This window comes from Helicoverpa zea, chromosome 30 (genome assembly GCF_022581195.2).
Source record: "Helicoverpa zea isolate HzStark_Cry1AcR chromosome 30, ilHelZeax1.1, whole genome shotgun sequence".
Classification (NCBI taxonomy): domain Eukaryota; kingdom Metazoa; phylum Arthropoda; class Insecta; order Lepidoptera; family Noctuidae; genus Helicoverpa; species Helicoverpa zea.
Window position 1 is genome coordinate 4,846,338 of NC_061481.1, and position 72,089 is coordinate 4,918,426.

At 37.1% G+C, this 72,089-nt stretch overlaps 1 protein-coding gene across 1 annotated transcript; it reads right to left on the reverse strand.

The window, feature by feature from the left end:
- Positions 1–3,728: 3,728 nt before the first annotated feature.
- On the reverse strand, positions 3,729–59,714 carry LOC124644673 (cytotoxic granule associated RNA binding protein TIA1). Its single transcript, XM_047184176.1, has 10 exons — positions 59,223–59,714; positions 37,407–37,466; positions 20,439–20,526; positions 18,387–18,462; positions 15,614–15,716; positions 13,021–13,201; positions 12,382–12,511; positions 9,791–9,966; positions 8,873–9,044; positions 3,729–8,372 (listed from the first exon to the last, which is right to left on the reverse strand). Exons 1-10 carry the CDS (start codon positions 59,422–59,424, stop codon positions 8,331–8,333), a joined length of 1,230 nt encoding a protein of 409 aa, XP_047040132.1. The 5' UTR covers positions 59,425–59,714; the 3' UTR covers positions 3,729–8,330.
- Between the last annotated feature and the right edge of the window lie 12,375 nt (positions 59,715–72,089).

A 72,089-nucleotide genomic window follows, 5' to 3' on the forward strand; every position in this document is an offset into this window, starting at 1 on the left:
AGTTAGAGTTTACCGAGTCACATAGCCAATAGCGTTCTTAAGGGTTGGTTCATATCTGACAGGAAAATCGTCGAGCGTACATAAATGTATGATCGACGCACTAACGCATCATCGGTTGGCTGTGAATGATTGAATGTTTTATCGTCTGTTTGCCTGTTTTGGCGTTACGAGATCGGTAATACGCGACGCATGTTTCGTCAGATATGGATCTTCCCTAAATGTACCTACTGTCGAGACCGTATTGCGCGATTGGCGCTTAGCTAGTTGCTTAGAGTGTTAGGTTTAATTAAACAAACTTGCTCGTTTTTAACACGATTTTTTTTGTAGAGGTAAATCACTTGCGACTCTAAGTAGTAAGTAAGCCGCGTCTTCAAACGTTGGTTGATGGTTTTTCGATCAAAAATTACATGTTTTCTGTGTCATTACAGTATGATTATATATAGTAAGATCTTAACATCACATTAATGATTATAAATATTAGATAAAAGATGAAAGATGTAGGGAAGATTAAAATCACTAACTTGTTCTGGTCGTTTTTAAGTTCGAAACATCACAATTTTTTTTAGAAAAAATTCGAAAAAAATCCGAAAAAAAAGCTCAATCTCATGTCACTACCAAAAATTTCAAAAGTGTGCGTTTTGAAAACATTTTTTTTTCTTTTGCAAAAAGAATCTTTTTTTGAGCTCTGAAAATAATATCTATTTCTACTACAACACCCATGGACGGTAGAAATAAGGGGGTAAACAAAAAAAGAGTGCTATATAACCTTTTTTTAAAGATTTTTTAAAATAGTTATTTTTTTAATTACCCATAACTGAATTTTGAAGAGACTGAAATCATAGTATTAAGAAGTTGTAACTAGCGGTACGAAAAATAAAAAATCTACTTTAAACACCTATTGCGTCATTATTGCTGTGTTTTTTAATTATTTTTAATATTTTGTTGGCAAAAATCGAAGAGTTTTCATTGCTTATAAGTACGTAACAAACGTCTAAAATTACTGTCACTAACAAAAAAATACATTAAAAAAGGATATTAGCAAAACCTACCGTACATTTATAAAATATACGTTTTAACCAATAACAAAAAAATAATAAAAAAAAAAATACAGAAAAATATTTTTTTACAAAAAAATTGAAAAAAAAAATCAACTTTTTTATCGACTTACAACTTCGATTTTTGCCACAAAAACTATTATTATAACATATATTGCTAATCAGGATTTTTAAAAATAAATCGCTACGACACCGATCACGAGTACGGACACAAATCTACACAAAATGGCTCGAGCCAGCAAAAAGTTCGCTCCCAGCCGATCGTCGGTCACGGCGGCTGTTCTCATATATCAGTCAGCTGCGCAGGACATATTATAGTGCACGAGCATTTGCTTGGACACAGGTGCGCTCACTATTCCTTCACTCTCATAGCGCGATGGGACGACAATCGGACACCACCGGAGAGAGATCATAAGCAGGACCGACTTCTACCATCTTACCTATTTTCGGCCACAGCGGCTGTTATAAGGTTAGGTTCGGTCAATGATAAAAACACTTTCCCTAATGTAATTTTTTTAGTAGATTAGATATTTTTTATCCAAGGTCATTTTTTGTGAAAATTGGTTGCAAAATTTTATTGGTATTAAAAATTTATTACTTATTCCACGGTAGGTATTGTAATTCTGTGTATGCTGTTATTTAGTTTAGAGACATACTCGGTAGCCAAAACGATCCAAGTCAGGATTAGTTACATTGCTTGAACAAAAAATATTAAAATCCACAAGATACCAACTTTTCAATCGCTTGATGGCCATAACCTTTGTGCTTTTAAAGACCTATGCCCATTTTCACCAACAAATACCTAAATTAAGGGATCCCCTAAGAGCATTTACGGAACACTTAATAAGAATTTCGTTTTCACCAAAGTTTAGGTATCCCTTATCCATAGTTATTTATGTCAAAATTGGGAGAGCCCTTATTCTAAGTGGCACTTAGATTAAGAGATTGTTGGTGAAAATGGGCACTAGAGTCTTTCCGTCTTACCACAAAAACTTTTAAACGTCAGTTTATGCCTTGTCTAAAAAAATGTCAAATTATGACGTTGACATACGGTTCATTTTGCAGCCAAAATTTTATTAGACAAGTGTAAAACAGGGGTTAAAGTTTTTGTAGTAAGGCCATTTAAGTCTTACTTTTCTCCTAATAAAAATACGACTAGCGATTTTACCATATTTAAAATCACAACTGACTGAATCCGGTTTGACAGCTGTCATATTAGAACTTTTGTACCCGGTTAGCTGTTAAAATTTTCATGTTTTTTTTGCTGGCTCAATCCGAAAGACAAATAAAGGGACAGATCATAGATTTTTATTTATTTATACATTTCAAAAAATATGTATATCATTATATTTTCATGTCATCAGCCGATTTGTGTGTTGAACACAAATTCTAGCCTTTTCTGGGACATTTACTATAAAACATCAAAATTCTAGCTCATTCTATGAAATTAAAATAAAAACCACTACGTGTGTGCATGTAGAAATTGCAAAAACTATTTAAAATTACGTTTTCAACGTACACTGCAGACTAAAGACTAAAGTCGGTCGACAGTTGACCCGACGTTTGGCATTTTTTTTTGAGATTCTCTTGATTCCAATCAAAGTTTTCAATCGGTCTGATGCCGGCTAAATACCTGGTCTTTGTAATGTGCGTGCTACCATTCATCTTCATACTGATTTACGAGCCCAATTAAACTATCGGCCGACTAAAAGTTTGCAGTGTGTCAAAGTTAGTCGCTCCTTATAAACACGTTGAAACGAATGGTACGATAGTAGGATTTCGAAAGCGTTCCTAAATAATGTCTTAATTCTAATACAACGTGTTTCTCACTTCTTTAGTTTTAGCTTTCGAAAAACTACGCATCGCCATTTTTATTTTATACTAACCGTTTTCCCGAGGCTTCACCCGCGTCCCTTGAGAACTACTGCCTGTACTTGGATAAAATATTTTACTCGAGAAGAGTGCAGCTTTCCAACAGTGAAAGAATTTTTGAAATCGGTGCAGTAGTTTCTTAGTTTGTCCATTACAAACATTTTTTTCTCTTAAATATTTTTGCAATGACTTGCACGCACACTAAAGGACGTAAGAACGGAAAAACATTGAGTTACATTAATTCATGTCTATTCTATATTTTTTCTTATAGTTTTACATGTATTTTAATTTTATACACAAATATCGTATTGCGATTCAGATACTTTGTATCTTTATTTAATAAAAAAATAAAAAAACAGAAAAAAATCTACATCATTACAAAAACAATCGAAATAAAATCTAGTTTTATTTATTAGCGTAGCTAAGTTAGTCGTACCAAGATATGTATTTTCGATTATTATTATTTTTAATTGAACCCCGGAGAAAACAATATTTGTCATATAAAATTTTAAATACATTTTAAAATTTTAAGAAAAACGTTTTTAGAAACGCGCTTAGAGGATAACATTTAGTCTGAATTCTTGGTGTTATAATTTATTTGAAATAGACGGATGTTATAATGCGAAAAGAGAAAAACAAAAAAATAAAAAAAGTCTAAATAAATGTGTAAAAAACCTTTTTTTGGCACTCGCCTCGTTTGACGATGATGTGTCTGATTTTTCTTTAAAAATACTAAAAACAGCAAACCATTATATAAATATTTCGTATTATAGTTACATTTTAAAACAAATATATTCAAATTAAAATCAGGTCAATTTAAAATTTGAATAAAAAACAAAAAAATAAAGGTTTAAAGAAAAATAAACACACCATCTTCAATGAATTGTGACTAAAAACGAAAATCAAAGAAAAATAAGGCATCCTAGTCAGTTATCAAAGTCCGAAATACTATACATTATAGTAGACATACATATATATCCAATTCTACTTTATATATAACAAGGATTATATTACTTGGTGTTTTGGGAACTTACCATACTTATTCAAGGTCAAACTCAAAGGTCAAACCGAAAAAAAATACACGAAACCCAAAAATTAATTGCAACATCCTATCTAACTTACATTTTTGTTTTTTTTTTGTTATCAATAGTTATATATTTTGCATTTTTTACCTATCTAAATAACTTATATATAGAGCAAGCCTTAATGTTAATTTTTATAATATGATTATCATATATGAGAAGGAAGTAGTTCAGAAAAGGCAACGACCGGTTCTCGATCGGCAAACTTTAAATGTGGGTTACATAAAACTACAAGCACTTAGGCATATACGATTGTTCTAGCATATTATATGGTATCTATATTCTAAATTTGACTAGCTAACATTATATTTTGTGATATTTAGAGGTTGAACCTCAGGGGGTGTAAATTGGGTATATAAAAAAGGATACAATACTTAAATATGTGCCCAATATTATTGTACACACAATTCTGTTTCAAGAACATCTGAAATAATCAATTATTTATCAAAAAAATAAAATAAAAATAAGAAATAATACATCTTTAAACACATTCAACGAATCTGGATGAAAATATTTTATCGTTTTATATATTTATCCATTTTAATATACCCAAAATACGCCGCTACCTTCCACGATTGACTGAATGCCCAAATTGACGCAACAACATTTTTCTCCTTCCCAAAGATTTTTCACACTTAATCTAAATACATTTTTTGGTGTCCGACTTCTGTCAAAACCACCCTAAGCCTAACTGGGTATATAATATTCAATACGCATGAATACTTCTAAAAACTAATTTACTTCTTATATATTTATTTTTGCATTCTGACAAAACATTCGCCTGCAGTAATATATATTGTAATAATATATACGTCGAATATATATCTTGCGTTCAGTTTTTATTTCAAGATATGTTCAAAACTGTTGATGATTTATTCAGTTGTCTACTTTATTGACATCATTACTTTTTGAAGATGTCCCAAGATAAACAAGCTAAAATCCTACATTACAACCTTTTACCGACTAGACGAAAAATAATTCGCTCTGTCAATGTTGTCTAAACACACACGTTTTTTGATCTCCAAAAACCGATATGGATAATCAAAAAACGTACACATTTTCTTGCCTTTTTTACTGTTTCAGTAAGCTTTAATTACGAGAAATTAATAATCCATTATTAATCACTTAAATATTGATTACAACTACGTTTTTATGCGAATTTACTTACTAACACATTCGGATATATATATCCAGAAAATCAAGTGCGAAGGAGACAGTTTTTTTTCTTTTCTTACATTAAACACACAAGTTCCTAATTTAGGGGACATTTTATATATTGGTGTTGAATTATACATATAGCGTATGTATATCTAAGGACATTTAGCCTGATTGAGGCTAAGGCTAAAATTGTAGAGCAAAGCTCTCATTTTCGTTGGAGAAAAGTTCCTGGCTAACACGAGACAGCACAGATAAATAAATACATATAACAGATTAAATAAACATATAAATAGATATATAAAAAGGCTGACAGTTAGAGAATAAGTGTGAAAACTCTTCAAGTCATGAAATAAACTATATATGTAGAATAGTTTAGTAATATAGTAATATATTATAATATCTTATTTATAAGATTCTAGCGATATGTCTGCCAAATTTTTACTACGCTGAAGATATAAATAAAAAACAGCTAAATTTTCAAAATAAAAAATCTAACAGTCCAACCTAAATGTTTCAATGGATTTCTGTTACTTTCATTTTAGTATATTTATCACTTATTATATATTTTCTCTCCTTTTCACGGTTTAAACACAGATTTATATACAGTTCCGAAGGCATTTAAAGACGTCCCAGTCTCCAGGTCACAAGATATATCATCTTAGATGACCTTGAATTATTCAAGGTCAACTTTTTGTTCTTCAAACCGCGTAACCAGCCTCTCAATACTAACCAACCAGAACAAAAGTAACAGAAAATCATCAAAACAGATATAATATAGTTTTTTTAATTTAATAATTAATGTATAAAATACGATTTTTTACAAAGACGCGTCACACGGCACAAGCGTACCGTTGACTAAAATGCTTCAAAAAAGACGTTCCCTTATCAGCGCTTTGGTATTTTTTTAAAAACACTATCCTCCGTCGAGGGAAACCACAAAGGAAATAGAGAAAAATCTCTCTCAGAAAAAGAAAAACGAGAAAAAAAAAATAGAAGTAGCCGAAATCGCGCGCCACGGCGCCGCCCAAACATTTATTTTTATTTACTCGAGTGAAAAGAACTTTTTTTTCTGTTATAATTTCCTCTAACTACAGTAAACGGGTATTATACTTACGATCTAGGCAATAAATATTTTTTTCTTTTCACTTATAAGTTAATATTAATAAATAAATCTAATTTTTTTTTCTCTACCTTTTTTCTGATCAGTTTTGTATCTTTTAACTAGACACAACCTTTTTTTTATAACAGTATTTTTATTTTACGGATTTCTGAATTTGGCAATGGCTTTCCAGAAAGAAAAAAAACTCATGACTAAGAGATGGGCGACTTTGAAAGTCGACTTCGATTCATGAATAAGTCGCATTTTCCGACTTGTATACTCCCTTCACTAAACTAATTGAAACTCTGAAAGTGTGCGCATAAGAGAAAGAATAGATTTCTCGATGTTTTTAATTATAAGTAAACTGCCGTTTATCCTCGTCTAAAGACGTTTTTGAGTCGAACGACTTCATACTTCGACTTTCACAACAACAAGAGTTTGAGTCGAGAAATCGACATACAACTCGCATCAAGCTCTACTCGTAGACATGAGTCGACAATTTCGACTTCGTAAAACGTCGTTTAAAATGTTTTCCGACTTCGATTCGGAAAAGTCATAAAGCCGACATCTCTTCAAGCCCATCTCAAAAAAGTTTGTTCATTATCTATTCATAATCTATCATTCCTAGCGTCCTCGGCATATTCATATAAAAGTTTTTTTTTATAAAATTTTTCTCACTCCGGTGTTTCAATCTATTTTTACTACTAAACATATCTCCAAAAATCTAATTTTTTTACTCAATATTTTTTTTCTTATTTAAACATGTACTGACAGATGGATCACCGTAAAAAAAAGTTTTTTTTTGATCATTTTTTTCTTAATTTGTCTTCGCAACCCCGATTTGGCCCGCGTGGTGATAATATCTTACTCTAGACTTATACTCGAGACTTATTTTTAATTTCTATATATTTTCTAAAAGTATGTTTTATACGCATTTACCTTGCACTCATAAGAAGCAATAAGTAGATAATCTTTCGATATTTTTGACTCACATTTTTTAACATTTTTTTTTCTTGAGTTTCGTCCCACAATGACTGGTGGTGATCCGTTTTTTTTTTGCGCAAACGCTCTCCTGTTGTATATTTTTTCTTTATTTCCCAAAACAAACAAAAACAATGTAAAAAAATCCGTAATTGACTAGAATTTGAATGTTTTTGTTTGAAACATACAAAAAAAATGTGCTACAGCGCTTTATAAGTCCAAGATTTCTTAAAATATAACTTACAATTATTTAAGACAGCCAAATGTCTTTTCAAGAATATACATGAAAAGATTAACGTAAAAATGATTTTTTTTTTCTATAAAGTACAACAAACAACATTGTTTTTCAAGTTATTTTTTCAACTTCAACTGAAAACAACAAAAAATCTTTGTTTTTTGACTAGATATTTGGTAACAATAATAAATAATACATATTTCTTCAAGAGACTCTAATGGCTCCGAAAACGTGCTTTAAAACTTCAAATTCACAAAAAATCACAACTTTTTTTTTAAAGTTAACTTTAAAAAGTTTTAACAAAAACATTTGTGATTTAACGAATGCAAACTTATAATTTTAAATACTAGCGTACATTTTGTAATTTTACAAAGTAGACTCACGAAAAGAGACTCCAAATAATAGATAGGCACAACACATTTAAAATATTATTTTTAAAATGAAAAATCAACTTAATACATCGTTTCCATAGCATAACACTGTCAATACAATTTAAATTAATGAGGTAACAAAACATTATTAACAAAAATCTTCACTATTATAAGCCTTTTACAAAAAAGAAAAATACACAAAAATACTTTACAATATAAATTATAACACAGAAAAAGCCTTCTAAAAAGTCCTTTCAATAAAACTCTATTTAAAAAAGTCTCACAACGCTTTCAGACAACTGACTTTAATAAAAGAGACTTTTGTAAAGAGACTCGCCTTTAAACAACAGACTTTTACAAAAAAGACTTTTAAAAGTAGACTTTCGACGTAAAAGACTCAACAAAAGAGACTCAAAGTAATGTAAGCCAGTCTTTTTGCACACAACAACAGGAGCCGAGTGGGGGGGCGCGGTTGCCTCACACCAGGAGGCTCGGAGCCAGCCACTCGTCTTCACCAATCTGAAAACATAACAATAAATATTATAAAGAGGTAAACAATCTTTTCAGATAGCTACAATGTACAGTCAACTTCAGGTCAGTGGTAACAGTTTTATAGGTAAATCGTACTTATTACTATTGAGTTAAGGTGCATGACAGTTACCACTGATGTGCAGTCTACTGTACCTGAGTAACATAGGCTATATTTTATCCCGGTACGGGCAGTAGTTACCACGGGACGCGGGTGCAACCGCGGGAAAACGGCTAGCATTACAATATAAATAATAATTATTATATATCCTATCAAAGTAATATAATGAAAGTCAAAGTTTGTTAATGTGTATGTTTGTTACTTTTTCACGCACAAATGGAGAAGTGTTGTTTTTAAAAATAACGGAATTATGCGCGATCATAAATTAAAAGAACACAAACATCCCAATTGGGAACCTCATTTTTAGAAAGTCGGTTAAAAATAAACAAAACTTTCTGAAAAGTCGGTAAAAATACAAGTTATCACTCACAGGCTGCACTTGGAAATGCTGCACCGGATAGTGAAGCACCTGAGGGGGTTGAGACATAGCAGCGACCCCCCCCACAGAACCCACGCCTCCGACCCCCGCGCCTAGAGCCCAGGGTAGCTGGACACCCCCCATACTGGAACATGCAGTTGTGTTAGCCCACTGGAACTCCTTACTGAAATTATATAATGGTAATGGGACTTAGTCCCTCTAGGGGGGTTATTTTTAGTATAGTTTTGGTTACCAAGGGTTTTAGTAACTAATAATAATAATGGCCTCCACGGCCGATTTAGGCCACGGCGGCTGTTCTTAGCGGCGTAGGACATATTATAGTGCACGAGTATTTGCGCAGTCACAAGTGCACTCACTATTCCATCAGTGTCATAGTTGTCAGGGACGGCAATCCGACGCGACCGGAGAGAGATTAGGCGCAGAACCGACATTTACGTGCTCTCCGATGCACGGGTGTATCAAACACCAACTTCCAGACGCCATATCGGCCCGACCTGGGAATCGAACCCAAGACCTCATGCTCAGCAACCGTGCCTACCGTAGCTAGACCAGCGAGGCACACAATACAATAATATGGTTCTGTCGAACTGATCTGATGATGGAGCCGGAAGAAATGAACTGGAACTTCATGATATGACTGGAACATCGTATCATAGCTTTTCTTTTTTATGTAAAATCATCAAATGTGAGCCTCTCCCACTGTGAGCGTGAGGGAGTGTCAGACTCTTACTGACTAAACCCACCATGTTCCTTCTTAAGCCCTTTATGTACCAGGGCCGCGGTAGCTTGAGCGAATAATCCCGCGGCCCCAGATCGTATCATAGCTGTGTTTCGACTTGTTACAAAAGTCTACATTCGTAATATTTGGTTTCTCTAGTATATTAATAAAGTTGTTTGTTATGTACATACCCCATATACTGCTGCTGATAGCCAGCGAAGGCCTGACCGGCGTACGTGTATCCTTGCACCCCCTGGACTCCTTGGAGGAAGCCCCCCAGCTGTTGAGGGTAGGTGTTGTACCAATAGGAGGTTGGGGGAACACCCCCGGTGTAGGTCGCGCCGAAAGGACTGTAGGCTGTTGGGATCTGAGGAGAATGTTATGAAATGTTAGATTTTATTCCTGAGAAAACACTAGAAGCTAATTTCTGACAAGTAAAGCCTTTCGACAATAATGCGCAAAGATTACAATCGCTAATTTCAGGATTGCAAAGTTACATGGAGTGAACTATGCCCTTACTAATATTATAAATGCGAAAATAACTCTGTCTGTTGGGCTTATTTCAACTGTCTAGCCATCATGTTTCGTGATATAAAGACGGACAAATGGACAGACGGACCAGTCATTTGTTAGTAATAACTCTAATAACCCTTACGGTATCTAACTAAACATTGTTTCTGGCAGAAACACGCAATATTCCGTGACGAAAAATTGGCGAAATCTACATAAAGTTTCTTCTAATCTTTATCACAACTACATATGGTTGCCATGACAACCAATCAATAAGAACGTCAGCTATCTTAAAATAATTATAAATGTCGACAAAAGTGTCTAATTGAGTATGTTTTAAATGCTAATTATAAGAAGACGAAAGAGAATAATTAATGAATACTCCATACATATTTGAATTATGTTGTAATCATTTATTTCATGAATTAATTTATGGAAATACTGTTCCGTGAAATTTTCGTCAAATAATATTGCTTATGAAGTTTGCATTTTTAATGCATGCTTCAGAACTTCAGAAGACCGTGAAAACCCAAATAGTAATAAAAGAACCGGCCAGGTATGAGTCCGTTTTAGAGTATCATTTAGGTATTAACACCCTTTGTGTTAAAACGGCGAAATAAATTACGTTTGTCGCATGGGAACGCTCAAAATATATTTTTTTTTTTGTATTTCGTTGTTATCTAACACTAAAACATCCTCTGTCAGATTTTAAATCTATCACGGCTCATGTACAGCCATAGATGTAATATACTAAACAAGATTGCGCACGCTCAAAATATATATTTACGAAAATTAACTCTGTTCTAACGCAATAAGGTACTAAATTGGTTGCATAATAAACAGAGGCAAATCCGAGCCGAGAGGGATAGTTAGAACGGAGGCCGTTTGTCGCTTTCTAACACCTTGCCAGCATAAAAAAATGTTGTGATCAACAGTTTTGTCTTCCCAAAAAAACAATTGAATCACTTATATTTTTATCTTATTTTAACAATTGTAAGTCAACAAATTAATAACAATCGCATTAATTTATTCGTATTTATTCTTAAAACATAAACAACATAAATTTTTATTTTTATTTTTTTTATTTTCTAGCGGTAACCCTGAACATTTTTGGCGCGTAATCAGCATTTAAAATTTTATTTATATTTTTTGTATTAAATCAATTTAAACTATTAAAATGGTGAAAAAGTGTTGCGTTTATACTTGTAAACCTGAATCCTATGGTGGTTGCAATATATCGTTCCACAGGTTAGCTAATAATAACATTTTCGTAAATCAAACAACTAGGGTACCCATGAATTCTTGTAATGAGTCAAAATATGGGTGATGGATATTAAAACTGTTGTACTATTGTTATAGCTTCCCAAAAAATGAAGAAAGGCGACATAAACGGCTCAGCAGTCTATATGTTAAGCAAAAATACAAAAAAAAATAGTCTTCACTTCGAATCTCCCTGCTTTTATACTGCTAATTCCCGCTAATTATTAAAAGCCTATATTAGTATTTTAAGGTCACAAACTGCGTAAGTTAAAATTTCAATACCAATCTGTGTTTAATAATCTTAGCAAATTCGGATTTGTCTCACCTAGCTTAATCTCATAGTCACCCTATTAGAAAGGGACAGACGGCCTCGGTACTAACTGTTTCACTCGGCTCGTTTTTTGGCTAAAGGTGCGCAGTCCTGTTTACTAATATTATGTCTATGTGTACAGCTTACGGCCGTTCTTTCTGTTTCCTAAGTCGATATAGAATTTTGACATTATTCAAATACAAGTAATGTCAGACGTATAATGCAGTCTAAGTAATAGGGTCCCGTTTTGCCATTTGGGCCCAAACCCCTAAAAATTTAGACCCTCATCCTCCGAGCCTTTTTTCCCAATCATGTTGGGGTCGGCTTCTAGTCTAACCGGATTCAGCTGAGTACCAGTGCTTTACAAGAAGCGACTGCCTATCTGACCTCCTCAATCCAGTTACCCGGGCAACCCGATACCCCTGGTTAGACTGGTGTCAGACTTACTGGCTTCTGACTACCCGTAACGACTACCAAGGATGTTCAATGACAGCCGGGACCTACAGCTTAACGTGCCATCCGAAACACAGCCAATGATGTCTAAGATATACTTAGAAAGTACATACAAACTTAGAAAGTTGCATTGCAACTTGCCTGACCTGGGATCGAACCCGCGCCCTCATACTTGTGAGATGGTCCTTTACCCACTAGGCCATCACGACTTAATAAATTTAGACCCTAAAAAAAGTAAATATTACTAACCTGTCCTTGAGCCTGTGCGTTATTGGGATCCCCTGATTCCTTGCCCCAGGAACACTTGACGGGCTGGCCGTTCACGTCCGTATTGTGGACAGCAACGATCGCGTGGGTTGCCGACTCCTTGGTGGAGAATCTGAGGAAGAAGTGGAGAATATTAGTAATAGGAATGGGGAAAGTGAAGTTAGACCTGGCTTTTGGCTGTTTTGTGTGGGATTAGAGTGCAGCATTGAAGAAGAGAGATAAGAAGAGAGTGCATGAACGATAAGTTAGAATAAGTTAAATAGATTTTTTTTATTTGACTGTCAAAAGCGGTAACTCTCTATGCAATTTGTATGATAGTGCGAACTATAACGTCATAGATTTTTCACATCAAGTTGTGCCCATAGTTTGTTTCTACAATGAAAACTGTTATTTTTATAAAAGTGTCCTTATATTAAGTTGCTTTTCAAATGATAGATGCTTAAATAAAACTACTTTTACGGATTTTATCGCGGTTACACTAATATTATTTAAGCCCGACGTTTCGGATCCTTTACAACATCTATCCAATAAAAGCTGTTTTATTCAAGTGTCTAATATTCGCGTAAGTGTCAGAAATCAAAAACTAGAATAAGCTGGTCAACAGTTCAATTGGTGACTAACCTAATAAAAGCATAGCCCTTATCCTTGAACACGCGTATCTCCTGGATAGTCCCGAACGGTTGGAAGGTCTTCTGCATGAGCTCCTCCGTCAGGCCGGTAGTGAGACCGCCGCAGTAGACCGTGCAGTTCGTCGGAGAGCTCTGGTTGTAGACCTCGTCGAAGGTCAGCGGTTTTGAGTTTACTGGAAGAGGATGTAAATGAACATTAGTAAACTACCATCAGCGTTTTTAGGGTTCCGCACCCAAAGGGTAAAACAGGACCCTATTGTTTTCGCGCCTCTGTCACCAGGCTGTATCTCATGAACCGTGATAGTTAGAGAGTTGAAATTTTCACACATGATGTATTTCTGTTGCCGCTATAAGAACAAATACAGAAAATTAGAATACAATAAATATTTTGAGGGGCTCCCGTACAACAAATGTGTTTTTTTTTGCTCATTTTTGCTCTGGTACGGAACCCTTCGTGAGCGAGTCCGACTCGCACTTGGCCGGTTTTTTTTAATAGATATAGTGATTGAAGGGGCAGGTTTATAAGTATAATAACATCCATTAAATAGTGGGGAAATACTGTTATCCCGACCCGTGCGAAGCCGGAGCGGATCGCTAGTATTTAAAAAGCCTAATTTCAATAAATGAATTTGACTTTAGTTACAGAACCCTAAAAACATTAACAAACTCTAGAAACAACCCTCTTTTACGTAAACGGTTAAACCCGTTTTTCCTTCAACCGTTAATTGTGAGTCGGTAAGCTCAAAGGGATTACAGTACAAATGTTTACTTTTAACCGTTTCGGCGTCCTTTGATCTTACAGACGTTAATTATGAACAAAGGATGTTGGAGTGTGACTTAATACCCTTCTAAATGATTTTTGTGTTAATTTAATATTCTGTTTTTAATGTTTTTTTGATTGATTAATGCTTTATAATTGTTTTGTTAAATTAAAAAGTCAAGAGTTACCGCAGCCCTGGTACATAAAAGGCCTACGATGGAACACGACGGTTTTTAGTCAGTAAGAGTCTGACACTCCCTCGCCGCTGCTAACCCACAGCGGGAGGGGTCATTTGATGATTTTTGACGTCGTTAAAAAAAGGTGGTTTTCTAAAAATTCTGACAGGCTTGTTAATTATCTTCGCTTTAAATTATCTTTAGGAACATTTTTCATGTATCTGAATAAGATGTAGCCTGTAACAGTCTTCTTTATTGCTTTACCAAATTTCTTGTAAATCTGTTCAGCCAGGTTTCTTTGATTAATATTTGAAACTAGCTGTCACCACGGCTCCACCTGTGTTCCTGAGGAAACTACTTCCCGTACCAGGACATCAACGGAGACAAGAAAACCGTTGTAGAACACCATCCTCCGAGCCTTTTTCCCAACTATGTTGGGGTCGGCTTCCAGTCTAACCGGATGTAGCTGAGTACCAGTGTGCCACAAGGAGCGACTGCCTATCTGACCTCCTCAACCCAGTTACCCGGGCAACCCAATACCCCTTGGTTAGACTAGTGTCAGACTTACTGGCTTCTGACTACCCGTAACGACTGTCAAGGATGTCATCAAGAAAGGCTATAGGCTACTTTTTATCTCTGAATTCCGAGTGAAGCCGCTTGCAAAAACAAGTGAATTAATATTTCGAAATACTCAGTAGAAAAACAAACGAATTTCGGTTTTAAAATTAATCTGTTTTAAGCTAAACAACTTGAGTACTTATTGTGTAAGTATTTTTTTTAAATAACAATTTTTAATCCCCGTAAGAAGATTAGGTAAAATGGCGGACGGTTTTAGAAAAGAGTAAGAAAAGAGTAAGAAAAATGCTTTGTTTGAATTGCGTATTTCTTTTAATTTTTACGTTTTAAGATGGATGTTACTTTTCATTCTTACCAGTATTGTAAATGCGAAAGTATCTCAGATTTAAATAAAAAATTCAGTACGCAAATAGTCTGACCAAGGACACAGGCTAACTATATCACTGTGCAGGAAAAAGTTAGTTTCCATGTAGAACCATCCATGTTTATTGACATTTATATACTATAATTGTATTTTTTTTTATTATTATTTTATTATTATTGTGAATGTGAGTATCGTGTATGCGAGAAACATTATATATTCTTATAACATAAATACTGTCTGGCGGGTTTGAGTATTTTTGAATGGCCTACGCAAATGTTCTGCAGATCTGGTATCGTCGTGTGACAGGTCGTTGAGCTCCCTAAGATATGGTTTGAGCTACACGACGACTGATGCATGCGTGCCGTCTGTTGGGACTGGTCAGCTCCAGCCTGATGTGGCTCTTTCCTCAAAAGGCCATTCCAGACCGCGTACATGGTGACACTCACACATGATATTACTTGATTTATAACATGTTTGGACTTTAAAAGAGACTATGACCCTTGAGTTTGATTCGGCGTTTCTTCTCAGGGATCAGTCAGTTAGGAAATGCCGACCTCAGCGTTCTTAAAATGACGTGTAAAAGTGATGTAATGTCCAACTTGCAAAATAAACGATTTCATTTCATTTCATTTCATGATGATTACCTTCAAAATAAACTGACAATAAATCTTTATTCTGTGTAGCAAAGTAAATGTACCAATGTACTCACACTCATTCTTGGGCGCTGGTGGTTTCCTAGTCGCCCAGTTGGTGCGGATTGACCGGGAGCCCAGCCACTGTCCATTCATTGAAGTTATAGCCGATTCCGCCTCCTGAAACAATGATAAACAATTGAATTAATCACTACATAGAATAAAACAAAGTCGCTTTTTCTGTCCCTATATCCCTATGTATGCTTAAATCTTTAACGCTGCCTGTCCACCGGAGTGGAGCTAGGCTGCGGAGTGGAGAAACTGAGAAATATTAACCAATAGGATTGGACAAAATCTCCGCTCCTCAATCCTATTGGTTAATATTTCTCAGTTTCTCCACTCCGCAGCCTAGCTCCGCTCCGGTGGACAGGCAGCCTAAAACTACACAACGGATTTTAATGCAGTTTTTTAGGGTTCCGTATCCAAAGGGTAAAACGGGACCCTATTGTTTTCGCTCCTCTGTCCGTCCGTCCGTCCGTCTTGATATCAAAGAAGAACAAGTACTATATATTTGCAACTTGAAAAGCTTGTAAACGTACTCATAAGAAAACAGCTACATTCAACGGTCACCGGTCACCCATCTATTTCCCAACCTCACAATCACAGTTTAACCTTGACCGAGTACCTAAAACATTGGTTACTAACCAACAATATAACTAAACTTTTACAATTCCAAAGAAATCAAAGGTTTTCCATATAAATCGTGTGGAAAGTCCCCAATAGTTAAAAACTTAGAGCTTTCAAACAACTGGAACCGCTACAAGCACATATCTCTATGTGAAAAAGTCTGCCAATTAACACGCGGTAATGCAACGAATAGTGATACATACACGATGTTAAAAAAAAGCATAAATAAATAAATAAAATAAATAATGTCGGGACACCTTTTCACACACGGTCTGTTAGCCCCATGCTAAGTTATTAATTAACTTGTGTTATGGGTGCTAACACAACTGATAAACTACATATAGCTACACATAATATACATATTATAACACCCAGACTACGGCCAACAAGCATGCTCATCACGCAAATGTCGACCGACCCAGGAATCGAACCCGGGACCTCAGGTTGGGCTATCCGGCATGGTGACCATTGCGCCATCGAGGTCGTCATAAACTTGATGCACACATATACAAATCAGTATGAGTGTTGTCTTTGAATTTTCGCTCCATCCCATCGCGCTATGAGAGTGAAGGAATAGTGAGTGCACCTGTGTCTGCGCAAATGCTCGTGCGCTATAATTTGTCCTGCGCAGCTGGCTGATCTCCTTATAAGAGAGCAGCCGCCGTGACTAACAATTCGCCAGGGCTCTTATTATTTTTATTTGGCAGAAGAAATGCTAAGGCAATGCCGTATCCAGTTGTTTGTATAATCTAAGGTTAAAATGCGAATTCCATGAATTTCTAGCTATGACATTTCAATCGATAGAGTTATTAATTATGTATGGAAACTGCAGTTTTTCCCATAGCGGCGCCATAGTTAATGTTACTTAGAATGAATTAATGTTCAGCATTTAAAATTAAATTAATGACTGTGTTTCGGATGGCACGTTAAACTGTAGGTCCCGCCTGTCATTGAACATCCTTGGCAGTCGTTACGGATAGTCAGAAGCCTGACATCAGTCTAACCAAGGGGTATCGGGTTGCCCGGGTAACTGGCTTGAGGAGGTCAGATAGGCAGCCGCTCCTTGTAAAGCGCTGGTACTCAGCTACATCCGGTTAGACTGAAAGCCGACTCCAACATGGTTGGGAAAAAGGTTCGACGGATGATGATGGTATTAAATATGTTAAGACAGAATATAGCGCTTAAAAAGGCCTTTTGATTGCTATGTGGCTCATAACTAGAGGGGGAATATTATTCCTTAACTCAATACAACGTATCGACAATACGCTTTAGTTTCGCTACATCTTCTAAAATACTAACAATTGGTAAATAATATATTTAGTTGGAATATAAGGCACTTAATAAGCCTTTTCCCAACTATATGTTGCTGAGGTCGGCTTCCAGTCTAACAGCATGCAGCTTAGTACCAGTGTGCCGCATGGAGCGACTGCCTATCTGACCTCCTCAACACAGTTAGCCAGGCAACCTGACAACCCTTGACAGACTGGTTGTCAGTCTTTTTGGCTTCTAACTACCCGTAACGACTGCCAATGATGATCAGCTGACAGCTGGGACACGCCTATTTAACGTGCCTTCCGAAACACGGAGGAACTCGTCATGACAAGATGGTGACCGCGCCAAGCGTTGCATTACCTTATGATCGATCGACCCGTGCGGCTGTTACTTAGCCAAGGGCTAATTCTCTGACGGCTTACTTGCGTATTTCTATAATCTATCCGTTGCTTCGCGATCAGAGATAGAAAGACTTAATCTATATGATAATGTAAAAATTTGTAAATCAACATAATAGGTTAAGATAAAATATGGAATAAGGCGTTACTTGGAAATCCATGACATTAATAATACCCGCACACTAAAAACTTTTAGACGGCCGACAGTTTGTTTGGGCTCATAAGTCAGTATGAAGATGAATGGTAGTACGCACATTACAATGATCAGGTATTTCAGTATCAGACCGACTGAAAACTTTGATACGAATCAAGATATTCTTAAAAAAAAATGCCACCCGTCGTGTCAACTGTCGGCTAACTGTTTAGACTGTAGTTTGCGGGTACTGTAATATTGATCCTATATAATAAACTTCTATATATTTTTCCCAACATTTAATAAGTAGGTTATTTAATACCACCATTAGTAGTACCCAAAATAATCAAAAGAACTCACCGATTTTTTCAAAAACGAGACGAATCCATAGCCTTTGGATTTCAGCGTCTGAGGATCGCGAACCACGCGACAGTCACTGTAAAAGAAAATAAACATATTAATAAGTAATAATAATGGCCACAGCGACTGTTCTCATATAAGGAGATCAGCCAGCTGCGCAGGACATATTATAGTGCACGCAGATTTGCTCGGACACAGGTGCACTCACTATTCCTTCACTCTCATAGCGCGATGGGACGACTGTGTTGGGTTCGACTTCCAGTCTTACCGGACGCAGCTGAGTACCAATGTTGTACAAGGAGCGACTGCCTATCTGACCTCCTCAACCCAGTTACCCGGGCAACTTAACACCCCTTGGTTAGACTGGTGTCAGACTTACTGGCTTCTAACTACCCGTAACGACTGCCAAGGATGTTCAGTAACAGCCGGGACCTACAGTTTAAGGTTCCATCCGAATCTTAAACTGTAGGTCTGATGATCTTGGCAATCAATGACTGTGTCATTGGTGTCCAAGATCATCATCATCCTCCGAGCCTTTTCCCAATCATGTTGGGGTCGGCTTCCAGTCTAACCGGATTCAGCTGAGTACCAGTGCTTTACAAGAAGCGACTGCCTATCTGACCTCCTCAACCCAGTTACCCGGGCAACCCGATACCCTTTGGTTAGACTGGTGTCAGACTTACTGGCTTCTGACACTTCTTATTGGTGTCCAAGATATACTTAGTGATTTTTTTGTAAAAACTTTTCTTCTACAGATTTTAGCTAAGATAGAAACTAACATATTGGACCGCTAAGATAAAAGCTAAGTAAAAGATAAACCTTCTGGCAGCTTTGCGAGATGCACATAAACTCTAGTTTTTGGCTTTTTGACAAATATGAAGTATGTCACTGGAGTGGGGGCGAGGTGCTACTGATAGCGGGCTCATGAGCGGAGCGGGTAACTTAGACATAAGAGCGCTTTGATACTAGCAGGTTTCTTGTATAGGGAACCCGCAGATTGCAAATTACGCAGCCCCCATGCACGGCTGGTTGACAATTTATTTGGAAGTTTTTAACTGCCTCGTTGGTCTAACTGTCGCAAGTGCGGCTGCTGAGAACGAGGTCTCTTGTTCGATTCCCGAGTCCAGCCGAAATCGCTTTGTGGGTTTTAGAAGACTTTCACAAAGCAGCCCGGAGCCTGGAGAGCACGTAAATGTCGGTCCTGCGCCTGATCGTGTCGGATTGACGTCCCATCGCGCTATGAGAGTGAAGGAATAGTGAGTGCACCTGTGTATCAGATGACAGTTCAGTTACCTAAGGGTTTAAGTGTTCCTGTATATTACTTTAATTTTAACTATAAACATGTAAAACGCTTAACTACAAGCATAAACGTATTCCCCGCTGTTAGTGCGACTTCGCCTTCTTGGCGTTAATCCAAAAGCTGTTCGATTCTCCATGTCTTGTCATACTCTAGCATTCAAGACGAGACGAACACTTATGTATTTCTTATTTACTAATGTCGGTATTGGACTCTCGAGTGACGCTTGAGGGGTAAGATTAGATGCGGGAGATTTTATATTAGATAGGAATAAATATTATAAAGGCGTCCACGGCCGATTTCGGTCACGGCGGCTATTCTCATTTAAGGAGATCAGCCAGCTGCGCAGGACACATTATAGTGCACGATCATTTGCTTGGACACAGGTGCACTCACTATTCCTTCACTCTCATAACCCGATGAGACGGCAATCTGACGCGACTGGAAAGAGATCAGGCGCAGGACCGACATTTACGTGCTCTCCGATGCACGGGTGAATCAATCACCAGCTCCCAGACTACGGGCTGCTTTGTGAAAGTTTAAGAAAACCCACAAAGCGATTTCGGCCCGACCCGGGAATCGAACCCGAGACCTGGAGCCCAGCAGCCGCGCTTGCGACCACTAGACCAACGAGACAGTCAAATTTAAAGCATTCAAATTAAAGCTTTATTAAATCTATTGCTAACACTTTTTATCTTGTTGACAAAGAAAGAGTCTAGTTTAATGGGTCTTGTAAATGAAGTAGGTATACTTACGATATTTCTCCGAAAGGCGCGAAGGCATCTCGGAGGCTCTGCGTCTCGATCTCGGGACTCAGGTCTCCCACGAAAATGTGATAATGTTCTGTAACAAAAATACATAAGATTTTACCTTCTAGGTCGACCTGTATAACTATGTAACGGAACTTAAGGTAATATACTGCGGGATTGTTTGGAAGAGTTACCGCGGTGCTGGTACATAAAAGGCCTACGAAGGCCTTGGTTACACGGTGGGTTTTGGTCTGTAAGAGTCTAACACTCGCGGAAGGGGTCATTCAATGACTTCCCATCACAAAAGAAAGTTAAGTAATTTAATCATCTTCCGAGGATCGTCATGAACTTTGTCAGCTGTATGTAGTTCTGATGACAATACAATAATATGGTACTGTCGAACTGATCTGATGATGGAGCCGGAAGATGTGAACTGGGTGAAATAAATTATGATAAGTAATTGAATATAATTAAAGTCATTGGCTAAGATTGGTTGTCAGACTTACTGGCTTTTGACTACCTGTAACGACTGCCAAAGATGTTCAAATGACAGCCGAGATATAGGTACCAATTTAGAGTGCCTTCCGAAACACGGACGAACTCGTTACGGGTCACCCATTCACGAACCGACCATAACAATCGGTTAACCAGTGCGACGGTTTCTTAGCCATGAAGCCATCCTTTTATCTTTCAGAAATAATAATAAATAAATTGATTATGATTTACGAAAGTCTGTTTGTCTGCGTCACTTTTACGTCAAAACCGAATAAAATACATATACACATGGTCTAGCTAGAGCAAAAACATAGTCTACTAGCAATCCGGGTACAGTAAATAATTCCCTCGGAACGCGGGTGTTACCGCCGGGCAAAGCTAGTCATTTATTAAATAATCAAAACTTGCTACGCCGTAGCTGCTACGAGCTACGGCTACGGCGTAGCAAACTTTGTTGAGTTGAAATTCTAAATGATTTATTTGCTTTCAACAAGCTTATATAATGGATATTCTTACAAATACTAAGTTAATTAAGTAATTTTATAAATGTGAATGTTTGTTAGTTAATCCTCTATGATAAAATTGCTGAACAGATATGGATGTAATTTTGCTCTGCAGATAGATTGAAACCACCTGTAATTAGTACTAAACATATACTTGCCAAACCCATAATTCAATATGTGTGTGTCTATGGCACTGTAGCTCTAAAACAGATCTACAGACTTAAATGCAGTTGTTTTAGGTAATAGCTGGTTTTCTAGCGGTCGTTTTTTTAATATGTTTCATCAAAATCTGTACAGCCATTTTAAAGTTATCAGCTATTTTGTAAGGCTCTCAGATTCAAACAGGTATTTTATTTTTATTGTAATTTATTATCTAATGTGAGTATTTAAACCAAAATGCAAGCAAAACCGATCGGCAGGCCAAGGTCTGCCGGGGCTGCGGGATTGTTCGCGCAAGTTACCGCGGCGCTGGTACATAAAAGGCCTACGACGGAACACGACGGTTTTTAGTCAGTAAGAGTCTGACACTCCCTCACCGCTGCTAACCCACAGCGGGAGGGGTCATTTGATGATTTTTGACATCTTTAAAAAAAGGCTAGGGAACCGAAGCTAGTAGGTATATGTACATGCATAACTAGTAAGTAAATGTATAACATAGTGTATGTATGAATGTTTCAATCCACGCTATGATAAGGCTATGCTTGTATTATAATTACCTATTGCGATAGGGTTGTCAAATGCCCTTCTAGCCACGGCCACGGCGGCTGTTCTCATATAAGGAGATCAGCCAGCTGCGCAGGACATATTATAGTGCACGCACATTTGCTTGGACACAGGAGTTCCTTCACTCTCATAGCGCGATGGGACGACAGTCCAGAGATTAAGCAGGCAGGAGAGCATAGAGTTTGTATATCTTCTAAAAAGTGATCTAATTTTTATTATTATTTAAATAAGGGTCATTAACACACATTTTCAACGTGTTATAAAAGACAATATATTATAAACTTGTCTAAAACCCAGCGCTGCAGAACCGATTTCTACTAAAAAAAAACGCATTCAAACCGTTTCATCCGTTTAAGAGCTTCGGTGCCACAACAGAGTCAGACTACTCTTTTTCCGTTGACAGTCACAAAGAAATATTTACATACGAAAACCAAAAAGAAACGTCAAAAAATATAAGCCATTTTGAAAAAACTGTAATCACAAAATATATATTAAGTAAAAGGTATCAACCCTACCCCCGGGCTTTCAGTCCCGGAATTAAATTGAATCGCCCCGGGAATCGGGATTGTGTCATAAAATGTTACTTTAGAGAGATAACTGTATTGTTAGTATATGTGTATGTGTGTGTGTGTGTTTGTTTGTTTGGTAAGCAGAGAGCTAAGTTCAGTTTAGGAAATCATGCATAACTTCATCCTCCGAGCCTTTTTTCCAATCATGTTGGGGTCGGCTTCCAGTCTAACCGGATTCAGCTGAGTACCAGTGCTTTACAAGAAGCGACTGCCTATCTGACCTCCTCAACCCAGTTACCCGGGCAATCCGATACCCCTTGGTTAGACTGGTGTCAGACTTACTGGCTTCTGACTACCCGTAACGACTGCCAAGGATGTTCAATGGCAGCCGGGACCTACAGTTTAACGTGCCATCCAAAACACAGCCAATGGTGTCTAAGATATACTTAGAACGTACATACAAACTTAGAAAAGTTGCATTGGTACTTGCCTGACCTGGGATCGAACCCGCGCCCTCATCATCATGCATAACTATTAATATAAAAAGAGGCCTGTGTATGTTTTGTCGCTTCATCACGCGTAAATGGCTGAACGGATTTCGATAAAATTTGGCCCTAATATAGCTTGCACACAAAGTAACATGCTATGTGTTTTGACTAGTGAGAAAGCTACTCAGGCTGCAGGTATCGCTGTACCAAATCTCATTGAAATCGGCTCATTAAATAGTATTAAGAATTAGGAATTTAGTAATTATTTTTATATATTTGTAAATATTTACTGTTAATTGTACATTGATACATATGGCAAATACTTGGCTTTCTATAAGAAAGCATCCAGGACGCGGGCAAAACCGCATGAAACAACTAGTTTCCTAAACCGAAGATTACATCAATATTAGCACAATACAAACAGCACATTTACCGTATAACAAGCCGATAATATATTCTATTGTCATTCATAGAATCATTTACATAGTAATTCTCTAGTTTAGGCTATTCCTAATTGATATTTTGATCGTTTTTAGGCTACACGACCACGTTCAGTGACTTCCAAGGCCACGGCGGCTGTTCTCATGTAAGAAGATCAGCCAGCTGCGCACATTTGCACTCACTATTCCTTCACGCAATGGCATTTATTAACACGCTTTCATTAGATTGACCTGTATGTAACTATGTAACGGAATCTAAGGTCACTAATTTAACCATCTTCCAAGGATCGTAGCGTCATGTACATTGTCAGCTGTATGTAGTTCTGATCACAATACAATAATATGGTACTGTCGAACTGATCTGATGATGGAGCCGGAAGATATGAACTGGAACTTAGACTCGGCAACACTCACACAAACACAATATGTATGTACAATACACACAAGCATAGCTCACCCGCTTTCGTTTCGTAAAAACATTATGTTATGTATACAGAATCGGTCAAGCGTGAGTTGTTTATTCTGCACCGGTTCTGTAGGTAAAATAACATTGTCTTTGATACAGTTAATTCATACAATATGGTATGCTTAGAAAATTATGTTTTTCTTGTATTAAAATGTTCACAACTTTACTAATGGTTTACCGCGGTCTCACTAGTGTTTCAAAGGAACCATTATTAGGGTTCCGTACCCAAGGGGTAAAACGGGACCCTATTGTTTTCGCTCCTCTGTCCGTCCGTCTGTCACCAGGATGTATCTCATGAACCGTGATAGTTAGAGACTTGAAATTTTCACAGATGATGTATTTCTGTTGCCGCTGTAACAACAAATACTGAAAAGTTGAATTCAACAAAATATTTTGGGGGGCTCCCATACAACAAACGTGATTTTTTTGCGGCAACAGAAATACATCATCTGTGAAAATTTTAACTCTCTAACTATCACGGTTCATGAGATACAGCCTGGTGACAGACGGACGGACGGACAGAGGAGCGAAAACAATAGGGTCCCGTCTTACCCTTTTGGGTACGGAACCCTAAAAAGAGTTCATTGACCAACACTTTTTCTAAACCTGCCTTTTATATAAAAGACATATAAACATACTTAACTAAACATATACATAACATTAATAATATATACACAAGTTTGATATATTGAATCGAGCCGGAGGGCAAGCAATCAATAACATCCTCTCGGGACACGATTCAATTTCAATGAATATATAATAATATGTACATTATATACATACTATATGTAAAGAAAACTATTATTATGATATGTTTTGTTAATATGTTCGTCCCAAATGGGATGGATATATTTGCAATATCGTAGTGTATTGTAAATGCGAAAGCTATAATTTGCCGAGCCTTTTCCCAACTATGTTGGGGTCGGCTTCCAGTCTAACTACATGCAGCTGAATACATGAATCTGAATATTTTACGAGCGACTGCCTATCTGACCTCCTAAACCCAGTTACGCAGACAACCAACACCCCTTGGCAAGACTGGTTGTCAGACTTACTGGCTTCTGACTACCCGTAACGACTGCCAAAGATTCAAGCCATGTATTCACTGAGAAACAATTGTTTATAAACACTGTTTCAGAAACAATATCTACGTGTTTCTGAAACAAATAATTTTGTTTCAAAAACATATAATTTTGTTTCAAAAACATATTATTTTGTTCGTGTGGACGATGTGGTCGGCAGAGTTTCCGAAACATTGTTGCTGTAAACATCTACGTGATGTTTCAGAAACTGTGTATCTGAAATATTGTTTCCCAGTGAATACATGGCTTCAGTTCAATGACAGCCGTGACCTACAGTTTAACGTGCCCTCTGATACACAATCAATAGTGTCCAAGATATCCTTAGAAAAAACATCCAAACTTAGAAAAGTTGCATTGGTACTTGCCTGACTTGGAATCGAACACACTCATACTTGAGAGGTTGGTTCTTTACCCCGAAGCTCACATAAAGATATTTAATCATAAGAATTATATTTATGGTCCCTTCATTTTGAAATATGTCCATGGGACACCATAAAGGTATATACCTACCAAGGGGGTTGCAAAACCAAACCCTATTTTTAGCTGTAATACTTTTCTTCGAGGTCTTATTCGACTCATGGGAAAAACACCGTGACGTTGCCATGGCAACCGAGAAACATTTGGTTTGGAAAGAAAAAAGACGTTTTGGCTGTAAAATTGTATATTTTGTTTGTTTTCAAATTAAAATAAAATTAAGATTAGCTATCATATTAATATTTTAATTGGCATTGCGAAACTAATATTATAATAAGCGCTGTTTGTATGTATGATCTCACTCCGGTGGTGTCGGATTGTCGTCCCATCACGCTATGAGAGTGAAGGAATAGTGAGTGCACCTGTGTCTAAGCGAATCTGCGTGCACTATAATACCTATGACCTGCGCAGCTGGCTGATCTCCTTACATGAGAACAGCCGAAGTGGCTGACAATGGGCTGGACGCCATCATTATTACACGTCAACTAACTTCCACGAGTGGTTTCAGCTGTCTCGTGGTAATTTCTCCGCGGACCCGGTTCGTAAGTACTCTATAATTTTTAACGCTTATATTAGCTTCACTTATAACTATGTAAGAAAATCCTGGAATCTTAATTTGACCCACTTCCCGTTCTTCGATTAGGGTGAAATTTTGCACACGCTCCGAGTTCTGATGACAATACATGACCAGTGTGTTTTTTTTACTTTTTGTTTCTCGATAGATAGGCTACCTAACACTTAAATACTTTTTACCACTCGATCCCGAGATTAGCACCTTCAAACAAAATCTTCAGTAAAAACCAATTCTTTCAATAAAAACCAAAACCTTTTCAAATAACTACCAAAGGATCTCTAACAACTATTTTTTGTCGTGCCTATTAACACTTTGTTCGTCGCGTGATTATTATACATAACTATTTAATTATCGAGGTCACAATGACCCCACCTATACGCCGGAGGGTTGACGGCAACCCTGCTGTTTAATGATGGCTTATTAATTAAAAATATGTGGTTAATTGTGAAAATTTTTGTGTTAATTAGGTTAGTATGAAGGGAGCTATCTTTTTTGTGGTAAGATTTTATAGTGACAGTATATGAGGGAACGACTTGCTGTAGATGGCTAAGTAGTAGCCATAAGTTGCGCCTTGGTATATAGGCTATCTGTCAGTGAAAGACCCGTCAAAATCGGTTCAGCCATTTCAGAGATTAGTAGGAATTTACTGTCGGAAAGAGAACTATTAAGAAAAAAGTGGTTTTGGTATATTACGTACCGTGTATGTACTTGTGTATGTATTTTGTAAAAAGCGGTAATTTTAAAATTATAAATAGTCACTGGAATTTCATTTCATCATCTGTCTAGCCATTTTCCAACCATGTTGGGGTCGATTTCCAGTCAAATGATGATGTTAAAGACTATGTTCATGTACATTTACACATACAAGTAAATACTCACTCGCTTTTGTGAGATGTTTTATATCTACACTAGCTTTTGCCCGCGACTTCGTTCGCATGGAATAGTGACTTCCGGCATATTTTTGGTTTGACCAATAGATGGCGCTATATGTCCGGAATAAATTTTATTTTTTATTTTTATATTTTTTTTTTGAAATAAAAACTATCCTATGTCCTTTCTCAAGTTCCAAACTATGTCTGTACCAAATTTCACACAAATCGGTTCAGTAGTTTAGGCGTGAAGAAAAGACAGACAGACAGACAGACAGACAGAGTTACTTTCACATTTATAATATTAGTTAGGATTAGGATGTAGAGGTACAGTAGACCGCACATCAGTGGTAACTGTCATGCACCTTAACTCAATAGTAATAAGTACGATTTTCCTATAAAACTGTTACCACTGACCTGAAGTTGACTGTACCTGTTTGACCTGGAATCGAACCCACACGTATACTTGAGAGACTGGTGCTTTAACCACTGGGCCAACACGTCCAAATAGATAAAATCACGCACCAAAAATGTTCAAAAACTCAACGAAATTGACAACCGGACTGTGAAATTTCCCCAGTGTGCAAAATTACATGATTGGTCAGAAAAAATATTTGAAAGTTCTTTTCGTTTTTGTCCACATTGTTTTTAGGGTTCCGTAAGTAAAGGGAGAAACGAGACCCTATTACTAAGACTTCGCTGTCCGTCTGTCAACAGGCTGTATCTCATGAACCGTGATAGTTAGACAGTTGACATTTTCACAGATGATGTATTATTGTTGCCGCTATAACAAAAAGTATTGAAAACCACTAATGTAGGTACTCTAATTTGAGTAGGATCGTAACTAAAGATAAACAGTCTTGATATGAAAAATTCAGTTTATGAATAAAATGAGACTAAAAATCAGTGATAGTGACTAAAAAACAATCAAGTGACTCATTATTTTTAGCAGAAAAAGTTTGTGTATTTGTGTAAAAAATCCCATTAAAGTGGTTTACGTTCCTACTCAAATGGAGTATACCTAGCATAGAATTAATATTTTAGAGGACTCCCACATAACAAACCTGATTTTACTCCTACGGAACCTTCCGTGCGCGAGACCGACTCGCACTTGAACGGTTCAACTCAGAGGGCGTTTCTTTTGTTTGTATATCATTATTTTCAGTCCAAAGTTTACAAAATTTATTCTATAGATATTTACATTTGTTATTATAGGCGAGAACATGTTATATTCCGCGGTTTCTCTTGTTTTTTTAAGAAAAAATGTTGTTATCTGCCTAGCATTTTCCCAATATTTGGGTTGGTATTTGATGCAGCTGAGTATCATCGCGTTATAGAGCCATCTGATCTTCAACCCAGCAACCCGCTGCAACCTGGGCAACCAATACTTGTTAGACTGGTTTTCAGACTTTCTGGCTTCTGACTGCGCCTACGACCACCAAAGATGTTCAAATGACAGTCGGGACCTACCCTTAGAAACATGCAGGACCTCTCATTTTGACAAAATAGTTACTGATCTATGAACTGACCGCGCCAAGCGTTGCTTGACCATATGATCGATCGACCCGTGCAGCTGCTACTTTGGTCCTTTGGTCCCTGCAAGGTGCTGAGATGCAGTTTTGTGTCATCCCTAGCTATTCTCTGCGCTTTCACCTGCGTCCCGTCGAAACTACTTCCATTACGCGAAAAAAATTGGCTTATATTTTTTTTAATCGATTTAGTACTTTCAAAGCCTTTAGGAGTCAAACACGTAGTTCAAGGACGTAGTTCTCCCAGGACGCGAATAAAACCGCGGGGTCAGCTAATTTCAGTCTATATCTATCGTGATACTAATGTAATAAATAGGATACAATGTTCTAGTTTGTTTGTACAGTAAACTGCACATCAGTGGTAACTGTCATGCACCGTAACTCAATAGTAATACGTACGATTTACCTATAAAACTGTTACCACTGGCCTGCAGTTGACTGTACCTTATAGGCTCCAAACTATAGAACCGATTAGAAAAATTCTTTCACTGTTGGAAAGCTACACTCTTCCCGAGTAACATAGGCTATATTTTCTCAAAGTACGGGCAGTAGTTCCCACAGGACGCAGACTAAACTACGGGGCACAGCTAGTCAGCTACTACATAATATAAAACAAAGTCGCTTTTTCTATCCCTATGTCCCTCTGTACGCTTAAATCTTCAAAATGACGCAACTGATTTTCATGCGGTTTTTTTTAATAGATAGAGTGATTAAAGAGGAAGGTTTATATGTATAATAACATCCATTAAATTGTGGGGACATATTGATATCCCGTGCGAAGCCGGGGTGGGTCGCTAGTTTATCACTAAATCCGTCAGCACACGCGGCAGTGAGACACATATTGCTATGTATCCGGGTCACTCTCCCCCGTGCTGCTACATAATTAAGCCCATATTTACATAACAAGGAGACTGACATAACACCGACTTTGAGATGGTTTACACTTGCTGTTTTCAAGTAAAACACGTAAATAAGTATGAAGAATCCCTTCTGTAAGCTCTATATATAAGGACTAGGAGTTTGACTCGCGTCCCGTGGAAAGTACTGCCCGCACCGGGATAAAATATAGCCTATGTTACTCGGGAAGAGTGTAGCTTTCAAACAGTTCAAGAATTTTTCAAATCGGTCCAGTAGTTTTTGAGTTAATCCATTACAAACAAACAAAAATAAGTAGATGAAGAATGATTAGCCTATCTAAAGTAGGTACTGTGTAAGTACAACACTCTGCAATAACGAACTTCTGAACCTATAGCTAGAACCTAAATAACTATTAGACAGTGGAAATTTCCACATCATCATTTCTACACACTAAACTACACTAAAATAAATATTTCGATTACATGAAATGGTACGGAACGACTTGGCCAGTTTTTTTTTTCGATATTTTACATAAACTAATTGTTGGATATGGGTGCAGGTGAGACAAAGAAAACACATGTATCCTGAACGACTGTTATATTTCGAATGTAAGAACGTACGATTAAAGTGAACATTGAATGATTGAATGTTTGACGAATGATTGAAGTAGGTATGCTTTATATAATCTTGGATATTTGTAAAGGAGGTATTATACGTACATCGTGCGTATATTCCAACAGCCCCCCTCAAATGTACAAGCATTTTATACAATCATAAGTCAAAAATCGTTTACCCAAACTTGGCTGCAAAACAGCACCTTTTGAACGTCAGGAATTTATAAAAGACAGTCCCCAAACCGCCCACCTTTCACCACTTCCTATGTGTTTTTACTGGGAAGAAGAAGTGGCGCAACAAACTCCTCAGCAACACATGTCTGTCTGTAGGTTAGAAGAACCTTAAACATTGTTTGATATATAAAGTATACAATACAATTTGTACATTGCAGTATAGGACAATATGCAATATTTACATACACTTTATACAGTCATAAATAGTACCTGCTGCATATCAAATTACAATAACTCTGATCAACAGCTTAGATTATAAACATAATAGCATTCTAAATAAAATCATTGGACTGAAATTATTCAAAAATTTACATTAAGTTCAACTTAATTCTAAAAACTTTGCATCATAAGTCAAAGTCAAAACATTTACTTCATTTAGACCATAACAAGCACTTATGAAAGTCAAAAACATAAATAAGTTTGATTCTAGTTGCTCATTCCAACAGTAGCTTCCTATGGAGAAGAACAGGCAAGTTACTCCATGGTTACCTTTTTTTTTTTTTTTTTTTTTTTTTTTTTTTTTTTTTTTTTTTTTTTTAAATACATAGAATACATAATATGGTATTACAGTTTATATGTATTGATACATACAATAACAGCATGCGAAGGTCATGTAGAATCACAAACAAAAACATATGAGAATTAAATTACCATTAAAATGCTTCATGCTTCAAATTTTCATGTTTCACGAAAATGCATGAGTCAAATACCATTTATAAGAATAATTATTAAACATGATATGAATCTTTTAATGTACTTTGTAACTTATCTTGTAATAAGTATAAACATTCACATATTTTACATTAATTAATACTTTTATATGTACATATTTTGTCACCAGACAAATAGTCAAAGGAAAAATACAATTTTACTAGCTGGTAAAATTTTAATTTGGTTATTAATTAGATATTGTTATGTCCTATGGAGCAGGACCACCACATTTCTAAGCATTTTTATCTTGAACTTAATGTTCTAACTTATAATATGCTTTTTTAAAAAGTGTGGCTTTTTTATATATGAGTTTTAAACCTCATGTCATTCAGTTCCAGACTGTTGCCTGGTTGTCTGGTATTTTGTTATTACATTTACTTATTTATTTACATATACAACCTTACATCTACCCTTACAGGACGTGCCTAATGCGGCAGATGGGTTCTTATTAATTCTAAACTAAACTAAAAACACATAAATAACACATCACATCACATCACACAAATCAACACATAAAAACTTAACTAAATTCGTCACAATATCGTTTGTGATTTGTAGGATTATTAGCGATGCTAATACAACTGTTATTAACTTCATATATCATCATTGTCTGTTTTATCAGAATAGAACTATGTTATAATGATTTTATCCAAATAGCTTCTCTTATAGCTTCAAATAAGCATATATTCAGCTTCTGTTGAGGAACCGGCGACTATTTTGTTTCCGTGTATTCCACGAATTTGTACAATTATCAAACACTTTAATTATGTGATCTGTTGTACTTTTGCGGTCAATAACGTCGCCTCAACCGATCAGAATCTGCATACCCTGCCATCAGTTGTTTGTAATCACATTTCACATAGGTCAGCTTTAATTTAAGAGTTCCTTTTATGTATCTCAAAAGATGTTTTAACCACTTCCATAACTTCATTAATTTTACTTTGATACTGACTTATAATACCTATAGCAGCACAAATATTTGGTCATGTACTAAGCATTGCATGCGCATTGCGTACATAAGGCACTTCCATATAGATATCTTCCTTGAGAATGCCTTTCTAAACGGCGGTTTTTACATCCATAAGATGGGCATGTAAATCAAACTGATTTGCAAGAGTTAAAATAAATTGGAAAGATTATATTTGAGCTACTGGAGTCAACGTTTCGTTATAATCTTGTAAGCATTGTTGAGTGACACCACGAGCTACTAATCGGGCTTTATACCATGTAGGTTTACCCAACTCGTTATTTTTAATTGTACATACCCAATTTGAGCATTTTATGTTAAAATTTTTAGGTCTTGCTATGAGAGTCCCAAGTATTATTTCTATGATTAGACTCTATTTCACTTTTTGTGGTTTTCAACATATGTATACTAGAATCATCCCCACTAAAAATGTCACAATAGGTGCATGGTAGTGATTGAACAGTTGTGAGCGATAAGCAAAAATGGGTCATCAATCCTTTTATAATCTATTGGGGTACTTTGAGAATTATTTGTATTACGTCTCAGTTTGCTAGATGAAGGTCCAGCTTCTGAGCTATTATCAGGGGAATGATTATGTTTGTGTTTGTTGCCTATTAACTTTGCCGATTTATCGTCGTTATCGTGCTTGTTAATTTAGGCGGGAATTTGAACAGGTATTATAGAAATACAACTCATCAAATCATCATCATCATTGGCCACAGAGCATCTTGGACAGATGATTGTGGCAGTGCTTGTCTACGCGGTTATTAGTGCCGCAAGCACTTTCTTTCATCAAATCAACATCCCTCGCAATAGGGAATTGGTTATTTTCTGTATTAGGTAAATAGTTTGTAACCATTTTGGTCGTAACCAACTAATATGGCTTTAAATGACTTTTCGTCAAATTTCGAGGCTTTAGTTTTATCATGAACATGTTGAACCGAATCATCATCATTATTTTAAATGTCTTGAATGACTTATTTTCGGTTTCGTATTTTCGGTATTGATTGTGTCATGTTTCGTATGGTGTTTTATTATTGGCGAGCGCTTTTGTGGGTAGTCTATTTGTTAAATATGTATATTATTATAGCCTCATCCCAGAATATTTTATATAATTTCGCACTTGTAACCAATGGTCGAGCCATTTCGGTTAACGTACGATTCATACGCTCCTCGACACCATTTTGTTGTGGCTATTCGATACTGTTAAACAGTAAGTTATTCCTTACAAACACAATAATAATCTTTAAATTCATTAGAAAGATATTCTCGCCCACTATCGCAATATAAATTAGTTTACTTTATGGTTAAATAAGTTTTCACTTTTAGCAACAAAATCTTGAAAACATTTCAGCACTTCTGACTTAGCATACATCAAATATATATAACAGTGTAATATTACACTGTAATGTATAAAATTGTCTATAAAAGTAACAAAATAGTTCTTATTATCTACAGTACATGGTTTTTACCAAGTATGCAAGGTTCAAATAATTCATCAGCATTACCAAATTATCAAATAAAAACATTATTTTCATCAACTACATATTTGAACATAAAATTTTTCTGTTTATTTAAGTGAGTACTATGCCGTATTATTTATACTCTTTTACACAGTCTTGGTTATTCTCTTCAACTAAATTTAAATTACTCAGAGAATTATTACTGTTTAAAAGTAATACTAAAAACATTATCGATTGATGTTCTCACCTGTCATAAAACATTTATTATTTTTAACATAAATGTTGAAAAATTTACCGACATACCAGTCTTTTGGCATATTATAACGTACCTCCGGTGAATATAAAACGTCATCAATTGATCCTTGAATTTATGTTGTTACCTCGATTTACCCTTTACCAAAATCCAGGATTGAAACTCCTTTCCTAGCAACACCGATCTTCAATGGTGTGGATAATTCGACGTACGAGGTTAAAACCTTTTTACATTGTCAATCTTTTAATTTAATTTTATTTTATTTTTTGATTTGTCAATATGATATGTCATCATGATCTGTCACACCAGAATCTAAAAGAAAATAAACAGTATTAGCTATTTTCTACATAATTAGCAGACAATTAACATTATGAAATCATAAAAACGAAACCGCCCTGGTCATTGTTGCAGTATTCAATGTTATTGGCAGACTTTTGAAGTTCACCCATTGATTTATTTTGCTGCAGTCCCTTTAAGTAACGGCAGTCCTTTTTGAAATTATTCTGACGTCCGCAATGATCACAATACATTTTTGATATTATATGCATTGAATTTCCTGGTTGATAATTATTTTTATTCTTCTTCTTTCGTGTCGATGACATGTCTTATAGTGAGACTACACTTTGTCAGCCCAATATGCCGCCACAGCGAGAGCTCTAATTATTTTTATTTTGAGTGTGGGTCTCATTATTATTATACAATTCATGTTCGAGTAGGCGTAGTCTTCACAGAAACCATATTGAGTTGCTCATCACCTAGCAACGCAGAAATAACACCGTCATAAGATGTGATATTTTGTTCATTGTTAATGCAATTTTAATTTACACTCTTTCACTGAATTTAAAATTTTGTTGTATTACTTTTAACTACAGAAAACGGCCTGGGCCCATAACCTGTTGGATATGGGTGCAGGTGAGACAAAGAAAACACATGTATCCTGAACGACTGTTATATTTCGAATGTAAGAACGTACGATTAAAGTGAACATTGAATGATTGAATGTTTGACGAATGATTGAAGTAGGTATGCTTTATATAATCTTGGATATTTGTAAAGGAGGTATTATACGTACATCGTGCGTATATTCCAACACTAATATTTAAGAAGATAAATTTTGTTTCGTTATTTGTACTATAAATGCTCTGATATCCCTGAATGAACTGACTGATCGATTTGAAACATTATTTCACTGTTTTAAAGTTACACTATCCTTAGATGACATAGGGCTATATTTTATTCAGATACAGGAAGCAGTTCCTACAGGAAGCGGGTTAATAGTTTATTTGCTAGGCTGAATCAAACTATCCTATCAACTATTCTATATTTTTTATATCTTTCGAACCGGCTTCATACTATATTTTATGAAAATTTGTTCAACTGTTTCAATGACGAAAGCCTGCTAAGAAATATTATTTGTCAGATTATATTTCTTTTAGAAGTTATATAGCAGTTTTTGGTACCTACATCTGTTAACGTACATATTTATTTCTGTCTAATCTCCAGAAAAGTTAAACAACCAACGTTAATACCCAATGCTAAATTCTTGATTAGTCAAAATTACTTATACTTCACTCAATGAGAAAACAAAAAAACATAATATAAAGAAACTGTTTAACAAAAGTGTGCAACGCCATGTAAAAAAGATAGTCTTAGGCAATCGTAAAAATAGACCAATCCATTCAATAAAGAGTTTTTAATACATTATCAAAGTAACAGTCATTCTTCATTGTAAACAAAATAATAGTTACCGTTAACAATACAAAACATTCAAACGTATATAGAAATAGCTTTTACATACAAACATAGAAATGAAGCAAAAGACACCCTCGTAAAAATCATTACAAGACTTTTCTAACAAGTCCAAACACAGCTATGATACGATGTTCCATCATGAAGTTCCAGTTCATATCTTCCGGCTCCATCATCAGATCAGTTCGACAGTACCATATGATACAATGTTCATGACGCTGCGATCCTTGGAAGATGGTTAAATTAGTTACCTTAGATTCTACTACATAGTTACATACAGGTCGACCTATCAGCATGTTAAAAACGGTCCGTTTTATTCAGAAATTCCAGGTGGAATATTGGGAACGAGACGGATGCGAGAACACAACACACGCGCATTTTTGGTTAATATGTCACTTTTTAACATAGATAATCTTGGTAAATACCTACTTTCTGGGTTATTAGCTTCATATATTCATATTTTAGAAGCCACCTAGACCTTAATATTTTACTTGTGTCGCATATTTCAGCAAAAACATTTTCCTTGAAATTGACATAACTTGTGAAAGCGCCATCTATCGTCGAGCGCTAAAAACGTTAATCAAGTGTGTTTACGATGTCACAAAATTTCAAAATGGCATCTAGGGAGAAGGGAATTTCCGTCGTTTTTGAATAAAATATTAAGTCTTTAACAAAGTACTGGAGTTGGGCAGTTTTCTTTCGTATTTTTTTATAGCTGTTTAAAAGTTTTGGCTTTATTACATTGGAGTTTAATAGTTGACTGTTACAAATGTGTTTTTGTATTACAGTAGGTTTCGCGAGACGGAGCTTCGAAGTTTTTGTTTGATGGGTTCAATGAACTTTTGACAGACTGCTTTACTTATCTGCGCGTGTTTTGAAACATTTTATTGTCTTTGTAAATACAATTTATATCAAAGAGATTCTGAGAGAGGCATTGTGGGATGATGAGACACTGATTTCATGATTTACACCTTCTGTCAAATAACTTTTTATAGGAAATCATCAAATGACCCCTCCCGCTGTGGGTGCAGCGTGAGGGAGTGTCAGACTCTTACTGACTAAACCCCACCATGTTCTTTCTGCCCTTTATGTACCAGCGCCGCGGTAACTCAACCATTTGATGCCAGTTTTCCCTTTACTCATTTTGACAGTTTTATAAACACTAGTAGCCATTTTAATTTTTTGCTCTCGGCTCTAAATACTTTCTTTTTATAAGAAGACAAGCGTAAAGATAAAAGATAGCTTATATTTAAAGAAAAGATTTAGGGGAAACTTTTAATCTTTTTAACACTAATCGGCTCGAATGAGCCGGTTTTCCTTAACGCTTTTTTTTTAATAAAATTACATAATTAGAAATTGTCTTTGACTGAACGTCTCTAAGAAGAGTGTCTATGGAGTTTCTTGGCCGTTCTTCTCCATAAGTCCCACTTCTTATACCCGTGCACTTGACTATTGACGTTTCGTAAGAATCCGTAATAATTCTATATTATTATGAAATGAAAACATTTAATTTTGAAACTAATTGTGGGATATACATAGGTATATTTTTCAGAAGAGCTCGTGGCCAAGTATCAGCCGCGCGGGTCGATCGATCATAAGGTAAAGCAACGCTTGGCGCGGTCACCATCTTGTCATGACGAGTTCCTCCGTGTTTCGGATGGCACGTTAAACTGTAGGTCCCGGCTGTCATTTGAACATCTTTGGCAGTAATTCTGACAACCAGTCTTACAAAGAAGTATCGTGTTGCCCGAACAACTGGGTTGAGGCGGCCAGATAGGCAGTCGCTCCTTGTGGCACACTGGTACTCAGCTGCATCCGTTTAGACTGGAAGCCGACCCCAACATAGTTTGGAAAAAGGCTCGAGGGTTGATAGTCACCAATACTACAGAAGTCCGTAGACAGTTGAGTAAAGGTTTGACAGATAGGTTTTTTAAAGGGGAAAATAGAGTAAATTAGTATGAATGTGTGAGTACCTTGGACTGATAATCCATGCTGATTCCATGCATGGCCGGATCGACGCATATCCTCCCATCCTGGGTAAAAAACAACTGACATATTATACCAACTTGTAAATACACACTTATAGACAATTTACCCCACGAATGCGGGTGACCTTTACTTGTGTGTGTAAATGTACATCTACACTGTGTTTGTGCGAGTGCTTACTACATATTATATTCTCTTGTAGAATCATCGGCACGAATCTTGAGCGCTGACCTTCACCGGCGCAGAAGTGATTTATTAGCAAAGAACCAATCCCGAGTGACGGCTATGACGCGATGCGCTGCGGGCCAATCACCGCTTTAGCCCGCCCCCGCGCCTCACTTCATACCACAAAAGGGACCCAATAAATTACTTCTGCGCAGGTGAAGGTCAGCGCTCAAGATTCGTGCCCGTGATTATAAGTAGGTAGCTTCATAACTGTACATGTTTATTCTGTGGTCGAGTCATACAAACACAATGTGTAAGTACATTTACACACACAGGTAAGGCTCATGCGCATTCGTGAGATAAAATATCTGTGCTAAGTCTAAACATTCACTAGCTAGGACACAAATACCATGCTTCGGGATTGGGAACCTTATTGTAGTGTTAATAGAGTTCAATTTTCATTGTTATTATATAGGTTTCGTAATTAGGAGCTGTAAGATTTAAAGTTCAGTTCTCATTGTTTTAAATACTAGTTTTTGTAAGTGGTTTTATCCGTGTAGGTACCATGGTAACTATGCCACACCCCGGACAAAAAGTACCCCTAACTATTGCTGACTCTTTCTTTGCCAACAAGATAAAAAGTGACAGCAATAGATTTAATGAAGCCTTGACTTTAATGGAGCTTTGTGCAATTGACAGATAATCATTTATCTATACCAATATTATAAAGAGGAAATATTTTATGTTTGTTTGTACCCTAAAGGCGTCGAAACTTCTGAACCGATTCACATACTTATGCTGCAAGATGAAAATTTCCTTCACAGTTGGAAAGCTACACTCTTCTCGAGCAACATCGGCTATATTTTATCCCGGTACGGGCAGTAGTACTACCCGTGCCGATAAAGAATGGGATTAGAAATCGCGACAGCTGTATTTACCTCTCGCTCATACACTATAGCACATGAGCGAGAGTTGAATACAGCTGTCGCGATTTCCAATCCCATTCTTTATCGGCACGGGTTGTAAGTAAATACGCATCCGCGTAGCAAAAACTAGTCTTCGAAAATTAGGCTGTCTAATACTGAAAGAATTTCTCAAATAAGTATGACCACTAGTTTCAGAGATAAGCGCGTTGAAGTATCATCTGCCTAGCCTTTTCCCAACTAGGTATATTGGAGTCGGCTTCCAGTTTCATCGGATGCAGCTGAGTTCCAATGCTTTACATGGAGCGACTATCTGACCTCCTCAACCCAGTTACCCGGGCAACCCGATACCCCTTGGTTAGACTGGTGTCAGACTTACTGGCTTCTGACTACCCGTAACGACTGCCAAGGATGTTCAATGACAGCCGGGACCTACAGTTTAACGTGCCATCCGAAACACAGCCAATGGTGTCTAAGATATACTTAGAAAGTACATACAAACTTAGAAAAGTTGCATTGGTACTTGCCTGACCTGGGATCGAACCCTCGCCCTCATACTTGAGAGGTTGGTCCTTTACCCACTAGGCTACCACCCGGGCAACCCAATACCCCTCTCAAAATCTTCAGCTATATAATATTAGTACCTACAGCTGCGAAAAGTAGGGTCAGGCAAGTACCAATGCAACTTTTCTAAGTTTGTATATACTTTCTTAATATATCTTAGACACCAATGGCTGATGTAAAGGTGAAGGAATCATCTTGAGGAAACCTGGACTATAAAGTCTGAAATCAGCAACCCGCACTGAGCAAGCGTGGTGATTAATGCTCAATCCTTCTCCGTGTGAGAGGAGGCCACAGCCCAGCAGTGGGACGATAAAAAGGCTTAACAGTAACAGCTACCAAAAAAACTTCGATATCATACTCCAATCTTCAATTACATTCACCCAAAATTAAATTAATAACTTCTATACGTATTGTATAAAAGTATACATATATATAAAGAGTATACAAACAAAATATACAAATTGTGTGTCCTTTCCTTGAAGATAATTTCAATTAAATTGTCTTTCTGAAGCAAGTATTCGTAAGGGTCGGGCGGTGCAAGTTATAAGCTTAAAGCGATTTTATAAAAAAAGATATGCCGATTTTTATTTGACAGAATATAAAATGATATGTACTCAGTTACCTGGGCAACTCGATACTTTTTTATAGCTAGTTATCAGACTTTTCTAGATTCTAAATACTCATAACTACTGCCAGAATACTATGCTATACAAATGACAGCCTTTGCAACTATTGTAATATTTGCCACATAACTTTACAATTTTAATGTTTTTAATTCATGTACGATTGCAAAAGTCAGACAATGTTGTAATATTTATAATCTTGTTTTAAAAAGTTATGAATATAAGATATTATTTTTTTTTGCTGTTCAATGAAGGCGCTTCAATATGCTCCTGCATTATATTCTTTTCTAACATTCATATTCTTCCAAGAACAGACATTTCGATGGGCTTAAATTTAAACATTTGGGAACCATGGTTTCTTACGACAACCATTGAATTACATGGGTCCTATTCAAAACAGAGTACAGTTGTAATCCAAAACAATAGTTATTTGTTATACAAGAGTGCAAAGTTGCTTTTTAACCGCGGGCTCAATTTTGATGACCGAGCAAGCGAAGGATTCTAAAATTGAAACACGAGCGTAGCGAGTGTTTCAATAATTAGAATCCTGAGCGATAGCGAGGGAATCAAAAGAGCACAAGGTGAAAAATCTTTGCACTCGAGTGCAACACTTAACTTTTCATCCCACCTCATCGAGGAAATTTCTAAATGCAAAAAACAAAATGGCGCGCACATATGAGTATCAAATTAAAAAGTAGTACCTATTAAAGTTCATTTATTTGAAAACTCAGTTTAAAAATGAAACGAGGATAAAAATCTATGTAAAAACAATATTTAAATAAAAATTCTATGTAAAAACAATAAAAATTTCTTAATTAATTGAATAATTATTTTAAGCAGTATTTTATTTGTTTAATATGTATTTGTTTGAAAAGTCTTATCAAGATTGTCACAAATGGAGTATTGCACACGATGTTCTAAATTCAAATCACTTTGCCGCTCTAGAGGATAAAAACGGCTTTTGCGCTCAGATATCAAAGGGTAAAACTACTCTTTCCGAGATGGTGGGATGAAAAAAATATTATCTGAAATCGCTCCCCGCTCATGTCTTAAACCCCACAAACCGTTGGACCACGCCAGGACGTACATTTCAGTCGTATTTTTTTCTTAAAGCTTTTGTTTTTTTAATGTTTTGCTGGGAATCTTTTCTTTGACAAAGGCACACTGGATTTGTGCCTTTTCTCTTTTAAAAAGGCACAAAACACGGAGGAAGGAAATATAGTGGAGTGGTTATGAGGCAGGTAGGTCAGGCGCGTTCTTGTAGGTCAAATAACTTTGGACGGCGTAAACAAAATGATAAGTAACGAGGTTTAGGTTGTTTTATCTGTCAAAGATTTGTGTTGATTGATTTTAAATTAGTTTTAAAAAGATCATCATCCTCCGAGCCTTTTCCCAATCATGTTGGGGTCGGCTTCCAGTCTAACCGGATTCAGCTGAGTACCAGTGCTTTACAAGAAGCGACTGCCTATCTGACCTCCTCAACCCAGTTACCCGGGCAACCCGATACTCCTTGGTTAGACTGGTGTCATACTTACTGGCTTCTAACTACCCGTAACGACTGCCAAGGATGTTCAATGACAGCCGGGACCTACAGTTTAACGTGCCATCCGAAACACAGCCAATGGTGTCTAAGATATATTTAGAAAGTACATACAAACTTAGAAAAGTTGCATTGGTACTTGCCTGACCTGGGATCGAACCCGCGCCCTCATACTTGAGAGGTTGGTCCTTTACCCACTAGGCCACCACGACTTTTTGTTTTAAAAAGATGTGGGCTCGAAAGAAACGCCTTCTTTAAGGGTGGAGACAGTAACGTTCCTCATCCGCCGAACACCCGCAATTTGGCGACGCTACTTTCATCTGTATAGCCTTTTCCTAACTGTGTTGGGGTCGGCTTCCAGTGTTAACCGAATGCAGCTGAGAACTAGTGTTTTACAAAGAGCGAGTGCCTATCTCCACAACCCAGTTACCCGGGAAACCCAATATTTATTCGAAAAGGTTGCCAGTCTTTCTGGCTTCTAACTACCCGTAACGACGGCGAAAGATGTTCAAATGACAACCGGGAGTTGACCAGATTTCATCGTGCCTTCTGAAACGCGTTTCTTTCTTAGGAGATTTTCCACTGTGACATCTTTTTTTTATGGGAAATCATCAAATGACCTCTCCCGCTGAGGGTGCAGCGTGAGGGAGTGTCAGACTCTTACTGACTAAAACCCAACATGTTCCTTCTTAAGCCCTTTATGTACCAGCGCCGCGGTAACTTTTTCGAACAATCCCGCAGCCCTGGCGGGCCGTTATGACATCTCCGCTAGTCATTTTGTTCTCCATGTCACTCTCTTATATGAAGCTATTTAAGGCGCAGGCGCGAAAACGACGCGGCTTTTTTTCTTTGAAAATAGAAGGTGATTGTGTTTTGTTTTTTTGAAAATGCTTGTGTTAGTTTGTGTGTGTTTTTGTGTGTTTGTTGGCTAATTAGGGTGTTAGTTTCTGTGTCGTTGTTCGATACTAAGGGCTCGCGAAGGAATGGATGTGGGCTCAGAAAAATCAAGGCAATAAAAGTTTTTGAAAGACTATTGTGATACTATTGTGAACTACTAACCTCTCGAGTATGAGGGCACGGGTTCGATTCCAGGTCGGGCAAGTACCAATGCAACTTTTCTAAGTTTGTATGTACTTTCTATGTATATTTTAGACACCAATGACTGTGTTTCGGATGGCACGTTAAACTGTAGGTCTCCGCTGTCATTGAACGACCTTGGCAGTCGTTACGGGTAGTCAGGAGTCAGTAAGTCTGACACCAGTCTAACTAAGGGGTATTGGGTTGCCCGGGTAACTGGGTTGAGGTGGTCAGATAGGGCAGTCCCTCCTTGTAAAGCTCTGGTACTCAGCTTCATCCGGTTAGACTGGAAGCCGACCCCAACATAATTATGTAGTTGGGAAAAAGAAAGTCTTAACTATTAATTTATTAATTAAAAACCTCAGGCAAAGGTTAACTCGGCTCATATACTAAATTTAAACATATTACAAGGATATTAACCAAATATTTAACTATAATTATCCAAGATTTCCACACATTTCCAATTACTCAGGATCTCATTATATTACTATTAATAATTACTAGTATAATTAGCTTTAAGCAAATTAACGTATCTAATTTAATATTCAATTATATACAGAAATTATATTATTTTTGATCAAATAATAGCTCGGGTTAAATATCTTTGGGTATGATTTAAGCTGTCACCAATTTAATTCATTTTGTGTTTCTTAAATAATAGGGTTTGCCCTCAAAATAGTAGATTTGTCACCAAATGTAGTCACCAAACAATATAAAATCATTTCCACAATAAATTACCGAAAATCATGGAGATATGGGGTCAAGTACCAAATAAATGATTTTGTATGTATTATAATAGGTTTGTCCTAATAGTATTTAAGCAAACTAATTTAAAGAGATCACCAATAAATCATATATTATATCACTAGAAAATTTCATGAAGGTCTAAAAATGTAGGGTGGTCGTCATCATCATTTCAACCAAAAGAGTCTACTACTTAACTGGCCATGTGCCTCCCCCCAAGGGCTTTAGTTTCCACAGGTAGTATAAATATATTTAAATTAAATTTCTAGCTGAATAGTAAATAAAACAATTAATCAAAGTCAAAATAATCAATATTTATTGTTAAAAATCTCACTGCCCGCGCCCCGCATCGTATGATCGTACCTACAACCAACCTACAACCCATTCGTTGAGGCCCGAAAGCGCGCCAATTTGTCTCCCTTCCCTTCCTCTTCCCTTTGAACATATTTTTATTAAAATTATAAACTGATGTATTAAATTGGTAACGAATACATTATTTTAATAACTGAACGAAATAAAATGTAACTACTGTATTGGTGACAAAATAACAAATAAAAAGGAGTCGCAGTCAGGGATCGATTAATCGATTTATTTGGTGACAGATCTACCATTTTGAGCACCAAGCTATTATTTAAGTAATAAAACTATTATTATAAGAACGAAGTTTATATTCATGTAATGCACTACAATTTTATTGGTAATCCATCTCATATTTTACACATTATATTAACAATAATTTGCTAATTCATACCTGGGAACACTCTTTGTTTATCTGAGAACGAAAATATTTCGTGGCGATAGATCTATTTATTAGGTGATACAACTTGATGACAAATATAAATTTTGGTGACAAAAAATATAGTTCCCAATATCTTTGGGGCGCTGTAATTATCTACCCATATCTATACTAATACAATCGGAGAGCACTTAAATGTCGATCTCTCTCCAGTGGTGTCGGATTGTCGTCCCATCGCGCTATGAGAGTAAAGGAATAGTGAGTGCACCTGTGTCCAAGCAAATGTGCGTGCACTATAATATGACCTGCGCAGCTGGCTGATCTCTTTACATGAGAACAGCCGCCGTGGCCGATATTCAGCTAGGAGGAAATCATCATCATCAATATAACAAAAAGGAAAAGTTTTTTCTTTATTTATTTATTAAAGGCTCAGAAATTACTGAACCAATTTGAAATATTCTTTCACTGTTAAAAGCTACACTCTTCCCGAGTAACATAGGTTATATTTTATCCCGGTACGGGCAGTAGTTACCACGTGACGCGGATGAAATCGCGGGAAAACAGCTAGTTCTTATTAATATTATAAATACGAAAGTTACTCAGTCTGTATGTCACCCTTTCATGCCAAAACTACTATTGTTATTTGAGTGAATTTCCCGTATAAGTGTGATTACTTGTCACACCGATTTTCAGAAAGCACGTTGTATTATGGGTCTCGGCTGTCAATTTGAATATCTTTGGCAGTCGTTACGGGTAATCAGAAGACAGAAAGTCTGACAACTAGTAAGATTATCGGGTTGCCCGGGTAACTGGGTTGAGGAGGTCACATAGGCAGTCGCTCCATATAGCACACTGGTTCACTAAACAATAGCAATCTATATATAAACATACTTTTACATACATATAGATATTATTTATTTACGTCCCACTCCCGTACTCTGCAAATTGAATCCCGCACAATCGATATATGGAATCCCCTTAAATCGCTAGAGGGGCGCTCACTCCGGGATTGCAGCTTAAATCCCGGGCATCTCTATTATATGGAGTAGCTAGTAACGAGTTTAGATTTCAAAGGGGCTCGTGGCTACGTTTGTATTATGGAAAGGCATTTTTTTCGGCTTCATGTGTCTAGCCTTTTCCCAACTATGTTGGGGTCGGCTTCTAGACTAACCGGACGCAGCTGAGTTCCAGTGTGCCACATGAAGCGACTTCCTATCTGACCCAGTTAGCCAGGCAACCCGATAATCTTACTTGGTGTCAGACTTTCTGGCTTCTGACTTCCCGTAACGACTACCAAGGATGTTCAATGACAGCCGGGACCTACAGTTTAACGTGCCATCCGAAAAACAGTTATTGGTGTCTAAGATATACTTAGAAAGTACATACAAACTTACAAATAGCCGGGACCCACAATTAATAGTTAATTGTGCTTTCCGAAAAACTATTAAAAGTTACGCGAAAAAGGTTTTTATCATACACAGGGTGATTCCGCTCGCTCCCGTCACTTATACAGGGTGGTGGTAAAAGGATGGCTTAACGAACCGAGCGCCGGTTGATGTTATAATTTACATATTATACAGGGTGCTCTGAAATGGTTCTCTATTGATGCGAAATTATTTAAAATTCAGCTCGTTTTTGGATGCTGGGTTTTATTACGTAATACATACCTACTTATTGATATGTCTTTACTTGGTTTTGTTTTTTTCTTACAAGCCATTATCTCGCGGTTTCCGTGGGATAAAATATAGCCTATGTTACTCGGAAAGAGTGTAGCTTTCCAACAGTGGAAGAAATTTTCAATTCGGTTCAGTAGTCTCGGAGTATTCAGGGCACAAACAAGCAAACAAAAAAAAATGTTTTCTCTTTATTATATTAGTTGATAGGATATATTAGTCGTTACGGGTAGTCAGAAGCCAGTAAGTCTGACACCAGTCTAACCAAGGGGTATTGTGTTGCCCGGGTAACTGGGTTGAGGAGGTCAGATAGGGCAGTCGCTCCTTGTAAAGCACTGGTACTCAGCTACATCCGGTTAGACTGGAAGCCGACCCCAACATAGTTGGGAAAAAGGCTCGGAGGATGATGATATATTAGTTGATAAGAAAGAAAGAAATTGTATTGTTCTTATCTACTACATACTTCATTCTGTTTAACTTAAACCTTATCTAGACACACGGCAGTGTGTCCGCCAAGTTCGAGCGAAAAAGGCGACACACCGGCCGTGGGTTATATTACACGAACCATTTCGGGCCAAATTCGACCCCCCTGTAACTCAAAATCTATTTTATTTACGCATGTCAAATTTCTAGTATCTGTTGAGACCCCCTCACTTATCTAAAATACAAAATTTCATTAATATACCTATTGTAGGTCTTGAGATATTGACGTCAGAAAATCGCTATTTTTACTATACACTCACTGACTGACTCACTCATCAAAAACCTAGACCACTTCCAATGGTCGTATTGACTTGAAATTTGGCATGGAGGTAGGTCTTTATATCAAGGTAAAGGGAAAAATCTGAAAATGGCCAAGTGTGAGTCGGTTTCAAAATAATGAAGGTGTTTTATACCCGGTGTAAATTTATACCCCTAAGGAACTAAAACGAACTAAATTTATCTATATTTATATAATATATCTTCGAATGGTACAAAGGTTTGTATTTAGTCAAAGTAAAGTAAAAATCTGAAAACGGCCAAGTGTGAATCACTTTCGAAAATAACGAATGTGTAAACTTTGATCCACGAACATAATATATGATAACATGTCATGTCAGTCAGTTGGTAAATCTAGTCATAGTTAATCTAGTTCATTTCTTTGTAAGAAACATAATGCATATTAAAAAATCTAAAAGATAGTATAAATGAGACATTTCTTTAACTAACTTCATCATAAGAAAAAAATAAAATAAACAACCTTACAAAAATAAATGAAATCCCACCCAAAACAAAAATGTGAAAGACTGCCAAGTTCGATAATATGGGAATGCTTCGCCTATAAAAGAAGTGAGATCTGAATAAGTACCAAGTTCCATACACATACCTCAGTTAAAAATAGTTACTTTTTAATGATGATTACTTGGCAAGTTTTAATAGAAAATTAAATACTTGATTCATTGCGTTTAGTAGGTTTATAACAAGGTGTATGAAAACTTGCCAAGTAACATCATTAAAAAGTAACTATTTTTAACTGAGGTATGTGTATGGAACTTGGTACTTATTCAGATCTCACTTCTTTTATAGGCGAAGCATTCCCATATTATCGAACTTGGCAGTCTTTCACATTTTTGTTTTGGGTGGGATTTTGACGACCTCGATGGCGCAATGGTCACCATGCCGGACAGCCGAACCTGAGGTCCCGGGTTCGATTCCCGGTTCGGTCGACATTTGTGTGATGAGCATGCTTGTTGGCCGTGGTCTGGGTGTTACAATATGTATTTATAAATATGTATATGTATATGTAGCTACATGTAGTTTATCAGTTGTGTTAGCACCCATAACACAAGTTAATTAATAACTTACCATGGGGCTAACCGACCGTGTGTGAAAAGGTGTCCCGGCATTATTTATTATTTATTTATTTATATTTATTGACAAAACTTTTGAACATAACTATCAAAATAAAGCATAACTTAAACTTACAAAATTAACACAAGGAAACTACGTTCTGTAATAAACGCCCAAACTAAAGCATTAAAACGCTTTAAATAAACTATAGCCGAGGAAAATTACATGACTTCCAATTTCTGAGTTGGTTAAGATCCCCCGAAGTTACGACATAAAAAATTCACACTGTATATCTCTGAACAAAACCACACCTACATAGAAATACCAACCTTATCTCCTAAGCTTTAAAGACTAAATTCCTATGAACAGTGCAGTACAAAATTTTCAAGGGGTGGGTTTCGCTGAAGGAATTTGAGCTTTAAACCTATGCAGTGAAGGTGTAAATTTGAATGCAAGTTTACCGGATAGCAACCAGCAAAAGCACGGTGGATTTAATTTTCGGCACAGGTACATAATACCCTTTGGACGTGGTAAAGTAAGGATAATATTATAATTTTAGACTACCCTCACTTAAAAATTATTGGAGCGACTTTTCCTGATGATTTTGCAATCATTTTTGGGGGGTTTTCTAACCAACTTCAAAAAAAAGTAGCTCTTATTTACCTGTTTGTATGTACCTCTATGTTTGTGCGCGATTATGTCGTTTGCCTGAACCGATTTTCATGCGGTTTTCAGCATAGTATTTGTCAGATTTAGGCAACCCAATACCCCTTGGATAGACTGGCGTCAGACTTACTGGCTTCTGATTACCCGTAACGACTGTCAAGGATGTTCAATGCCAGCCGTGACCTTCTATTTTTAAAAGTATATACAAACTTAGAAAACTTGCATTGGTACTTGCCTGACCTGGAATCGAACACACTCATACTTGAGAGGTTGGTTCTTTACCCAATAGACCACCGCAATTTCCAGATCAGTTCGACAGTACCATATTATTGTATTGTCATCAGAACTACATACAGCTGACAATGTTCATGACGCTACGATCCTTGGAAGATGGTTAAATTAGTTACCTTAGATTCCATTACATAGTTACATACAGGTCAACCTAAAACTCATCATCCTCCGAGCCCTTTCCCAACTATGTTGGGGTCGGCTTCCAGTCTAACCGGATTCAGCTGAGTACCAATGCTTTACAAGAAGCGACTGCCTATCTGACCACCTCAACCCAGTTACCCGGGCAACCCAATACCCCTTGGTTAGACTGGTGTCAGACTTACTGGTCAACCTAATACTTGCGTTTTAAAAAACGGTGACTTTTTTAAACAGTCAAAACGCACTGGCTAGTAAATTAAACGACTATTACTTATGCATAAAGTTTAAATATTTAAAGAGCAATATTAATACCGGCTATTGTGAATAATGGAGAACAAAATGACTAGCGGAGATGTCATAACGCAAAATCTCCTGAGAAAGTACCGAAAACGTGCGGGGCGAGGGGGACGAGGAACGTTACTAGCTCCGCTCTTATACGCCTTCTTTGGACCCGACCATTTTTTGTAATACCAAAAATCGTTGACCGATGTCTCAAAGAAGTTAAACACCTCGTTAGTTCACTCGTAACTGATCGTTTTGATTATGCCTACGTACGAATTTGACCTAGAAGAAGGCGCCTGACCTACCTGCATTAAGGCATCTCTTTTTTTTGAGAAAAAATTCAAATGACCCATCCCGCTGTGGGTTAGCAGCGTGAGAGAGTGTCAGACTCTTACTGACTAAAACCCACCATGTTCCTTCTTAAGCCTTTTATGTACCAGCGCCGCGGTAACTGCCTCATTGGTCTAGCTGTCGCAAGTGCGGCTACTGAGCACGAGGTCTCGAGTTCGATTATCGAGTCGGGCTGAAATTGCTTTGTGGGTTTTAGAAGACTTTCATAAAGCAGCCCGAAGCCTGGAAGTTGGTGATTGATTCACCCGTGCATCGGAGAGCACGTAAATGTCGGTCCTGCGCCTAATCTCTCTCCGGTCGTGTCGGATTGCTGTCACATCGGGTTATGAGAGTGAAGGAATAGGGAGTGCACCTGTGTCCAAGCAAATGCTTGTGCACTATAATATGTCCTGCACAGTTGGCTGATTTCCTTACATGAGGACAGCCACCGTACCCGATAATGGGCTAGGAGGACATCAACTCGCGCGAACCGCGCGAACCCGCAGCCCCGGTGCATTTTGGTATCTCTGCTCATGTTCGCTTACTCCGTGGTATGGACCGATATTAATACGAACCGGCTATTGTGGCGTACATATGTGAATACATATGGATTTTAAAGCAGCTTATCGCAGCTTTCATTAAAAATTTCTTTTGTTTTTGTATAACGTTTCAATTTATGGGCGATCGCGATTTTTTTATAGACTAGCCGTTTTCATACGGTTTCGCCCGCGTCCAGTGGGTGCTCAACTATTCATTGTCTGGGTTATAATATAGCCTATGTTATTTGGGAAGAGTCTGGCTTTTCAAAAGTGAAAGAATAACACAACAATAAACGGTACAAACAAACAAACAAAAAACGTGGGAAAACAGCTTTTTAGTTCAGAAAGTTATAAAGACATCTTATATCTGTGATAATCGCTACGGTTCAAGTTCACTGATGACATAAACCATCATCATCATCCTCCGAGCCTTTTCCCAACTATGTTGGGGTCGGCTTCCAGTCTAACCAGATTCGGCTGAGTATCAGTGCCTTACAAGGAGCAACTGTCTATCTGATCCCCTCAACCCATTTACACGGGCAACCCAATACCCCTTGGTTAGGCTGGTGTCAGACTTACTGGCTTCTCAACCCAGCTGCCCGGGCGACCCCTTGTTTAGACTGGCGTCAGATTTACTACCCGTAACGACTGTCAAGGATGTTCAATGACAGCCGGGACAGTTTAACGTGTCATCCGAAACACAGTCATTGGTGTCTAAGATATACTTTTAAAGCACATACTTTATAACTTCAGGTCAGGCAAGTACCAACGAAACATCTATGTGAATGTTTAAACCTTACAATTATTTAACTAACTACACATCCCAAACATAGGCTTCTCTCATTAAAATCCACAAACATACACATATCCCGTCGCGGTTCGCTATCAGTATTGATTTTTGACCGGCGCGTGTCGGCCGTATTTTGTTTCAACGAATGACTGACAAATCTGTTTTGTGTTAAGCTTATTTATTTATTTAAATATGCAAAGGTATTTCTTATATTATGATTATTTAGTAAGTACTGTTGATTAGAGGTATTTTACTACATACTGAGGTTATTTTATTTTTTTATATGGTTCTGTGGATGGATATTAGGTACTGTTGATTATATTGTATTTAATTTATATTTAGTATTAATCACAATAGTATTTAGTATTAATCAGTGTTTAGGTGGTTAAACGCAAACAAATTAAAAGTAAATCTTTCAAAAAGAAAATTCATAAAATTTGGCACAAGTAAAAGTAAACAGCTTGATAACAAAGCTATTAAGATAAATATAGAAAATGACAAGATAGAAGAAGCTGAAAGTATAAAATTTTTAGGTATGATTTTGGATAGTCTTTGTAACTGGAAACAACATATAAATGAGGTTAGCGTCAAATTAAGAAAATTTGTCTACGCCCTTAGAAAGCTCCATACCATACCTGATCAAAAAACTGCAGAAATAGCATATAGAGGCTATGTGGAATCAATCCTAAGATATGGGCTAATAATATGGGGAAATTCGACTGATGTTAGCCAAGCCTTTATTGCGCAAAAAAAATGCTTGAGAGCTATCTGTGGAGTGAGCCCACTTGAATCTTGTAAACCTTTATTTAAGAAACTAAGCTTACTGACTTTGACTGGCATGTATATTCTTGAGGTATCAGTATTTGTAAAAAAATATAACGAATTTTTCAAATTCAAAGGGGATCATGTTACTAAATACAGACCAAGAGATCCTACCAAAATATTGATTCCTTTTTGCAGAACAACCCTACATAAAAAGAATGTTTACCACATGTGCATTACAATATTTAATAAATTACCTAAAAGCCTAAGAGAACTCCCCCTTAAATATTTCAAACGGAAGCTAAAGAATTGGCTGATACACAAGTGTTTTTATACGCTAGATGAATTTATGCAATGTAAAATTGATGAATATGATTATTTGTAAAACCAAAGGCTATGTAATAGCTATTGTATATTTATATTAATTAATATTAAGTAGATTTTAAGCAACTATAATTTGTATAATTAAAATACAAGAATATTAAAAAAATGTAATTATTATGTAAGTATAAATATTTGCATGCCAAGTTAGGCAGAATGTAGCTAGAACTTTTAACCATTGTAAAACCGAGTACCACCTATGTTTTAAGCAAATAAATGTTTCTTTCTTTCTATTATTATTGTAAAGTTTCATCAATACTGTTCAGCGAGATTTATGTGAAAGAATAACAAATATCTTTATTTTTTCCAACGTTATTTTTATTACCTAGTGTGAAAATGTTTTCACATATTTTAGTGTACATCTACTCAAAATTTCACCCAAATCTGTTCAGCCATCATCCCATAAAAGCCTAAAAATTAAAATGGACATTCATACTTATAATATAAGTAAGGATCACCTACTAACCAAAACAACATATATTATATTATATCTGTCAGTTACAGTTAACTCGGTCCTAACACGCAGGCACGCCCAGTTAAGTCACTTTCATAATTTTAACCAAATGGTTCATGTCTGGGTTTTGACAAAAAATGCTTAAGTAAAGTTTTTTTTTAGTGTCAGTTATCTTACTAAATATAATATAATACAAAATAAAAAATGTTTATTTCAGTACCAAAATGTTTACATTAGTTTATGATCGGAGCCTCCTTTTAAGCATAATGATGCCTGTGTTAGGAGGCTATAATATTAATATATTTTTGTTTTCTTAGCCCGTACTGTCCTACTGCTGGACAAAGGCCTCCCCATTTTGCCTCCACACCTCTCGATCTTTTGAGAACTCCCACCAATCAGGATTGTAGGCATCCAGGTCGTCCCGCCATCTCTTTCTACCTACTACTACTTGGGCCTACCCCGCCTGCGATGGCCATCCTGTGGTAGCCACTGGGTGTCAATGTTGGCCCATCTGTCAGGATAATAAAGAGGAAATATTTTTTTGTTTGTGGAATCGGTTCGGGCAAACGTGAGATACTCGCACACAAATCTTACTTCCTACTAATATTATAAATGTGAAGGTTTGTGAGAATGTATGGATGTATGTTTGTTATTCTTTCACGCAAAAACAGCTTGACCGATTTGGTTGAAATTTGGTATGTAGATAGGTGATACTCTGGATTAACACATAGGCTATTTTTCATCAACACACGGCGGATAAAACTAAGCGGGCGATAAGATAAAACTAAGAACTGAGAACCACCTCTTTAAACCGACTTCTAAAAACGAGGTTGTCAGATTGATCTATATGTATATAAGTTTGAGTGCGATTATCTGTCTCTGTTGACAATCTCTAAAATTGGTTAAGAACCCCAAAAAAAATCTCAAACTCCAAGATTACACTCACGGCCATGAAAAACGACCACCACACTACACACAAAAAAAAAAACATTAAAAATATGATAATAAGAATTAAAAACCGCCACACTGCCCTCGCCACACAATATAGGTCGCCGTTATAATTAGTTAAATTTACGATGCTACCGCACCCCTAGGAGGGGCGAGGGGGGGTGAGGTGGGGTCAGGGTGGGGTGTAAAGGGGTGATGGAGTCAACCTGCCTTGTAACATGGGCACAGTTATGAGTAGTGCTAGTTGAATTGTAGGGGAAAAAGGTGATGTATTGATGATACAATTTTCTGCGGGAAGGTGAGAAGTACTGAATTACCGTACCCACAGGGTAAAACGGGACCCTATTGTTTTCGCTCCTCTGTCCGTCCGTCCGTTTGTCACCAGGCTGTATCTCATGAACCGTGATAGTTAGAGAGTTGAAATTTTCACACATAATGTATTTCTGTTGCTGCTATGACAACAAAAATACAGAAAACTAGAATTAAATAAATATTTCGGGGGGCTCCCATACAACAAATGAGATGTTTTTGCTCATTTTCTAAATAATGGGACGGAATCCTTAGTGCACGATTCTGACTCACACTTGGCCGGTTTTTGAAAGAGTTTTTTATGGCATATCTTGCGGTAATCGGGTGAGCAGTCTGTTATATTCTTTATTAAGTTTAAGACTTTAAGTGAAAGAAGTTTTATTGTAATTGCTTGAGTAGTTTTGGCGTGAAAACAGGCCAGACAGTTACATTCGCATTTATAGTTTTAACGATTTAAAGTGTCTATAATTATTTGTTTTATGTTGTACAGTTGGAGAGTCTGTTTGCTTGAAAATCTCGAGAATTACTGGTCAGATTTGAAAAATGATTTCAGTTTTAGATAACCCATATCAAGACAGGTTATAGGCTTCTTTTTATCCTGGTTTGGAAAGTAGTTCCCTCAGGATGCTATGCAGATAGAAGCTAGCAATCTATGAAAATAAAAAAATGCAAATTCCTGAGATTAGCGCAGTTCAAATAAACAAACTCTCCAGATTTATAATATTATTACAGAAAAGGTTTATAATTTTAGGGATTAATATTACACTAAACTTATAATTACTAGCATACGATATTTTAATAGCGACATAAAAACTCGTATGAAGCTAATTAAGTGTGTATGTGATATCATAATAACGAGCATTTTATGACAAACTAGCTGTTTCTCGCGGTTTCTCCCGCGTCCCGTGGGAACTACTGCCCGTACCGGGATAAAATATAGCCTATGTTACTCGGGAAGAGTGTAGCGCCCCAACAGTGAAATATTTTTTAAATTCGGTTCTATAATTTTGGAGCTTTTATAGACTAAAAAACAAAAACATGGCACAGACTGGCTTTGTTTCGTGGTTTTACCAGCTTATAATTTCATCAGCGACTAATAGTAATGGTGTTCAGGCCGACTGTCGGCTTTGACGGCTGTTGTTTCTGAGGAAATCAGCCAGACAGGACATGTCATAGTGCACAAGTAGCGTCTACTAATAGTAGTCTGATAATATATCTGTGTAGTTCTGACAATTATTATGTACGTTTGTCCAGTTTTAGGCTGTATACTACTTGTGTAATAATTTAAATTGGTTCAGTAGTTTTGGCTGCGAACACGACATACGGACAGACGGAGTAAGGTTATTTCGCATTTACAGTATTTTCTAGTTAATTGCCTTTATACCCAGTTGCCGAAAGCAGGTCTCCCGGTAAGAAGATGTTACCATGGGAAATAGATATCTTATAGTTAAAAAATAATTAAAAATCTTCCTATTTCTCCCAAACAAAAATAATTCTTCATAGTTTTCTCAACAGGTAGGTAAATAAAATGATGTTGTCAAATAAATACATACAGATATATAAAGCTTTAACTTTGATTTATGACAAACTAAAATGCCTGATCGTTTTTACCTGAGCTATAAAAATATCATAAAAATTGCCTGTATCAGCTTTTTATGGCGAAATAAAGTGTTCGGACAAGCCTTGTTATTTTAACTGCTATCAAAATATAGATATAAGTATTTCGAGGTCTGTGTTTCGGAAGGCACCATAAACTGTAGGTCCCGGTTGTCATTTGAACATCTTTGGCAGTCGTTACGGGTAGTCAGGAGCCAGTAAGTCCGACAACCAGTCTTACCAAGGGGTATTGGGTTGCCCGGGTAACTGGATTAAGGAGGTCAGATAGGCAGTCGTTTCTTGTAAAGCACTGGTACTCAGCTGCATCCGGTTAGACTGGATTCCGACACCAATATAGTTGGGAAAAGGCTGGGCAGATGAGTCAGTTCTCACTATAGAAACATAATTAGATTACAATGTTCTTTCTTCACATTAAACTTCATTTACTTACTAAATAGCCTTTCTCCCCAAAATGTTGGTGATCAGATAAAAAAATCTTCCAGATAGAATACATAAATGCAACTTAAAAAATATTATGAAAATAGTGAAAGACGGTTTCCAACATCTCCCGAGCTTTTACCCAACTATGTTGGGGTCGGCTTCCAGTCTAACCGCATGCAGCTGAGTACCAGTGTGCCACAAGGAGCGACTGCCTATCTGACCTCCGCAACTCAGTTACCCGGGCAACCCAATACTACTTAGTAAGACTGGTGTCAGACTTACTTGTTTGTCTCTTTGTTACGTTACTATAGATTGCCTCGTTGGTCTAGTGGTCGCAAGCGCGGCTGCTGTGCTCGAGGTCTCGGGTTCGATTCCCGGGTCGGCCTGAAATCGCTTTGTGGGTTTTCTTAAACTTTCACAAAGCAGCCCGTAGTCTGGAAGTTGGTGATTGATTCACCCTTGCATCGGTGACGTAAATGTCGGTCCTGCTCCTGATCTCTTTCCGGTGGTGTCGGATTGCCGTCCCATCGGGTTATGAGAGTGAGGGAATAGTGAGTGCACCTGTGTCTGCGCAAATTCTCGTGCACTATAATATGTCCTGCGCAGCTGGCTGATCTCCTTAAAAATGTAACAGCCGCCGTGGCCGAAATCGGCCATTGACGCCATTATAGATTGTATTAAGTATAGATCTAGTCTGCGCTATAAAAAGTCAAAGTTTACCAACATTGCGAAGATTCCAATGATTTCTCATGCTACAAAAAAAAGGCTTTTTCCTCTCCACCCTAGTGAAGTGATGTGCGTGATAATAGGCACATATTACGTTTAATGAGGGGACAGTACGATATATTACCTACTTAGTTCTCCACGCATTGGGGTTCTTTATAAAAATGTGCAAACGGCGTTTCTACTGGGGTCGAAGGTTTGTTTATTTGTCAGCGTTACATTCACGTAGTAAGGAAAGATGAGCGAATATGCCATAAGACAGATAGGTCAGGCTCTGCCTAGATATTTACGTCGAAGGTTTTTGGTTTTAAATAAAATTCGGCGAGGGTTAAAGAAGGTGTGTAAGGGCGGAGTCAGTAACGTTCCTCGTCCGCTGAAGACCCGTATATTGGCACGCTATTTTCTTAAGAAATTTTGCGTTATGACATCTCCGTTTGTCATTTTACTCTTATATCTTACGATGAAACTAATTACTAGCTAGCTGTTCACCATAGTTTCAATAGGGATATAACTGTAAATTATAGATATTAATAATATCACATTTACGCCTTAACTTTTAAACTTACTAGTTACTGTTACAGCCTTTTTATTGTCCCACTGCTGGGCTGCGGCCTCCTCTCACACGGAGAAGGATTGAGCGTTAATTTTAAAGTTTAAGGTCAAAACCTATTATCTACCAATAACTTTTACACCTAAGTATTTGACGAAAGTATTTGAAAATAGTAGTACAGAACTCTTAACAGGCGACACCGACTCGCCTTTGCCACGGTTTGTAAGGGATGGTGACCTTTGCACTTTGAGACCTCTTGAATATATTGACCCCAGGGTCTATCTTGTATAATATTACTCTTTCGTTCTACTATACTATGTAAACTAAAGTCATGTCATGTATTGGCCAACTATGCATACATATATTAGAATCAAGATAGTGTTTTCTTAATAAATTATCTGTTTGCATATTGCACCTACCTACCACCCAAACCCGGATAAAGATTCTCTCAAATTACATGCTTTTTTATTAGGAAATACTTTTCAAAATCGGTCCAGTGGTTTCATAGATACTACCTCATAAACTTAAGACCTTTTGAATCGACTTCCCAAAAACGGAGGAGGTTATATTCAATGTACGATAACCCCTAGCAATAAAACAAAATGCGAAAGGTACTCTGTCCGTCTAAACAGATTAAATTTTTTAGTATATTGACAACTTAGAGACCGAGAAAGAACTGGCCTTTTTAACCCGGTGCAGGAAGTTATTCCCTTAAAACAGGGGAACTACGGGGAACAGCAAAAACATGTTGAAGACCATCATCCTCCGAGCCTTTTTCCCAACTATGTTGGGGTCGGCTTCCAGTCTCACCGGATGTAGCTGAGTACCAGTGCTTTACAAGGAGCGACTGCCCTATCTAACCTCTTCCTCAACCCAGTTGCCCGGGCAACCGAATACCCCTTGGTTAAACTGGTGTCAGACTTACTGGCTTCTGACTACCCGTAACGACTGCCAAGGATGTTCAATGACAGCAATGAATGCCAACGATGTATATTGAACACCCTTCACCTTAAAACATGATTTCATTCATATTTTGCCGATATTCGATAATAATGCTTTGAGAAATCTTTTGTCTTTGTCATTTCCTTGACAAGAGAGCGAGACACCTGATTGTGTCATTCAAATTCTCAAAATTAAATAGGGTGAAGAATATATTAAATGTATTGAAAAAGGTATATTTAAGTAAATGTATATTGCTGGTCATAAATCTCTTTAGTAATTCGTGAAGAACATACAGACCTCTTTTGTCGATTTTTTTGAGGTTTTTTTATAAAAAATTGTTACGTTTCCTTGATTATGTTGTTTAAATTCTATTGAAATACTGATTAAAAAAAAAAATGCGTATTATACACTATTTATATTGAAATGATGATGAAAACATTTTATGTAATGACATGTGTTTTTTTTTGTTTTGGAGATCCATTCAGGACGAAAAAAAATATTTTTTTCTATATAATTTTACAAAAGTTATTGTTTAGTTATGTTCCTGTAAAAAAAACACTAGGAAAAAGGTAGTTAAATACGACAACATTGACAGTCCACTAAATACAAACAAAAACAAACTATTTTTTTTTTGTCAAACAAAGTGCCTCGATTTTTTTGACCTGAAGTGTAACCGTAATTGTTTTCAAACGATTTCCTATTTTTAGCCGACTTCAAAAATAACGAAGTTCTCAGTTAGTTCTGTGTGTATGTTTGTACGTGATTTTCGCACGTTTAGCTGAATCGATGTTGATGTGGTTTTCAGCATAATATTTGTCAGATAGACAGAAGTGGGTTGTTTGGTTCTTCAGAGCTTTAATAAAAATGGTTCACGCTTCAAGCCAAGTAAAATGAGACAAAAAATTTTTCTGGCTATGGGTATCTAAACCCACACACACAGACACATTTTATTCAGACAGTATTTTTTCACACAATTATCTACTTACACAAATATTTTACTAGCTTGTGTTTTGAAAAAGAATATACTATAATCAATGCCATATTTATTATTTTGCATATATCGCGGACTCGCTTGTTGATATTCAAAGGTGCTAAAATTAGCACATCATATGCCGAGCCTTTTCCCAACTATGTTGTGGTCGGCTTCCAGTCTAACCGGATGCAGCTGAGTACCAGTGTGCCACAAGGAGCGACTGCCTGTCTGACCTCCTCAACCCAGTTACTCGGGTACACAGGCCTAACCTTACATGCACTGTATCCCTCGGTCTTCAGCTAGCATATAACTGTTTGCAACCTGCAGTTGATCGACAATACATCTCCTAAGATCCTACATTTAATTTGCATAATCATAGTCGAAGCATTAAATATATTATTATTATAATATTCACTCACACAACGTCATCTAAGGTTTCAAAGTAAGGAGAGCTACTAGACAACTGAAAGATGATAATTACGTATATATTATGTATAGGAACACAAATATTTATGCACTTATGTACATCGTTTACCTAAACGATTCTTAGTACATTTTCAAGGCACAATCTAGTAAAAACCAACTTCGTACATACAAATGCTGCTAGAAACGGGTCAGTTTTGCAAGTCGACAGGACAACAGCCAAATTTTTTTTTTTTGGTAAAATTATTATATTAATTTCATTTTACACTCAGTATTTTATATACATTGCATTTTATTTCTTATGTTGTCATCGAAATTCGATGACGTATTTTTTGTTGCGACTGACCCGAACTTGCACTATTGCAAACGGCACTACTCTACGGTACTTACCAACTTTGTTATTACTATGGGGATGCTGGTGGTGATGAGGCTGTGGCTGTGGCTGTTGGGCCATTTGCGGCACCAGCGCTGGGTGTGGGAGTTGCAACAACTTCGGTTCTAACTTCGTAGCAGCAGCCACAGGTATGGGACCGGCGTTAGTCATAGTCGTCATAGTAGCCGCTGGCATCATAAGAGTAGACATCGTTAACATTTTTGATCCTGTCGTGCAACAGAACTCTTGACCCGTCGGTTTAAAAATCCATTTTCTGCAACCACCGAATTCTGCCGTTCGATTTTTGTCACTTGCACTGTTTTTTCTATTTTTTTTTATTAAAATGTTTTTTTTTTGTAATTTAATAGTAATAATATATTTTTGAAATATATTATTAGTATGTTTAGGTTAGTATATAAGACTACTTTTTTTTAATAGATAGCTAGATCACATAGTTAGTCACTGACATAATTTTTATTTTATTTTATGTTTTACATTTATTCTAGGTTATATTAGTAGATCTGAAATTGCGAAATAAGGTTAGATTTCACATTAGATTTTTTTTCTTGCTTCACGTTAATTATTCTTGCTTGAAAATAAAAGTAATAGTTTTATATAGAGCGCGTGATCTTTCGAGAGATTATCAAAAAGTATAATTAAAAAAAAAAAACAAAATATTGACAAAGTTTTTTTCTGACTCAGTTTAATTATACTCAAACGTATAATCAGTATTTATTTTTACACAAGTCATGTTTAATATTGTAAAAAAGTTTAGACTGTGGCTTTTTTCCGAAAACAAAAATAAAATAAATATGTTAATGCAGATTTAGAGTTTCAACAAATCAAAAATAGGGAGATTTTTTTTGACGTTTGAAAAGTGCCAAAAACAAAATACAAAAACACATGTCAAACATATAAACTCTCATTTTTACAATCGCTTATTATATAACGCGAGAGATATAATTTCAATACTCTGACCTATTTTTAAGTCTCGTCTATATTTGGTTCGACCCAATTCTTTAATAGTTTACCGTGTCATAGCATCGTATTAATTTGATGTTATTCGTCGTGAAATATACGCGTACTCACTCATGTTATGAACTTGCTTTCGGTTGCAGTTTTCTCTGGTGTATTAAAGGAACTACTTCCCGCAAGATAGAAAGTATATAGCCTATATATGTTACTCTGATGCATAAGCTGTATTGGTGCTAAGTTTCATCGAAATCTGTGTAGTAGGTGTAATCTGTGTGTGTGTAGTAGTAGTACGTGAAAATGAACACACATTTACGTAGTGTGATGTGACAGTTATGAAATTAACTCAAATAACATTAAAATTATTTCATGGCAAAACTGCTGAACCAAATCGAATGGACGCCAAATGTCTATTTTTTTTATTCTTATTTATAGGTCTATATACATTTTTGTTACAAATATATATACAGTTACCTCTTATCAACTTAGTATGGACAAAAGGATTCATAAAGAGTGAAATATTTCATAAAAAATACGGTTCGTCCGTTTGCCATACAGACACACACATTAAAAAAAATACAACCCCTTTTCAAGGGTTAAAAAATAAACGTATGATCTTTGTCGGGATATTTTGTACCCTAACCCTACAATGACAAGAGAGATTACATATTCACATTTTTTGTACATTTAAAACCCTTACAAATGTTGGTATATTAATTTACTTGACAGTTCTCATCCAAATAAATAGGTTGTCAGAGAAAGAGGCTCGTGGCTACGTTACAGCCGCACGGCTCGTTCGATCATAAGGTTAATAATGGCGTCCACGGCGGATTTCGGCCACGGCGGCTGTTCTCATTTAAGGAGATCAGCCAGCTGCGCAGGACATATTATAGTGCACGCACATTTGCGCAGACACAGGTGCACTCACTATTCCTTCACTCTCATAACCCGATGGGACGGCAATCCGACACGACCGGAAAGAGATCAGGCGCAGGACCAACATTTACGTGCTCTCCGATGCACGGGTGAATCAATCACCAACTTCCAGACTACGGGCGCTTTGTGAAAGTTTAAGAAAACCCACAAAGCGATTTCGGCCCGACCCGGGAATCGGACCCGAGACCTCGAGCACAGCAGCCGCGCTTGCGACAGCTAGACCAACGAGGCAGTCATAAGGTTAAGCAACGCTTGGCGCGGTCACCATCTTGTCATGACGAGTTCCTCCGTGTTTCGGAAGGCACGTTAAACTGTAGGTTCCGGCTGTCATTTGAACATTTTTGACAGACGTTATGGGTGGTCAGAAGGAGAAAAAACATAGTTCCGTGGTGGTCTAGGAGAGAACCAACATCTCAAGTTTGAGGGCGCGGGTTCGATTCCAGATCAGGCAAGTACCAATGCAACTTTTCTTAGTTTGTATGTACTTTCTAAGTATATTTTAGACACCAATGACTGTGTTTCGGATGGCACGTTAAACTGTAGGTCCCGGCTGTCACTGAACATCTTTGACAGTCGTTACGGGTAGTCAGAAGCCATTAAGCGTGATAATGAAATGAAATGAAATCGTTTATTTTGCAAGTTGGACATTACATCACTTTTACACGTCATAATATAACAATAGATATTGGATTGCATCGACAGTCGCTCCATGTGGTACACTGGTACTCAGCTGCCTCCAGTTAGACTAGAAACCGATCCCAACATTATTAGGAAAAGTCTAGGCAAATGATTTAATCTATTAAAAAAAAACCGCTCAAGAGAAAAAGTTGCAAAATAATGAATACAAAATACTTGTATAAATAAATATAACAAAAGACATTCAAGACTTATTTTTTTGTTAAATATAATACCTTCCCTTTCATAACACTCTGTATATTGAAGACTCCTGTATATACTCATATATATACTACGGCGTAGTATCCGCTACAGCGTAATACGCGCTACGGCGTAGCCCAAAGCATGATATTTTAATTTTGTTCTTGTCAGATTTCTATATAAAAACCAGAAATGATTTCAAACTCAAACTCAAACTCAACCCTTCCTTCACCTTTTTTATCAGCCATTGGCGTCTAAGATATACTTAGAAAGTACATACAAACTTAGAAAAGTGGCATTGGTACTTGCCTGACCTGGAATCGAACCCGCGCCCTCATACTCGAGATGTTGGTTCTTTACCCACTAGGCCACCACGACTGTGACTGTGTGTGAGAGACGCATAAATACTGTTAATAAGAGCTTATCTCACTTAAAAAAAATTGTCAGTGTAAAAAATTGGTCACCCATCCAAAACCCGACCTCAAACGCTGCTTAACCTTCCCGAGCTATTTTCAAATAACATTAATATTATACCAAATCAATTCCGTAGCTTTAGCATATTATAACTATATCTATATATGACTTAATTAAAAGCAAACATTGAATATATGAGGGTAGACCCTTTTCAGAGATTCGCCGGGAGGGATAACATATGTATATATAATTTGCATATTATATGTCTGTTTGTGGTCTTAGTGGCTCAGTGGTTAAAGCACCAGAATCTCAAATATGAGTGTGACTTCGATTTCAGGTTGATGTCATCGTGGCTGTTCTCATATAAGGAGATCAGCCAGCTGCGCAGGGCATATTATAGTGCACAAGCATTTGCGCGGACACAGATGCACTCACTATTCCTTCACTCTCATAGCGCGATGGGACGACAGTCAGATTCCAGATCAGGCAATGTATTTTAGACACCAATGACTGATTGAAGGTGAAGGAAACTCGAGTGAACCTGGACTCATTGTCATCTCCCGAGCCTTTTCCCAACTATGTTGGAGTCGGCTTCCAGTCTAACCGCATGCAGCTGAGTACCAGTGTGCCACATGGAGCGACTGCCTATCTTATATGCCCAACCCAGCTGGAAGCGTGGTAAGAAAATTTTGAGCTTTCAGGGAGAATCATATTATAACGAAATAAGTTTAGTACCAAATTATAAAGAAAATAAGGTTCATGTATTATTCAGATGTTAATTATCTTTAGGTACTTCTATAGGATTTCATCATCATCATCATCTCAGCCATAGGACGTCCACTGCTGAACATAGGCCTCCCCCTTTGATCTCCACAGATACCTGTTGGAAGCGACCTGCATCCAGCGTCTTCCGGCGACCTTTATAAGGTCGTCTGTCCACCTCGTTGGTGGACGTCCTACGCTGCGCTTGCTAGTCCGTGGTCTCCACTCCAGCACTTTTCGGCCCCATCTGCCATCTGCTCTGCGAGCAATATGGCCTGCCCATTGCCACTTCAACTTGCTAATCCGGTGGGCTATATCGGTGACTTTAGTTCGTCTACGGATCTCCTCGTTTCGGATTCGATCACGTAGAGAAACTCCGAGCATAGCCCTCTCCATAGCTCGTTGAGCGACTTTGAGCTTTGAGATGAGGCCGATAGTGAGAGACCACGTTTCAGTGCCGTAAGTCATCACTGGTAACACACATTGGTTGAAGACTTTCGTCTTGAGGCACTGAGGTATGTATACTATAGGATTTAAATAAAGAGATTTTTTTTCTGTTTATTTGTACCCCAAAGACTCCAAAACCTATTTAAACAATTCTTTCACTGTTGGGAAGCTACACTCTTCCCGAGTAACATAAGCATCTTGTTCGGGTACGGAAAGAATTTCCTCCGGGTAATACCGCGGGAAAACAGCCAGTTTTCAACAAACTTCGAGATAATAATATTCAGATGACGATGGAAATTATTCTTCTTAGAAAAAATTAAGCATTTCTGTTAACATTCCCTTTGAAATATCTCGACCTTTATGAGTTTCGTAAAATAAATACAAGACTATTTCTGTTAGGGTAAGCTCACACTGCACACTTTTAGTCGGCCGATAGTTTGTTTGGGCTCACAAATCAGTATGAAGATAGTAGTATGAAGATGATAGTACGCACATTACAAAGATCGGGTATTTAGCCGGTATTGGAACTACTGAAAACTGAGAGCTCGTCTAGGCTAAGTCAAAGCAAAGTCTCGTGGCAAAATCATAAGGTTAAGCAACGTTTGGTGGGTCCGTCGATGGATGGGTGACCATCTTGTTATAATGAATTCTTCGTTGTTTCGCATGGCACGATAAACTGTAGGTCCCGGCTGTCATTTGAACATCTTTGGCAGTCGTTACGGGTAGTAAGAAGCCAGTAAGTCTGACAACCAGTCTTACCAAGGCGTATTGGGTTGCCTGGGTAACTTAGGTTGAGGAGGTCAGATAGGCAGTCGCTCCTTGTAAAACACTGGTACTTTGCTGCATCTGGTTAGACTAGAAGCCGACCCCAACATAGTTGTGAAAGGGCTCGACAGCTGATGAGACTGACTAAAAACTTTGATAGGAATCTAGATTTTCATTTAAAAAAAAAATTGCCATCCATCGAGTCAACTATCGGCCGACAGTTTAGTTTTCAGTTTGCAAGAACTCACTGAAGTAAAACGGAATAGTTAAACAGTACATTTGTGAACTCAGAGAGAAATAGTGGGGCTCGAAATAGAGGTGGCTCGTGGCTACCTTAGATTTGTATCAAAGGGAGTTTTTAGAGATGCTGTTAAATGTAATTTAGTGATAAAAGTGCTTATTTATTTGGACTAATTTCAATTAATTATTTTGACTTTGACTAATATTGTTAAGTTGAAAATATAGATAGATATACTCTTTATAATATATTATGTACACCGATTAAATTACAACAAAAACAAAGCTAGAGATTTTAAAGTTGGTTTTAAAGAGTTTACTTAAAAGCGCAAATTTCAGGAACTATAGGATATGAAAATTTTTTTGAGCGTTCTCTCTCGGTCTAGCTATTATATGGCTGAGTGAAGAAATATTCACGGAACGCGGGTGAAACCGCTGGTGGAAGTTAGTGTCTCAAGTAAGAGGGTGCAGGTTCAACTTCAGGTCAGGAACTTGATAACATGATATTCCTTTAACTGCCTCGTTGGTCTAGCTATCGCAAGCGCGATGTTAGGGTCTCGGGTTCGATTCCCGGGTCGGGCCAAAATCGCTTTGTGGGCTTTGGAAACTTTCATAAAGCAGCCCGGAACCTGGAAGTTAGTGATTGATACACCCGTGCATCGGAGAGCACGTAAATGTCGGTCCTGTGCCTGATCTCTCTCCAATCGTGTCGGATTGCCGTCCCATCGCGCCATGAGAGTGAAGGAATAGTGAGTGCACCTGTGTCCTAGCAAATGTGCGTGCACTATTATATGTCCTGCGCAGTTGGCTGATCTCCTTATATGAAAACAGCCGCCGTAGCCGGTAATCGGCTAAGATGACATCTTCATCATCATCATTCCTTGTTAACACTGGTTGTCAGACTTTTTAACTCCTGACAACCCAACTTTCATCTCAAGCCCAACATTTGTCATACTTTTATTAAAGAAAATGTTTCAAAACTATGAGCGAGTCTGGGGCGCCAACATAGTTTGTATACATTAAGTTTTGCCTTCATACCCTACAAAATATTCATTACGAAATTCGTAGTGTTGGGACACGTATTAAAACTGTCGATGAATTTTATCGATAGTTTAATTTTGTACAAGTTGGTTTAATAGGAGTTGTTCGTTTAGTATATATTGGTAATGAGACTATAGGGCTGTATTATATAGTCCCCTAAACCCTACGGTTTGATTCTTGAGCTTGAAAGCGTTTGCAGGGAGTTTAAAATTGTTTGAAATGTATTATACGATTGAACTTTTGATGTGAAAGTTACCTATAGTTATCGGCACGACTGACCTACATGTGCACAGAAGTGATTTATTAGCAAAGAACCAATCCCAAGAGACGGCTATGACGCGTTGCGCTGCGGGCCAATCACCGCTTTAGCCCGCTCCCGCGCCTCACTTCATACCACAAAAGGGACCCAATAAATTACTTCTGCACAGGTGAAGGTCAGCGCTCAAGATTCGTGCCGATGATTATACTTTTTGAAATTATTATTATTGTTTTTAGTTGCATTTATGAGTAAGTTTATTTTAAGTTGCATGTAAATATGTGTATAACCTTGTAAACATCAAATAAAACTCCCATTTGCACCACTTTTTGATATAGAATTGTTATAGTGATTTTTTACAATGGGGTTTCTGGTTTCCCAAATAATAGGGTCGAGGAGGTCAGATAGGTAGTTGATGACTTTATTTCTTAGGTTGATTGTACCCGTTTATAAAATATATTTCGGACAGAAATAAATATGTAAAACAGTTTATTTATCTAGGGACGTTATCCTAATTTTTATCTGAGTATGCGAAGTACTTCCTGTTGAGTCGTCCCACTCGCTTCAACCGCGTCCACGACAAGTGGGGGCGACTGTGACGTCGTGGTACAACCGCTCGCCGCGTATGCGCCGAGTCCAGAGGTCAAAGCTTGCTTATGCGTCCCGGCCGCGCACGCGTTCTTTAATTCTTATAAACTTTAATTTCTTATGTACTTAATTGTTGTACTTTAAAGTCATTATACGTATTCACATGTTATACAGTCCACTCTTATTATTTACTCCACCTGCTGAGCTATCGTCGCAACACTTCCTCTGTTTGCGGGCAAAACCGTGGAAGCTGGTTTAATATTTTACATTTATACGAAAATCCCGGTTAGTCCTTTATAATAAATGTTTTCCAAGCATTTGTTCGCGACTAATAAAAACAATTGCCCATATTCTTATAACTTCAGCAAGAAGTTACGATTATCACAACTCTAATATCTAAAACGTCACGTACATAGGACATAGGCACGATACGTGTTCCGTTTCGCCGCGTTCTGCGACAAAATTGAAATATTTCTAAGAGTAAGCACACTGCAGATTAAACAGTCGGTCGACACTTGGGTAAATGCTTGGACTTTTTCCTGTAATGAAAATCATTTTCTATATCACTCATGAATGATCTGATCAAAAACTAAATGAAAAATCTTTTATTCTAAAGTAGGCTGTAAAACAGCACTTTTAGAATTTAAGGGACATTCCCCAAAAACGCCCATCCATCACTTTTTCTTTGTGATCCCAATCAAAGTTTTCAGTCGGTCTGATACCGGCTAAATACCTGATCTTTGTAATGTGCGTACTACCATTCATCTTCATACTGACTTATGAGTCCAAACAAACTATCGGCCGACTAAAAGTTTGCAGTCCGCGGGTACTCTAAGGGTACACATTTTGAGAGCTTATAGGGTTTCTAATTAAAAATATGTGTCATTTTTAGGACAGCTGGCAGACTTTAATTATAGGAAAGTATGTAATGAACATATTTACACGAATTTAGGAAAGACTTTTTATAATAAAACTGTTTTATGGTTCTCGTGGCTTAGTAACAGGCGCACGGTTACGATCATAAGGTTAAGCAACGCTTGGCGCGGTGACCATCTTGTCATGACGAGTTCCTCCGAGTTTCGGAATGCATGTTAAATTGGTGGGCCCCGGCTGTCATTTGAACATCTTTGGCAGTCGTTACGGGTGATCAGAAGCCAGAAAGTCTGACAATCAGTTTTAGCAAACGATATGCCGAGTAACTGGGTTGAGGAGTTCAGATAGGCAGTCTCTCCATGTGGCACAATGGTACTCAAGTGCATCCAGTTAGACTGCAAGACGACCCCAACATAGTTGGGCAAAGGCTAGGCAATGATTATCTACGAACTAATCCCATTAATCTTGATTTATCGACCATGCGACTGTCACAATGACCCAAAAACTTAGCACATATCAAGACCATTTAATTAAAACCATTACCAACTTTGACCAACCAAATTAATTAACCTAAAAAAGTATTCGTCATCCCAAAAGAAAGTCATTAAAAATTTATCGATATCGATGTTACGGTGTCCCATCCCTAGCTGCTCTAATTAGTGACTTGACGGCTTTCAGTAATGAAATTTTGAACGCGAGCAAACCCTAGGGACGGGCGTAGCGAGAACTTTCATGTTTATCGATGTATATAGGGTGCTACTAAATGGAATACATCTATGTATAGGATGTTGTGTTTGGGAAAGTTTTGTTATTGTTAATTTAATACGATAATCTTATCCGACTTCGCTGAAGAAAGGTTATGACTTTAGCCAGTTCAGAGTGAGATTCTACAGGTGTAAGGCACTGTTTGTGACACCGCATGTATCTCGTGATGTACTCGCTCTAGCAAACAGTAACACATTGCGAGCGAACATTACTAACATGTCCGCGACACTGCAACCACCGTGCTAGCTGTGGACTCGAGCCGTATACAAAAACAGTTCGGAGTCTGAAAGTTGGTAATATCAGTTTTGCCTGTGATCTCTCTCCGGTGATTGTCGTCCTATCGCGTTATGAGAGTGAAGGAATAGTGAGTGCACCTGTGTCCAAGCAAATGTGCGAGCACTATACCTCTAATATGTTCTGCGCAATTGGCTGATCTCCTTGCTTGAGAACAGCCGCTGTGGCCGACAATCAATATGTGGGTAATGTATTCGTTGAAAGTAACTTATAGTTTTGTTATAAAAATATTTATTAACCTTGTTCCTTGTTCCCTTTATTATTTGAGCAGCAATCTGAAACAAAAAGAAAAACAAATTAATCACTTCATAATTTATTTTAAAAAATCCTCAGTTCAGGATTTTTATATAGGTTTTCACTAAGTATTGAATGATAGTTGCGGTAAAGGGTCGATGGTCTTTCTCGATTAAAAGACTAACTCATCATCTCCCGAGCCTTTTCCCAACTGTGTTGGGGTCGGCTTCCAGTCTAACCGGATGCAGCTGAGTACCAGTGTGCCACAAGGAGCGACAAAAAACTAACATTGAAATAATTAAAACGGGACCCTATTGATTTCGCTCCTCTGTCCGTCTGTCCGTCTGTCCGTCTGTCACCAGGCTGTATCTCATGAAACATGATAGTTAGAGAGCTGAAATTTTCACACATGATGTATTCCTGTTGCTGCTATAACAACAAATACTGAAAACTAGAATTAAATAAATATTTTGGGGGGCTCCCGTACAACAAACGTGATTTTTTGTCCGTTTTATAAATAATGGTACGGAACCCTTCGTGTGCGAGTCCGACTCGCACTTGGCCGGTTTTTTCCATATTTGACGTAAGAAATTTCATGAGGTAGGTCATGCAAACACATGTAAAGTGGGATCAGTCGGTTTAAGTAGTTACATTTTTGAGAAGTACCTACGACCCTAACATAGTTGGGTAAAGGCTTGGGGGATGATGATTTCGGAGAACTATCAGCCTTACTTAGAAACGTGAATTAAATAATAAGTAATACTTGAGGGCTGTTTAAGAAAATTCTTACTTATAAACGTTGCTTAAGCATGACTTTATTAACATTTAATCGCTACTTAAGGCTTTAAGTAGTGATTAGTTAAAATGTTGCTTAGAAGGTGATTAGAGATTTGAGAAGTAAGGGGGCTTATGTATATCTAACTAGCTTCTGCCAGCGACTTCGTTCGCGTTAGATTTGGACTTTGTGCAAAGAGAGACTATCGAGAGTAAAACGTGTTATTGTGAGCCACCCATAAAAGATAGACATATACCGTCTTACCACAAAAACTTTTAAACGTCAGTTTATGCCTTGTCTAAAAAAATGTCAAATTCTGACGTTGACATATGGTTCATTTTGCAGCCAAAATTTTATTAGACAAGCGTAAAACAGGGTTTAAAGTTTTTGTAGTAAGGCCCATACTGTCATGGTATATTTTTTACATAATTTTAAGGAGAACATTTCCGTCATACATTTTTTCTGTGTAGCTTTAACCATTCAGGCTGCACACGCGACGGAAGCATAAAAAATGGAGTAACTTCTCCCGTTTTCCCAACATTTACCTTCACTGCTCTGCTCCTATTGGTCGTAGCGTGATGTTATATAGCCTATAGCCTTCCTCAATAACTGGACTATCTAACACAAAAAGAATTATTCAATTCGAACCAGTAGTTTCGGAGATTAGAGCGTTCAAACAAACAAACAAACACACTCTTCAGCTTTATAATATTAGTAAAGATTAATCAATGACAAAAAATGTGTAATTTGTGCTCGATAAATAAAATACTTAAGAATTTTTGACGCGCTTTAGTAGATATAGTGTTTTTTTTTTAATTGTGTCACTAGTATAGTTTTTTTTGTGTTGTAAATAACTATGTAAACAAAATATTGCATGTTAATTATAAGTTATTCCCCGCAGTTTATTTTCATATAGAACTTAGACGTAATAGTTATTTGTTATACAAGAGTGCAAAGTTGCTTTTTAACCGCGGGCTCAATTTTGATGACCGAGCAAGCGAAGGATTCGCGAGTGTTTCAATAATTAGAATCCTGAGCGATAGCAAGGGAATCAAAAGAGCACAAGGTGAAAAATCTTTGCACTCGAGTGCAACACGTAACTTTTCATCCCACCTCATCGAGGAAATTACTAAATGCAAACAATAAAATGGCGCGCACATATCAGTATCAAATTAAAAAGAAGTACCTATTAAAGTTCATTTATTTGAAAACTCAGTTTAAAAATGAAACGAGGTTAAAAAAACTATGTAAAAACAATAATAAAAATTACTTAATTAATTGAATAATTATTTTAAGCCGTATTTTATTCGTTTAATATGTATTTGTTTGAAAAGTCTTATCAAGATTGTCACAAATGGAGTATTGCACACGATGTTCTAAATTCAAATCACTTTGCCGCTCTAGAGGATAAAAACGGCTTTTGCGCTCAGATATCAAAGGGTAAAACTACTCTTTCCGAGATGGTGGGAGAAAAAATATTTATTATCTGTCAAACCAATTAATATCGTTTAACCACTGTAACCATTCTAGAGGTCAGATAGTTCGTCACTCTACGAAAAACACTGGTCATTGACCCCGACATAATATAAAAAACATCTAGTCAGTATGATTCTCCAAAAGTTATGTTAAAAAAAACTTTCGAGTAAAGTAAAGCCAGCTTTAATTTATGAATTTAAAACACTAATATAATATAGAAAAAAAAAAATTTTTTGCTCCGAAACTACAGACACCTATTAGAAAAATTCTTTCACTGTTGGAAAGCTACATTCTTCCCGAGTACGTGAATTATATTTCCCAGGTACGTAAATAAAGACGCGAGTAAAACAGGGGGAAATAGCTAGTTTAAAATATGATACATTCAGAAACATAGCTTGTTATAAATATATATACTAGCTGGTAGAGGAACAAAGAAATGCTTACTGCGCATGCTCGGCTAGAAAGAGACAGCATACCGGTCGAATTCCATAAGAGTACACATGTCAGACAAGGATAGAGAGCCTCATAAATACTTCAGTACTGGGTGTGTTAGCAATTTCGTTATAATAATAACGAATTATTATTTTTTTAAATGAATTTTAACCGACTTGCCAAAAACGAGGTTCTGTGTTTACAACGCGTTTTTATTAGGTCGACCTGTATGTAACTATGTAATGGAATCTAAGGTAACTAATTTAACCATCTTCCAAGGATCGTAGCGTCATGAACATTGTCAGCTGTATGTAGTTCTGATGACAATACAATAATATGGTACTGTCGAACTGATCTGATGATGGAGCCATTAAAAAATTCTTTTATGTGCATCGGTCTAGAGGCGATGTCTAGAGAATGCAATATGTTGTTTTGTCACCGACTTTTAGACCGATCAAAACTTTTTCATGAACGTTAAGCCTATACAAGGTGTTGATTTGCATTTGTGCCATAGTTCAGGAGGAGGACATAAAATACGTAAATAATCGATTGCAATTACAGTAGACGGGAAATAGCTAATATGCACTACTTTTTTTGTCATTGTAATGTCGTGGGATTTCAGAAATAATCCAATTTTATGAATGAAATTTATGAATAATCGTTGCGTATGCTTTGTGTTTGTGTTTGTGTGAGGGTGCAGCACGGTTTTAAGTCCAGTAACATACGCGCCAAGTTTAAATA

Bases quoted from the DNA above. Each gene is read 5' to 3' on its own strand.
- LOC124644673 (XM_047184176.1), bottom strand. From the start codon at position 59,424: ATGTTAACGATGTCTACTCTTATGATGCCAGCGGCTACTATGACGACT. The intron at 20,527-37,406 runs GTACTCACACAT...TTTTTGTTACAG, and splicing joins GCATGGATTATCAGTCCAAG to AACATTATCACATTTTCGTG. The intron at 18,463-20,438 runs GTAAGTATACCT...TTTCTTTTACAG, and splicing joins GCGCCTTTCGGAGAAATATC to TGACTGTCGCGTGGTTCGCG.